Source organism: Podarcis erhardii (assembly GCF_964252035.2).
Source record: "Podarcis erhardii genome assembly, chromosome: 11".
Lineage (NCBI taxonomy): Eukaryota > Metazoa > Chordata > Lepidosauria > Squamata > Lacertidae > Podarcis > Podarcis erhardii.
Genome location: NC_138501.1, coordinates 30,524,761 through 30,578,200, shown reverse-complemented (window position 1 = coordinate 30,578,200; position 53,440 = coordinate 30,524,761). Strand labels below are relative to the sequence as shown.

The window sequence follows — 53,440 nt, the reverse complement described above, 5'->3', positions numbered from 1 at the left end:
TACAAACTGCTCATACCCCCCGTTCACCCTATGGCACCTCCAGCACTGCAGCTTCAGTGGTACAAACATCCTGTAGCCCCAGTATATCTGATTTTTGGGCCACAATGGTACCTGTAGTCACTCAAATGGCTGTTTATGATGCCTTCTTTGGCACTGGTCCCATAACTACCAAACCACCTCACACTGGTTAGCATGTCACTTTAGTAATGTCCTAGATATCAACCCTAGGTATGAAGAGGATAAATCTTCAAGACATCTGATGATGTGGACTCCAGTTCACAAAAGCTTTTGTCATAATACATCTTTAAAGTGCCCCAAGAGAGTTTCGCTTTCAGCTATTATCCAAAAGCCTAAAACTGGGCTCAAGCTTTATAAAAACAAATGAGTTAATGCATGTAATTTCTGCTCCTTCCTACAGTGTAGAAAAGTCCAACAAAATCACCAACTGAAATTGGTGAGAAAACATACCACACCAAAGAGAAAAAATCAATTGGGTGAAAAGTGGGGGGGGGGGGCTGGTTGCAAGGGGGGGGATTCTTTGGCCAGTTTTGCTAATTGAGTTTTTAAAAGAATGAATACTGGTCTTTTTACATTCCTGAGATTAAAATCCAATATAAAAGGCATGCTTATTTTGAAAAGTGATTATATGGTTGAGTGGTTTATTCTAGATTTAATAAATTGTTCTCAGCCAGGCTGAAAATCTTGTTCGTTAAGCTGCATTCCTTACATACCATATTAAAAGTGAAATGCATAATGAACTGTACACCTTGAGAATGTTCTCCTCTTTTGAATCCTTGTTCAAATGACTTATGTTCAGAGATGTGGAAGCGTTTATGTCTCATGTGCTCTCTTTTTTATTGCTCGTTTTACAAAATGAACAAGCTCTCCCCTCACTTTCAAGATTCTGGATTCATTCACCAGCCCCTTTGCTCACAATGCTAATGCTACAGCAGAAGAATAACGCTGCCCGGGATCTCATTTGTACAAATTTCAATCTTCCTTCCTTCACTCAGCTCCTTTTGTTGGGTGTTGGTTGCATTTTTTAATTTTAATTTTTTTTTACTTTAGTCTTACCTGCACCCCGGTGCCCATCTGGTATCTCCAATTTCTCTCCATGTTATCTGCTGTCATCACCTTCCTGCTCTCATTTCTCTTGTGCCTGATCTCCTGCTCCTTCACTGAGAAAGCAGTTGCTTTTCTTCCTCCTTCCCTTCCTTTAGCATCTTGCTCTCATTGAAATCTGGCATTCCCCTCTGATGGCACTGCTGCCATTTGCCAGTCTTTTTCTCCCACACATCTCAGGGCAACACCCAGACCAGTATACTTGGTCTTCTTGTCAAAACCTGCCAGACAGTTCTAATCTCTGAAGGTTTTCTCAGAATCTGTTCCCTTCTATCTCTCCATTTGCTTTGCTGTTTCTAATTCCCACCCCACTCCTTTAAATGCAAAGTCAGATCTTGATATTTTTTTCTTGCTTTTGACATTTCCAATCCTGCTGACTTTCTTCCTCAATATTCTCACCTCCAGTTCTGGACCATCTCCTCCCTCTGCCACCCTTTCCTCTTACCCTCTTCCAACTTACCACACTCTGTATATTTCCTTCTTTCACCACAACGTAATTTATTTCAACATTTCAGTTATGGATTAATTTTATACCCACTTCTTCAGTGTTGCAACAGCCATGGCAGTGCACACTGACTCAGTCCTTCATGTAACCTGAGATCTATTTTGCTTCTCAAAAGCATTGTTCCACCCCACCTCATCTTACTTGCCATTACCACCTTAATTTCACTACCTTATACCTATTAACAAATAAAAACTTTGAACAACTCAGTGCTTCTCATCAGCATTAATCCTCCTACGCCACTGAAGTTTCTTCTGCTTCCCAGCTCAGGATTCAGTGTGCATTAGTAAACTGTGGAAACCATTCTGGCATTGGCAATCTTCTAAAATTTTTGCCACGGAATGGTTTTAATAGCACTCTGTCAGCCTGTAGCTATCAGGCTACAATATATGCAGATGCAGTCTCCTCAAAAAACCTTGCACATCATAATAATTACACACAAGCACACACACACATCTATTTAACTTCCCCAATAACATGTTCATCCTACATGTCCTAGTTCTCTTCAAATTCCGTTGCAATCCACCTAGACCCTGAACACCTTCTAGCCAAACACACTTTTTAAATTGTAAGGTAAAGGTAAAGGTACCCCTGCCCGTACGGGCCAGTCATGTCCGACTCTAGGGTTACGCACCCATCTCACTTAAGAGGCCGGGGGCCAGCGCTGTCCGAAGACACTTCCGGGTCACATGGCCAGTGTGACGAAGCTGCTCTGGCGAGCCGGCACCAGCGCAGCACACGGAAACGTCTACCTTCCCGCTATAGAGCGGTACCTATTTATCTACTTGCACTTAGGGGTGCTTTCGAACTGCTAGGTGGGCAGGAGCTGGGACCAAAAGACGGGAGCTCACCCCGCTGCGGGGATTCGAACCGCCGACCATACGATCGGCAAGTCCGAGGCACTGAGGTTTTACCCACAGCGCCACCCGCGTCTTTTTAATTGTAACATCTAGTATAGTTTAGCTTCCACAAAATATTATCTATGATTGGCTAATACAAAAATTAAAAATTCAGGTCTTAAAATAGGAGTTTATGCTTTTATATGTCCATTTTAGACTTCAGTTTTGGTGGGTTTTACTGACAAAAGCCTGATAATTCTACAAGCACTTCATTCTTTCCCGGTGCACATCCATTTAGTACCTTCCCTTCTGCAGCAATAGCACTGTCATTCCAATCTTCTTCTGCTAATTATAACTAGGATGCTTCCACCGTTTTTCAGCTATCTTCCAGTGTTTTATTACATTTTTGTAAGAAATGTATTTTATTAAAATATTACATTATAGGTGAAAACCAGTATGCATGTTTTATAAATATAAATGACATTCGGTCAGGCTATTTGGTCAGGCTAATCATCACCCGCACCGCTTCACTTTAGGATGGAACACGACATAAAGGTATTTTCCCCAGTGCTCTAAGTTCCAAGACTTTGTTGCTATGAAGTTACAGTGCTCCCTTGCTTCATGTTACTACGTCCACTTTTCCAAGTGCCACGCTGAATGCAGCTGCTCAAGTATCTCAAGCACAAAGTGACTGGTGTCCTTGACGTTACTTCTGATATGCGAGTCCCCACTTGTATGCAGTTCAAGCCCTGGTGGTTGGAATAGCACCTTTATTTACTGTTCTTAGAAGGCTACCAGTTTAAACATAGGATAGAGAGCCTTGTGGATTTCTTTAAGAGGCCCACTACCATTTCTCCATAATAGTTCAAGCATTAATATGCCAGTTTTGGGCCCTTTTAAAAACCATGGGAGCAAACCAATAAACCTTTAAGGAAGAAAAATACTGCAGCAAACACTAAAAAGACAATGGAACACCCTTTTGCAAGCTTTTCTAAACCCCGGACACAGATTCCTTCCCCCTTTTTTGTTTGAAAGAAAAAAGGCAAACTGTCCCCAAACATCATGCAATCAATTCATTTTACATTAGGACAGTTCATGCTGTCAGTGCATTTGCCTTCAAGTTCTCTGATGATCTTAGACAAGCCACAATATCTCACTTTACTGAAAACATGTTAAGAAAGTTTAAATACCAGCTTAACATTCGACTGGCTAAATATGTTCCTGTTCTGAATGTGAAGTCTGGTTTCAAATAAATGTGAATGTGACATCTTCAAATCTCACTGCTTTCGTCTGTTTGCTGCTGCTACAAAGACAAAAAAACAACAACCCCAAAGCAAATTGAAATAAGAAACAGTACTACTAAGTCTACACACTGACTGTGTTCACAAATCATGCTAAATCATGCTTTAGTGAAATAAGCATGGAGTAGGAAGAAGCCACAGCAAGCCTTGGGCTCACACACTCCCCCATCTCTTTCTTCCTTCTGCATGGCTAGGTTCACAACTTTGGCAAAGCTTACTTTCAGTTTCCTCGAACCCCAGCATGTCATGCTACCTAGACCACAAATGATGGTTAGTTTGAACAAGCTACCTTAATAACCCACAGTTCTAAGTTGGCTTGTTCAAAAACTGACCATATGCAGCAGGAATAAATAATAATGCATGACCAGCACAACACAATAAGCAGTTGTTTAGGGAAACTGAAAGATTTGTGGAGTGAGGAGGCAATGATGAAAAGGAGAGCATGTGAACAAGGCTCAATGTGACACTGTCCTTTCCCTTCGCATCTCACAAAAACGTGATGTATCATTATGTGTAAATGCAAATGTTTTTAGCTATCACACTAAACTTCAAACCCAACTGCTTCCTAATTTCAAAAGAAACTGAAACACAAGCATGTAATTTAGTTTAGAGCAAACCAATGATCTTGAATGAAGTCTTCCTCTTTCCATTAAGAATCAAGAGTGCAGCATCTATATTTAAACAAATTTTATTAACATCGTCAAGCAGTGATTAACATTCACATCTATTGTCACATCATACAAATGTAAATACAAAATTACTACATTACAATATATATTCTCTGCATGATCCAAAATATTTGGTGGCCCCAAAAAACTCTTTAGAATTCAGCAGCTTATCAAAAATCAAAACCATATTCTATTTAGAATGAAATTGTGTTAGCAGAGGCAGACAGGAAAAATCAACTCAATACAGCTTTAGAGGTTGTGGAAGGATATGTTTGAAGGGAATATTCTAACATACAGAAAACACATTCAATTTAAAGCTTTCAAGCATAACTCATACAACCTAAGTTGTCAGCAGAAAGATCTGGCTACTTCAACTATTGTTAGTACATCCAACTCTTTAACAATTAATTTTAGGACAGGTAGGAGTTAATTGAGAGAACTTTTGATTATGGGTTTTTTTCCAGAGGGGGGCATGGAGAAGAAAGAGTGCCCTTAAGTTTTGGAAAGAGCGCCCTCAAAAATTAGCCAAGATTTGTAGCTTTCTTGCACATCCAAGAGAGACCTCCATTCTTAAATGAACTGACATGTAAAGGTGTGGCATGCATGGCAGGTAACATACCGTGAGTCCTGAAACAGATTTGCAAAGTAACGGTTTTGCGTAAGAAGTGCATTTGTTCAGCAAAACTAAACTAAACTAACCATTAGTTTCCCTGTCATGCACACAGAGATCTAAGTATCTTTTAGTTTATTCTCTTAGTGAATAAAAGCTGCAATGTATGCCCTTATTAAAGTTTTATTCAGGACAGTCCAACCCTCATTTGCTCTGACAAGTAGAAAGAGCAAAACTGGGCTATGGACATAGTTCTGAAATGAAGAGTTATCTGAAACTGAGTGCAGTGTTGAGTAGAACTGTATTAATATGTAAATATTATTTATATTTTCATTTCAACATTAAAGTATCCCAGATAGCCAAATGCTTACACAGTACATAATAAATTCATATGCAAACAGCAACATTATCTTACAAGATTACTGCTTGGTATTCAGTAGCTCACAACAGCAGTCTGATCTCTGCTGAAGTTAACTGCTTAGTACTGCATTAAGAAGTGTTATTCTTTTGACTCTACATACTACGCTAAAAAGGTCTAGGCATCTACACAAGAAAAATATATCAGAAGGATTTATGCCAAGTTATAATTAATTTTAAAAATTAGGAACTTAACCTTTGCACTGCACAATATGAAGCACTCTTTATGCTGATTTTTAGGTGCTATTCTGCGCAGGTGCATTCTTCTCTTAAGAAGAATGTTACAAATCTCTGTTAATACATTCAATATGAATAAAATAGGTGACTTATATTGAAGCATAGTCATTGCTGTTCCACAGTAAGTTAATTTAGATACGAGAGTTTAAGACATTAGGCAGTTCCTATATGAAAGACAAACTGGAACACTTAAGACACATTAGAAGCCACTAGTTGAACAAAATGGGTAGAAGAGTATTTTACCTGAGATAAAACTAGTATGAATATTTCTTATCCAAACAGCAACATAAGTTTCAGCTTTGGAAATCCTCTTACAAGTAGTATAAATCTAAATTACACAATATTTATGTAGCTTAAGTAATTCATGCTAATGCTAAATAAAAATTCAGAATTATCACAGTGTGTATCAATAGTGTTTGTTACAAAACTAAAATTACTTTATGTTTCTTTTTAAAAAATCCTATTGGCTATGTATTTGAAAACATTATTCTATGCATGTTGCCATGACTGCACCCTTTTATGGCTGCTATCCTCAGCATACTTACTTGGAAGCAAGTCCCATTTAAAGGAATAGAATTTGCTTCAGCATAAACATGCTGAAGCATCAGGGTGCAACAGATAGGATCTACATCTTATAACTGATGTCTACACACCAATTTAGAAAACAAATCAAGCTTAAAAAAACTTACAAAATGTATCCATTCCCCTTAGATTTAAAGAAATGAAATGAACATTAAGATACTTCTTTCCCTTAATAGTTAAAGTGTACCACTAGAAAACCCTATAATATTAGACAAGTTTAACTGCAAAAGAGATGCATTTAAAATGTTTTAAAATACACTTTCTGTTACCAACTTAGGTTGATCAGCAGCTTTATTCACTGTTAGAATCCTTCAAAGCAAGGGGGCCTTAGACATGAAAACAAAGGCATATATAAAAACAGTAAACACTGACCTCCTGAGGTTCCTACAACAAAAATATTCAAGTAGAAAATCTACATCACTTAGCAGCGGCTATTTCTGTAGTTTCGCACACTAAGCACTTTATTCACTGTGTAAGGAGCAGATTTAGTAAGCCGTGCTTGTAGCATGCCAAGAGGCAGAGAACACTGGAATGTAACAAAGACAAACTCACAAGTCTACCAGTATCAACATTCAGTCAACATTCAAATAACTGTCAAGACTACATGAAAAGATGCTTTATATATCCCATGATGCAATATAGTTGAATTACAATTGTTAGTGTTGTATCCGAGCTCTCCTCATCTCAAATTCTAACCCAAGTGGTTTCTGCAAATATGCTATACTTTACTCAGAATGAATATGTTTTGGTATGCTATGAACTTAATAACAATAATTATCATTTTAACCACAATATTGCTTTCTTGTTTGTTACTTTTCTGCCTGATCAACTAAGTCACAGTAGAACAGTCACTTCCTTCTACATTAACCCATGTAATAAAATTATATATATATATGTATATATATTTATGTAAGTGGCTACTTAACAGTTCAACTTCACAAGGGTAAAACAAATAAGTTTGTTTTAGAGAATTCCATATAGAAATTTTGGGCTAATGCTCTGTCTTCAGAAAGATTAATGCAAACCCTTGTCTAAGGCAAGTTTCACCCTAAATAAATTTCCAGATTTCCTTTCTTAGGAATTGATGATTGGAAAAGCTACAACTACAGTTTTCATCCAAAAGAAAAGTTGTAGCTACTGACACAGCAAGTTAATTTTAAAGTAGATCACCACATGCAGTTTTATTCCAGTAGATTTCAAGACCTAGTAGCATTAATTCCATTCTTCATAGGCTTTCATATAGGACATGTATTTAAAAAGGTCATTTTCAAGCATGTTAAATCCACTCAAATTTGTAAAGAAAAAAAGAGAGGAATGTGTAAGATTTATGCATGCTACCATGCATCAAACAAAAATTTGAAGCCAGATTTCTTTAATTCACTCACACAAGATTGAAAGTCAGTGCAATGGCTAAATCATCCGACAACCTTTATAAGAACCAAATCATGCAAAGTCAGACCCTGCAAAAACAGTTTTCCAGTAGTTGTTTTTGCAATGCAAAGATGAGAAGCAAAAATGTAAGGCGGCTGTTATGGCTTTTTTTTCTTTTTTGCACAGATTAATTTTGCAGCACTTAAGGGAAAATGGAAACGTGTGGCTTTTGCCTCTGACCAGCAGAGTTATTGTCTCTCCATTTTTCCTTTATCATCATGGGATATTCTTTATGCAATCTAAATTAATCACAACTTCCATTTTTTTTTTTAAATAGTAACACAAGATCAAGTGTACCAGTTAGGTTTTCACATTCACAGTACGTAAGAAAATACACATGGAAAGAAAAGTAAAGGGTTAACTTAACAAGGATTTATTCACAGGAATACAAGTGAGTAGAGGGGGTGGGGAAACAGAAAAGCTAAAAACAAATGAAATGAAGAGGATCCAAACCAACTTTCACTCTGTAGCTTTTAACTTGCACCATTGTGTCCTCTCTAGGATACAAAGGGCCACCAACATGCGCCAATACAGCGTAGATACCCTGCTTTACATCCACCAAATTATGCATCTCTTAAGATCATACTTTGCGGAGGAGAAAATTATAGAAAGGTAATACGTTGGGTGGGAATAAACACTGAAATGTAGCAATCATGTTATCAGTTTTCTACCATTGTCTTTACGTGCCAACTAACATTTATGTAGCCTTTAAACAGGTCTTACCATGTTAAGTCATTTTTAGGTTTGATAAAAATCACTAGTATAACCATGCAGAAAGCACATTACACTGACAGCACAGAGGCAATACTTTGCACAGCTATATCAGCTTTCCACATTGTGCAGGTTACACAATACAATATCAATCTTAATCCTAACAGATCCTAAAAAGATATTTTGAGGCCTAATTGTCACTATTTTATACCTATATTCCTAAGAAAAAATAAAATCCACAGAATCATAAAGGAATTTTAAACGCAGGGCTATACTGAATTGGTAAACTGCAACACAAAACTGGCGCAACATAAGTAAATGTATACCACTCTCACCCTTTGATGCAAGCATGCTACTTTCCCACTAAAAATACGCTTGATCACTATGATCCAAAATGCATGCCTGAACCTTAAACGGCACATTAAGAATTATGCCTTACTCTAGAAATTAAATCTAATGAAGTACAACCATCAAATCATATCCACTACCTTTGAAATTTCAATGTTTTTTTTAAAAGGTTCACCTTTCTTCTCTAATGCCCCTCCCCCCACCCAAAAAAATGAAAAGGAGTGACTCATTTGGCATCTTGCAGGTTGCTTCATTTTGTTCAAGTTAACCTTTATTACTTTATTATGGGGTTATTTAAATTTGTACGCTGCAAGTGCCTGCTCCTAATACAGGCAGCAAGCTTTATTTTAACTGTACTAACTTCATTTGTTTAGTTCTTCATTAACATGCAACACCTAGGAATCCCATCAAGATGAAACAATGCAGAAACCCCTTATTACGACACACCTTTTGCTCTCTGCAATCGCTACCCTTCGGTTTCCTTTATCATATCCACACAGTGTATTTCCTCTTTACATATCTCTATGGTTCAATTCTATAGTTTTCATTTTGGTACAGTTCCCCATAATATTGCAGAATGTGCTGTTGTAAATATATATTTATATATATATATTGAGCTTCTTCACATCCAGTGCAGAGTTGTAACAGGAGACAGACTTCCACCCACAAAAGCTCCAGATGTTAAAACATTTCCCAACATCGGCTTAATACAGTGACGGCAACACCTCCCTCCCGCCCCTCCCAGTAGGCTTGGGATTGTACTGTATTCCCTACTGGTTTACCCTTCCCCCCAGTAAAGGGTAACATTTTTTTCCCTGGGTGTCGAGGCTCCCTCCCAGTCTTCCAGACTGAAGGACCTGAAAGAAGCAAGCAAGTCACAGATTTAGTGTTCGGAAAGCAAGTGTTTTAAAATAATGTTATCACAAAATACACCACGATCTGAATACATAGTCAAAATTGCAAAGTGATTAAGTTAAAAACATAAGCAGCTGCCTTATGCAGAGACAAACCTTCAGGCTCTATCCAACTCAGTACTGCCTACACCAACTGACAGCCATTCACAAGCGTTTCAGCCAAGGGCCATTCCCAAACATCTGGAGATGCTGAGGATTGAATTTGGGACCTTCTGCATACACTAAGCCAGCCTTCCTCAACCTTGGCCCTCCAGATGTTTTGAGACTACAATTCCCATAATCCCTGACCACTGGTCCTGCTAGCTAGGGATCATGGGAGTTGTAGGCCGAGGTTGAGGAAGCCTGCACTAAGCTATGGCCCTTCCCCAATGTGAACCTCCAAGAGAAAGTCACAGCAGTACTAATATATTTAGAGTGATGTTCCATTTCCTTGCCTTCAACTTTCTTTTTATTAGCAAAAGACAAGCAGTTTTCGCAGGTGGTACTCTCCTCTTTCTACTCCAAAGCCAGCTGAATTAACGAAAGAAATCTCAGCAGAGAAACCATGCCGAGGCTGGATGGCCATCCACCATGGATGCTGTAGTTGAGATTCCTATATTGAAGGAGGCTGGACTAGATGACCCTCAGGGGGGTACCTTCCAACTCTATGGTTCTATGCTCCTGAAGTAGATTCTTCTACATACTTTAAATCATCCTGGGTTTAAAACATCACCTATGATGTTTTACTGAAAGCTCATACCATTGTGATGTTTATCCCAGACAAGCAACTGACAAAACTTCTAGCAGGATAGTTATAAAGCTATATGCAGAACTACTAGAATTAAGGTATCAGATATATTTCCCTCTATTTCAGCCCCTGCCAACAGACAGGGGGCAAATTCCATGCGATATGGACAAACTGTCACCCTGCTATCAATGATTGTATGTGAAGAGGCCATAAATTTATTTCCTTGCTTGTGGCAAACAACCCTTCCTCACTTGGCAACAATCCCTGTCCTTCCTGCAAAAGCCTTGATCTTCACCCCAAGCTCTCCAAGGAGTAAATGAGGGGTGGGGCTTCTCTTCCATGAGGTGGGACTTTGCAGGAAGAACCAGCAACCCTTCAGAAGAGACCATGGAAGAGGACAAGTAATGACCATTAATGGTTGGCAGTTTCATCTCTGCAACTCTTACACTTTATATATGAAGGCTGCTTTGTACCCATGCAAGGGTACGGCGGGTTCCATAAGGTAATTTTAAAAAATGTGAAGTCAACAAAAAAAGCTTGCAGAAGAGAAGCTAGCTATAGGCTTAGCTTAGCTGAATAAAGAGAATGCTACTGCAGCAGTTTATGGCCTTTGGCATGTTTCCATGAGAAGGAATTAACCTGGGGAACCTCCAACCCACAGGCCAGATTTGGCCTATCAGTCTTCCCCATTTGACCCATGAGGCTATTTTGGTCAAGCCATGCTCACCTACCCTGCACCTGACATCAATGTGGAGCAGGCAAGGGTGGGGGCTCGGCCAAAAGGGGCTTTGCAGGCATGGTGATCGGCAGTGCCTGCAAAGCCCCTTGCACACCTTCCAAAGTGCTCACCAACCGGCTGGTTCTTGGGAGCTTCTGAAACTTTGTATAAAAGAAGATTGTACACCTGTGCATCAGCTGAGAACTTGGGGTGGCCAATCTTGTTTGCTATAGGTGCTGAAGGGACCTGCACCTGCTCTATTTGTCTGCACTTTGAAGTGCTGACTTTGGGACTTCAAAGCACCAAATCATTTGCAATGCTAGGTGATGTGTCCAATTTGGCCTGCAAGTGGTAGTGATTGGTGGGGCAGTACAGCGATGCTCACTTGCCTTCACCAGCCATCGCTGCCAATTACAGAGAGAGGCAAGGTGCAGGTGATTCATTGAGGCAGTAGGGTTGTCAAGATTAGCTGCCCTGTTGTGCCCACACTATGCTGAGCTCCCCACCTCTCCCTCTCAGAAACTGACAGCAACACTTGGGTGTTTGGAAGACAGATGAGCAACGCCATTCTGATAAGTGGGGCCAAAAAGGTTCCCAGCCCTGGAGTAAATAAACAAACAAAATCTGTTAAATGAGTCTCCTCCATTAGCTGTTGTTAAATAGGGGAAGTGTTGTGGTTATTTGAGGGAGGTTAAAACTTCAGCTTATTCACCAGTCAACATACACAATACAGAACAGTTCATGCACTGGACAAAGGGAGGAGCTTTGAAAGTCAACCCAGCTTACCCCTCATTATGGTACTGCAGCTTGAATACTTTAGGTTAAACTCCATAGTAAGCTGCAAGGCGTTCTTTTAAGGGAACAGGAAACTGGTCAGAGAAACGCCTCCAATTTTCATCTCCAACTTGATTTTTAAATCCATGAAGGATCTAAAGGGGAGCAGAAAGTTAAATGTTTTCTTCAAAGAGCAACTGAATTAAAAGCCTTAGAAGAGTGACCATCTGATAACAGAAAAACTAGGTGCACATTGATAATGGTTACAGTGTTTGCAAAAAGTCACATACTAGATCCAAAACTTAAAATGAGTTCTATTTGTGCCACAAATTTATGTGATTTACTATCTTCCTTCCATCAAAAAGCCCTAGATTCTAGGCATATATTCATCTCTTCTTGCACACACATTCCATTCTCCAGCTGTTTTACTTAGAAAAGATCAAGGGGGGGTAGCGATGGAACTGTGTGCGTTAACAATTATTAGTTTCTGGAAGGAGTTATCAGGCTGTTGGACATCATAATGAGTTCACCACTAACTATGAATGCTCAGATAGAAATACTGTAGAGCAATTTTTCAGAACACCAGAGTAGGCTACCTTCTTTTTGTGCCACTTTAAGTACACTCTAACTTCACATGTTCTAATAATACAGCCCCATGAAACAAAAAATGTGAAATAACTCATTACCTTACAGAACATGTCTCGAAGATCATCTTTTGGGCTAATCCATGATGCAACAGCATCACAAAAAAATATAAAGTCCTGCAAATGTTTTCAAAATGTGCAAATTAGAGATGAGTACTTATAAATGGACAGATTCTGCACAGAAATATCAATGTAATTAAATTCTAGGGACCTACCGGCACTATACATTTAAAGTGCTATTATACCATTTAAATCGCCCTGGCTTCCCTCCCACAGAATCCTGGGAACTGCAGTTTGTGAAGAGTGCTGAGAACTACAATTCCCAGTTTCCTCAGAAATTCCCTGTTTAACCACTCAGAGAATTTTAACTCTGTGAGGGGACCAGGAGCCTCCTTACAACTCTCAGAACCCGTAACAAACTAGTTTTGATGATTATTTGGAGGAAGTCATGACTTTAATGTGGTATGATACTGCTTTAAAGGTACAGTGCAGATGAGGCCTAGATCTACATTTTATAGTTTCTCCATCAAACATTTTATTATATACAATAAAAATTCTGAAGCCTTTTGCACCTATGTCAAATTCCTTCTCCTGTATGCTTTTTATAGGGAACAGCAGCAATGATTTCAATAACAAATCTGTGATCTGTATAAGCATTCAAATGGGTGGCTGGGCTCCAGACAGTAACTCCAAGAACTTCATGTGAATTGTGAAACACACGCAGGGGCTTGGGTCAGGAGAATGGAGTTAGTTAAGAAGGTTAAAATGATCAACTGTGAGAAATGTGCAGGGTTCCTCTTTGTAGCACTTGATCTGGAAGCAAGTCCCATTGATGGTAAAAGAATAGGTAAGCAATAAATGCTTTTAGAACTGAACTTAGCATCTAGTTTGACCCCACTGGAGGAGGAAGCAGGAGTTTCACAATTTGAACTTCCACTGTTTCCACCACTTCTTAAAAAGCAGCTGTCGTGGGGGTGGGGGGGGATATTTTGACCTCCCAAAAAAGGTTTCCTGAAGTTCTACCTTCTGCATCAAATTTATTCCTATTAGAAGCTGGTCTGAAGAATGCAAAACATAAGATTTTAAATACTACAGCCCCAGCTTTCTTGAGTTTTACTCATCATTCTAAAGAGAAAACAACACATCATCATATCACTAAATCACACTAACATTTTGAAGTGCCCATTTTCAATTCTGGTATTTGAAATAGTATATACTCAGACCAAGCCATTAACAATGTATTTTGCAGTGACCAATCCACAGTGAAACAGACCAACACTTGATGTTATTTGAAGCCAACTGGGACAAACATGTATGTATGTATGTATGTATGTGGCAACAAAGTGATAGAAATAAAGGTGCTGACAGTCACACTATCTAGTTCTTGCTTACAGGTATTCTAGTCTGCCAATAATCTAAGAACTGTTATTCAAAAAGGGATTTGAATACATGTCGGCCAAACAATACCTCAATAAAATAAAGACAGAGCAGAATTCCAGAAATTAATTTTTGCAAAACATTTATGCAGAGCCAAGAATACTATCTGCTTATCTAGGATATGACATAATCTTCAACTGAATGGAGATCTTATCCACTCTATGAAAGTACTTTGGGCAGTTTCTTATTTTTCCAAAATACAGCAATCTCAAAAGTGGCTACCATGAGTAACATAATTAAGAGGGGATATCTTCCTGAGGCATTTTGGAGAATCATTATTGGTCTGATCCAACACTATGTGAGTGCAGTTCTGCTCATGTGATAGGACCACCACTTTGCCTCCTTCAAAATTTGTTCTGGATAGTCTCCCAGTCCTTAAAACAGATTTTGGGTGTGTGCAAGTTACTGCAGTGGGGAGGAAAGGAAGGTGAAGTCCCACTGTGCAAGGAGAAGCCCCTTCAGCTTGTGTGTGAACACCATTGGTTTCATCCCATATGCAGAGTTTAAATCTGGTATCTAAATAAGATGATGTAACATGGGGCAGAGGATCAAATTTTAGACCACACATCTGGCTTAAAAGGTCCTACCAATCTCTGATCCTCACTTTTTAATGTCTCCCAGCATTGTTGCTACAGTACTTTGGGCAGTATGTGTCTTGATTTTTTCCGTGAAAAACACACCACCACCTCAATTCTTATCTGCAGCCAATGGGGCAATGTGTTCATCCAAGCCAATTGAGACCAAGACAAGACTTACTTGGACTACTCCACTTGGATTGACAGTGATCATGGTACAAATTCCACGGAATGCTGAATCTTTTTCTTCATTATCCCTTATGTTTCTGAGAGAGGTGCACCTATTAAAACAAAGAACCAAGGGTTAGATTAATCTCTGCATCCAACTTTAGCTGGTATTGTATTTGATGGAATAAGTGTCCCAATGAAGCTTAAGGACTATGCAGCACATGTCAGGTTTCTTACTTTGTACCCCTACTTTGTACACTTTCAACCTGATTTGAAACCCATAGAATTTTATAGATGCCAGATCAGCCAATTTCAAATTCTTTCTTGTAGTGCACAAGTGACCTATATTCCATTAAATACCTCTATCTATTTTCTGCATTGTATCATTATTAGCTTTCATTGCTAAAAGCAGCATATACTGCCACAGTATGAAGTCTATCAAATACCAGGAACAGAACATCTCTCACTTGTTTACAGCAGCAAGCAAGCTATTTTGGTACAAGTTTATAAACATATATTTCAGACAGCAAGTCAAATCGCAAATGAGTTTGAAGTAATGTAATGCGATGTTTTAACGTTTTATGCTATTTGCATGCACATAATCATACTGGTGGATTTTTAAAAATGCTTTTAATAATCAAGCTTTAACACATCAAGCATGTGACAATCTTATCCCATGCATTAATTAGTTGTTAGCCACAACATGAAATATATACATGACGGTACTGCTAAAAAAACTCACAAACCTGATAGGACAAGATTAGTCACATGGTTGGCAATGATTAAGAATAGTGATTTTTGTAACCAACTGAAAAGTATATCTAGAAGTGAGATAGAGAGAGGAAAGAAAGAAAGGAAGAAAGAAAGAAAGAAGAAAGTGAAGAAAAAATGAATAAAAAAAAGATTGAATAATACACACCAGGGTCTTATAAACTGCTGTAGCATGGGGGCCACCTCTTGAGGACAAACGTAACCAAGACGACCAATTGTTATTGCTAAGGTAACGCAATCACGGTTATACACCACCAAACGCCAACCAAGACATGAGCAAATGAGGGGGGAAGGAGAAAAATAAAGAAAAAACAACAAATAACTCAGAAACAGAAACCAACAGAACCTGTGTATGATAATAACATAAGATTTCACCAGTGCTGTTCATTACCACCCCTAAAAATAAGGGGTAGCAAATGTGGCATACTATTTGGAGGAGGGGGAAAGGAATTAAGCGAATGAGAGAACACCAAAAGCACAAATTAAAATCCAAATGCTCAGTCTAAATAATATGGTTCAAACTGTGACAACGCTATTTAATCAAAAGGTATTTTGAGTCACCTTTAGTAACAAGTCACTGTTATTTATTACACTGAGTTGCTAGCCCATCTCTCAGGGTTAAAAACCCACAGCTACTTGGCTTCCTTGAAAGAATACTATGTGTAATTAAATTTTAAATGGCAGGTCTCAATTTTAAAATCAAAGTAACACAAACTTTTGAAATTTACGATTTTCCAGGGGGGAAAAAACGGAATTCTATTCATAACGCTCAAAGAATTCTTTTAAAGATAAAAGCTAAATTCAGCAGGAATCAGGGTTTGTATCTGTATTAGCTTTTCATTACAAGATAAGGCAGCTTTTAATTTTATTATCTAACGATTCAACAATTGCCAGAATTAATCTCTGGAGTCAAAGATCCTGCATAAATATGAAGGGATCTGTTCAGTGTGAACTGATCTGTCAGGCACCTGGCCGTTCATGTGAAGAGGCTGCTTGGACGGTGACCCTGTGTGGCTTTAATGGTGTTCTCTCAACTCGCAGAGTAATTCTTCAGAAAAGGGAGAGTGTGGGTATGTTTAAGGATTATTTGAAGCAAACTACATGAATACTAAAATCCAGCAGATTCATATGAAGCAGAGAAGCCTATGCTTAAAAGACATTGTGCAACACTCCAGAACAGGCATTTGTGAACAATCTCATGAACACATGCAATAAAGCAGATGATGCTCTTTTCACTATGAGATTTGGTGTAGGATATACCAACACTATAAAATGGAATCACAATTAATACGGCTAAAAGAAAATTTTTGGCTTTGTTTTCCAATTATTTATTGTGCTATACATGAATCAGCCTCTAATATTAACAATTCCTATCCTACCATTAACTAGGGATGTTATAGTAGTGGATTTCCTGTGTCAGCAAGGGACTGACCTACATGACCTTTGAGATCACTTCCAATGCTATGGGCTACAAGGTTTTCTGTATGATTTTGCCGCAACACTCATCCAATTCCCATTAGAATTATATTCCCATTATTTAGAGAATAATGGAAATGATGTACTGGTTGAGAATACAGAGTGGAATTTAGACCACAAAGCCTGTTATTTTTGGCAAGTACTCTTACAGAGTTCATTTCTTAAGCAGCCATTCAACATAAGAAGTCAATTAGGAAAAGCACTATAATGTTAAAAGGTGCTAGTTTTGGTAGATCGATGGTAGATCTGCATTGAGATTTCAAGTATGACAACATCCTAAAGTATAGACCAGAATATCCCACAACAAACCTAAAGTACCAGACATTCAACATTTATCTGTAGTATCAGCCTTTTGGGTATTTACAACTAATATTTAGAAGTTATGGTGAGGGATTAAATGTCTCTTAACTTCTGCACTGTGTAAAAAGCAAGCACTACAGGTAATGTACCAATGACCATAAAGAAAATGTATAGGTGTCACTCCCAGTTACTGCCAGGAGACTTCTTTGATCTAAAAGAGTTGTTCCACAAGACACATCATGTGTTTGCAAACGTACTGTGAATAGTGCAATACATAATGTGCCAAATTACCATGTAGCTTATCTTCCAGTTTAACATAAAATATACAGTTACAGTCTTTGCACTCATTGCTAGATATTTAACAAACATGCACAGAATATAACCTGACTTCCACCCACAGCCGTGAAGGCAATGGCCAAGTTATCAATGTCTAGACTGAAATTCTGGTAACCATTCATTTTCACTTCAGACTGTAACTATAAATCTGCATTCATAGGCTTAGTATCACTGGTATCAGATTACAGTGCAGACAGAGATAGTCAGAGATGACAATTAGCATTTTTCAGAAAATGAAAAGCTCTTTTAAAAAAGAAAAAAAGAAACACACACAGAACATGCTTTCTACTAGCACAGAACAAGCCTCAAACTCAATTTTAAAGGGTCTTTTAATCTTCAACCAATCTGCAATTTCTAAGGTCTCCATTTAAGAGCATGCTATATTTAATAAACTATGTAACAAGTTAGCAAGATATAGATAATATATGATAGTCAGCTACTCTTTTTTTAAATAGCAGTTTGCTTGCATCCTCTTGCCAGCTATAGTTAGAAGGCTTCTGTAAATTAGCTATGTGCACAGAACACACATACAATTTATACAAAAAAGGATGTCAAATTCTATGCTACGTTTAAGTCCTTAATCAATAGCATCTGCTAATTGAAAATTAAATCTGTTTAATTTGACACTTAATTACAAGGCTGAGGTTTGCAACACCATCCAAACTGAGTTGCTTTTGCTTTAAAACTGATGCAGTTTACCTACGACTCTCTGAATAGTCTGGTTTACAAACAGACATCTGCATAACTTCATTCACTGCAAAGGGTTAAGTTGTAGGGTACCTGTGTTTTCTAACAAAGTCTTTGGTGTGTTGGGTCTGTTAATGATTTCTACAAGCTGGTGCAAGACCATAGGAATATAAGGCTGCATCTCTATACCTAGAAAGAAAGAAAAAACACATAAAACAGTTCATTAAAAACCTGAACATATGCTTTCATAACAGGTACATAAGTGCAATTGAACACCAGAATTTACAACTGGTAAAAAATTTAATCTATACCATGCAAAATCCAAACTATAACTTTAAAGAAGCAAACCTTACCCATCTGAATAGAAATTTCTCCAATTGCCCACGTGGCATTGTTACAGACAGAAATGAACTCTGGGTTAAGGTTGGTTCCTAAAATTGGCATGAAGTCAGCTGAAAAGAACACAAGCCACACTGTTAAAACTCTCCCACAACTAGAACTTCACACAAATGTTCAGTTTCATGTAACTTCAGCAGAAAACCCATGTGAAGGACAATCACTTCTTCTTAGCCAGAAACTCTTCCTAGGCATAAGAAACTCCTGGTACAGCCCAATAAGGTTAAATTCAATTCCACTGCAAGCAAGGGACTTCAGCTACCAATTTTTGTGGGATGCAGATATAACCACAAGTGTTCAATGAAACAAAAAAAGCAGCTTTAGACATTTCCAACATTTTGAACAGGATCTTCTGCTATAAAGTAAGCATGTGTTTACTAGGCACTGCCTAGCCAGAAACAAGGTCCTGGAGGAAAAGTTCTACATCAAACTTAGATGGCAATAATATATTCTCTTTTGTACCATAAACCTGTTAGGGGGAAAAACAAAACTTTCAAAATTTCCCTTTACACATAGAAAGAGCATTTCTAGTCACAATGATGCCATGCATGGACAAGACTCCATATTTGAAGAATTTGCCTTGCTAAGTCACATACCGATGCATGGCTTCACATGTTGAAAACATGCCTTTGTCAGATCGCCCAGCAAGGCAAAAGAACTCTGTCGTACCTCGGGCATTTTATCCTAAAAGAGAGAAACAGAAGTAAGTATGTTTTTTTAAGCATTCCATTTCAAAAGTGAGGCAGAAGAAGGGGATTATTTGCCTCACCTGCATGCACTGGTACATGAGTGTCAGGATATTGCTCCGAGCCACTAGCTGTTCAATGTTGCCACCGAGTCCTTCAGCTAAACCACTAAGTAAATCAAGAGCCACAATCATGAAGTCTTTATCTGGAGCTTCGTACTGGTCTGGCTGAGCATTGTGCAACTATAATAAAAACACACAGTTGGACACTGCTTAAAAGGCTTAATTACGTGACATACAGTGAACCATTTTTGCTATTAACATTATTTTCAGTTGGTGAAATAATATTACAAATCTCTCCAGAAAACAAGCTTCACTTAAAATGCAACTGAAGATAAATTCTGCCCATTGCACAGTACGCTCCGTCAACGCGTGCTGTCCCCTCTTTCGGGTGGTCTGGAACCCCAGCAAGGTAAATGTGTGGGACTTTACCTATCCGACGCTGACCAAAGGGTAACGGCGGGGGTAGCTGAGTTTTTGGCAGCAGTCCTCCAAGGAGCAGGTTAACAAGGAAAACCACTGATTTTATATGTATATATATATATATATGTATGTAACCATCTGCTGCCTTTTTATATACATTTCAAGGTTTTTATATGTTATTTTCTCTTTTATGGTTTTATTTGCATAATGCCTAATAAAGGTTTGATAATAAAAAAATAAAATAAAAGAAGATAAATTCTCCCCATCCTCTAAAGCCCAACAACAGAAAAATACCATGGCTTGTGCAAGAGTCTTCTGTACCAGATTTACACAGCGCTGGTACACAGGTTCACAGTATGGAAGGAAGCCAGATTGCAAGGCAGTGGCAACCGAAGATAGGCACTGAAATGAGGAAGAAAAAGTAGAGAGTATCAGGGATATTCAACTGATATGAGCTTTCAATTGCGGGCATGCATGTTTGCTACAAACAATTTCTTTTAGAAAGGCCAACTTTTTGAAGTACATGAACTGCAGAATTAAGGAACTTCATAACAGTGTGGCCAGAGTTCTAGCTTTGGCCATGCCAAGACCCATGGAATTACCAACATCATTAATTCCTACAGCTCAACCCTATGTGTCCTTCCCTCAAAATATATCCTAATGAGCTCAATGCATTCTGATACACATATAGTCAATGATCCCACCAAGTTGGAATGGGGTTTATTCCTAAGTAAAGGGGTGTAGAATTGTAAATGGGCATAGAATTAATTTCCCAGGAGAAGCTTCCCTCGCGTGTGTATATCAAGGAAAACTGCAAAACTATTAGTGAGCAGCTGGAGGAGGAGAGGACAGAGGGTGAAGAAAGAGCAGTGAGTGGAGGGGAGCCCTTTCCCCCTCTTCTGGACTCCCTGCAAAACTCAACAAACCTGCTCTATCTGGAACTGGGTGTGGAGAGTGCAGCTGAATAGAACACAGCTGTGGGGGGGAGCTTGAGGGAGTAGCACCCACCTTGGGCCTGCCCCTAAAAAACAAGTCTAGAGGGAGAGACTAGAGTGATGTCTGCTGTTTCCAGGAACTCTTTCCATTGTGAGACTTTTGCGGGTGAGCTGAGAGTTTGCTTGGACCCTCGGCAGGAACCCAGAGGCTGAGAGCGTCAGAAGGAAAATGAGTGTGTGTGTGTGAAACATTTTTATATGTAACTGTGTATTTTTGTAAAATTTCATTTAAGTTGTCTGTTGCTTCTTTTTTGTACGCTGCTTAGAGATATTTTTAATATATTAAGCATTAAAGAAATTAAATAATCAATCAATTACCTCTAATAAAGGGAAAAGATCTTTATCTTCATCCTTCAACATGTTCCATTTCTGGATTAATGGAGGCATAAGCATCTGAATATATTCCTAAAGACAATGAAATAAAATGACACATTTAAGTAAGCTATTGTAAATTCCATTAAATCCAACGTTGTTTCCACTTCAAACATGTGACACCATTTTTCAAAAAATCCAGTATTATCAAAATTATGGAGGACTAATCTCCAAAAGTTTACCTTACCAACTGACAACCACAAACTCCCAAAAAGGAGTGTCATACATGGTCTGGAGACTCCCAGATTCAAATCTCACTCCATAAGAAAGATAATTGGGTAATCACTAGCTCTCAGTCTAACCTACATGACAGGAATGTTGCAAGGAGAAAGTGCACAAGTTCCAGCTTGTCAATATCTTCCATAATTTGTTGTGCCCAGAACTGGACACAGTACTCCAGGTATTGTCTGAGCAAGGCAAAATAGAATGGTACTATTGCTTCCCTTGTTCTGGACACTAAACTTGGTGCAGCCTATAATAGAATTAGCCTTTTTTGCTGCTCTGCTGCATGACATTGTTGACTCATGTTAGCTTGTCATCTACTACGGTCCCCAGATTCTTTTCACCTGGTAATCCAGGTGTCCCCCATCTTATATTAGTGAAGCTGGTTCTTCCCACCAAGTGTAGAACCTTACATTTGTTCCTACAGAAATTCATTTTGTTAGTTTTAGCACAGTTCTCCAATTTGATGAAGATAGCACCACAGATTTAATAATATTTCATAACAAACAGAAAGGAAGCAATATTCAGGCCAGTGAAAGATATGTTGAAATTTTGTTAAAGGATGATGGGGCAAATTGCTTGGTACTTAAGACAATGGAGTGTGTTGAAATATTCCCGCTAGCAACACACCAAAGTAAGGAAATAAGCCTCTAGAATGTAGGACTAATTAAGAGGTGAACAAAATTATCAGTTTAATCTGAATGAAAGGATAACAATACTTACTGGTTTGTTTAGATGATGGCCTACAGAATCTGCTAAAGTTCCTATGGCATCGTAAAGAATGAGCAGATTCTTATGCTGGTATTTACTAAATGCGAAGACCAGAGTATCAAGTATATAAGCGAGATAAGGAACAAGTTCTGTACAAGCCTCCTCTTCTAGAGTAGCAAAGGCACTAAGAAGCAAAAGAAAAATTTAGTATGCAGAATTAGAGAATGCACTCTTCTCTTTGAGACAAACTTTCACAGCTTTTTTTAAAAGGTCACATGGGGGTGGGGGTGGGGGGACAACCATTCTGGTAAGATGCACTGGAAGTTGGCTTTGCATTTATTTTCACAGGTCATAACACCTCTGAAGATGGAGAAACCCTACCTTAAACTGAAGTAAAGATTTTGCTCTGGTTTCACATTAAATTGTATTTAAGTGAAATACTGTTCTATTGCATTTCAAAATTGTTTCTTGCTTTGGGATTGTGTGAACAATGAAGAGAGGGTAGTAAATTATTTTAATAAATAAAACAAAGCCATAAACCTGAAGGGTTTTCAAAAGTCCCCAAGTTTCCAAGTAAAAGCTAGGCTCCAAAGGTACGGAAATCCAAAAGTGCTAGTGGGTGTGATGGGTTACTTGAATGTGCTTCTGGATTAAATTATTAAAATAATACCTAGAACAGAACTTGCTGACTTGACAATACACAGCATTCATGTTCTGTGCAAAGTGAGAATCAGTGACAAATGTTATCATTCCCACAAAAAAATAAAAAAAATAAAAGCAGCTACAACGAACAAGGGCATTTAGAACAGAAGAGAAACTCCTAAGACAACTTCAAAAATAAGATGTTTGTCTAGACTAATGAAAAGCTGTTCAAGATCAAACAGAATATTACAGCACAATGAAAAAGGGTTTCACATCTCCACCCTGTTCTTTGAGGACCACTGGCAATACTTTTATGACTCTGACCTACCTGCAGGCAGCTTCTTGTACTCTCTTGTTGCTATCCAGAATGCGCTTTAGCAACTCAGTCATTAATGGCTTCAAGTACGTGTCTGGGGGTTGACTGACTACCCAGTGTGCATAGCGGCTAAGAGTCCAGCAAGTAATGGAGCGCACAAGAGCCTTTTTATCAGAGAGGCACTGAATAAGGTGAGGGATTAGCTCGGGAAGATATGGAATCATACCCTGCATACAACCTGTAAAAATAGGTTACAAATTAGACATGCCTAGCAGAATCTGCCCTCCATACACACACAAAGGAGTGAAGCCAGCATGAAAAAACAATCCATAATATTAACAAACTTCCAGGAGGCAACGTATTTTAGCAAACACAAGTGGTGGCTGTTGCCCACTGGGGATGGTGGAGAGAACAACAAGGAAAGAAAACAAGAGGGCAGAGGCAACTAACAACAGGTGGCGTTTGGGGCAGGAAGAGACAGAGATCACAACAAGCAGACAGCCTGCTTGAGGGGGGAGAGGAAGAGGAGGAGAAAAAGCACGGGGCTGGCACGGAGGAGGAGAAAAAGCACGGGGCTGGCACGGAATATAGCCTGTCCTTGAAAGTACTGACTAACCTTCAGCAATTGCTCCTAGTACCAGGATGCCTGATTCTTTCACAACCCACTCTGGATGAAAAAGCAGTTCTTTTAGAAGGGGCAAAATGTGTGGCAGCAATTCATCGCGGAATACATTGGCAAGGACATCAAGAGCAGCAGCTGAACACTTCCCTAAAATAGATACACAAACACACATTTAATACACCTGAGACACATTTTAGTCATAAAATTTCAACTCAATGCTACGTTCGTATTAACTGTAGGCCACAAAAGCTTTATAGAATAATCAAAACAAAATCATTCCATGCATATTATCAGGAGGTTTAACTGCTCAATTAGTTTTCATTACAGCATTCATGAAGGCAATTCACAAGATGTGCAACATGTTTTGAATGCTTTTATTGAATCACATCTGAGTAACACTCAAGACATGTATTAGGTAACAGAACTTTTTGAAAAGCTTGAAAAGTTTTATTTGCTCAACTGTGAGCATGATTTCCTAAAAAGGCCCTCAAACCCCCATTAATTTCAATAGGGTTTGTACTTCATAAATGGTTTTCACCCCTTTTATCGAAAAGCTGCAACAGTTGCAAAAATCCAGAAGAAAATATTCTACTTGTGCTCAGTGACTGATAAATTACAAGTACAGTGGTACCTCTGGTTAAGTACTTAATTCGTTCCGGAGGTCCGTACTCAACCTGAAACTGTTCTTAACCTGAAGCACAACTTCAGCTAATGGGGGCTCCTGCTGCCGCCGCGCCGCCAGAGCACGATTTCTGTTCTCATCCTGAAGCAAAGTCCTTAACCTGAAGAACTATTTCTGGGTTAGCGGAGTCTGTAACCTGAAGCATATGTAACCTGAAGCGTATGTAACCTGTACAGAACACTGTACAGAACATAATCCAGAGGACTTTTAAAAAACCAAGTTAAGGGAATTTTTACAAAGTTGGCATTATAACTTCAGAACAATTGCTGAATAGGTGAACAATTGCTGAACAATAAAATAAGGACAATTGGTAGACTCTTAATCACAGGCTCGTGGGTTTGAGTCTCACATTGGGCAAAAGACTCCTGCGCTGCAGGGAGTTGGACTTGATGACTTGCAGAGTCCATTTCAAATCTACAGTTCTATGAATTCACCACATAAATATTTTGACTGCACAGTATTTTATATGGCCTTACTTAAATTCCAGTCAGAAATAGTATCATCGTCATCCAGCTCATCCTCTTCCTCCTCCTCCTCTTCAATGCCATCTTCCTCATGCTGCTGTGCTACCGTCCGCGAACGGTGAAAGCGGGGCCTTATGTCTTGCTCACTATCTGGGATAGCTTCATCTTCTTCAACATCTCCCTATAATCAGAAACCAAAATGGCAAAGAGCCTAAACATGCTGAAGTAATGTCAGTGTATTCGTTTTTGTATTATCAGTGCAGAGCTGAGACTTCAACATTATGTTACATGCCCTAAACCTCTGGGCACTGGGGTAAAGTAAAAGTGTGATTTAAATCTATTCACAAGATGAAGGTGGACTTCTGAGTTTACAACATATAAGCGCAAACTGGCGTATTTCCAAAAACTTATCTTACTCTGGAAAATACAGCTTGCCTTATATTTTAGCTTCATAGCCACCCTGCACCCAATCCCATTGTTTAATTCAGTGCACTGAGTCTTCCCTTCATAGCCCGTGAATCAACAAGTGGGAAGGCTGCAAAAACCAGCAATGTTGCAACAAAGCGGTCAGAGTCCACAAATAACTGAGAGTTGTTGAATGTTGCGTATGTTGCTGCGTATATTGCGCATGTTAAAGGCAAACGTAAGAGTATCTAATATAAGGGACAGTGGCGTTATCTTCAACAAATGAGGGGGGAAATCACACTTACCTTCAGGAGAATTATATCTATCTCTGAGTATTTCATGCCATTTACTAACACAGGTATCAACCTAAAGAGAAAGGACATTTCTTGAATATCAGCTGGTTTGCAGCTGTACAATTTCCTTTGCCTCCAATAAAATCTGGAGGTATCCAGGAAGCATTCATTGAGGCATCTGTGGCTTCTGAGCCTCTAGCACTTACAGGGACACCCCCCTTCAACCCCACTTGAAAGCATAAGATTTCAGCAGCCTTGCATACATCCCCAGTATTAAAAAGGTGTGCCAGTTATCTTCCTTGCACACACTGAAACACCACCAGGGTATACCAATGATCACTCTCAACTATGCTACCATCAATGCAAAAGAATGTATACGTTTTATACGTGGATTCTTGCCTCTGTTCCCAAATCCATTTTTTTAAAAAAGACATTGAAAGCATGATGCAAATAAATTCTGAATCTATAAAATTATGGAGGAGGGCGGGCGTAGGATCAACTTACTTGGTAAGATGCCGACACAGAACATCTTTACAAATTGGTTGTTCAGCCAAAGTCAGCCAAAACTCACAAGCCTCCAAAGCCACATTTTCATCTTGGTCCTGAGTCCTTTGTAGCATATACTACACACAATGCCAAGGAAATAAAATGGCACAGGTGTCAGTTTCTTTGTAACTGTGATCTAATTAAAAAGAGTTTAATGTAGCAATCCACCACCAATGGGGTTGCTTACAAAAGTTGTTTTTTTAACTGAAAGTACCAGCTAAGCATGAACACCACAGTTAATTCATTTCTTTCCCATTGCACTGACTGACCCTTTATGATAATATTTTTGTGCTCAAGCTCAGATTTCACAAACAGCTAACCATTGGTAGTTGGTAGTGTGAGTGTAAGAATGACAGAGAGTGTGTTCCTAGATTATTCCGCTTCCCCTAGATTTGCATGTTTCCTGCATTATCATTTAAACCAGTAAACACTGTAGATGTAGATTAGTGTTAATTTGAAAATATGTAGTACCACAGTTTTACAAACTGTTTTGCTTGGCAGCTACCTAGTGCTGACATTTCCAAGTCTGAGAAAGTGCATTCTTTACTTGGGACTGGTCACATGTATGAGAAAGACAGAAGGAAACCCTTAAGGGGCATTAAAATCTTATGAATAACTAAATAATTTTCTCCATGCCACTCCCAATGTCCAAAAAAGGTATTCCCATGATTTTAGGAATGTTTGCTAATCACTGCAAACTGTATCAATATACAGAGCAGTTCATAATGAGATTTCTCCATGTGATCCTATACCATAGCTGTCAACTTTTCCCTTTTTTTAAGGGAAATTCCCTTATTCCAAATAGGATTCCTCGCAAGAAAAGGGAAAAGTTGACAGCTATGTCCTATACACTGCAAAGATCACACTTAGAAAATATGCAGACATTTGCATGTGAGAACCAGCACTTGCTCTAATGCCCTGCTAAGGATATGGATGGAAGATTAAGGGTGGCTAACTCATGGCCCGCTAAATGTTGCTAGATTCCAGCTTTCATCAACTCCAGCTGATGTCCAATGTCCAACAGTCAGAGATGATGCTGGGGCAGGCAAGGGAGTTTGTAAAACCTTGCAGATCGCAGTTGAGCCATTCTGAATCAGGAAATTCACAAAATGTGTTTAGGTATCCACACTTCACACAGAATATGGCAAATGGAGAAACAGATCACAAATATAAAACGGAACATTTAGAACAATCCTCAGCAGTGTATTTGACTTGCAATGGCAGCCAATACATATTTAATCTAGTACAAAAACCCTCAAGGCTAGATTACTGCAATGCGCTATATACAGGGCTGCCTGTGAGATGGTTCAGAAACGTCAGCTAGTGCACAATTTAGCAGCCATGTTGTTCACCAGAGCAAGATGGTTTGAGCATATTACACCGATCCTAGTCCAACTGCACTGGCTACCAATTAGTTTCCAGGCCCAATTCAAAGTGCTGGTTTTGACCTATAAAGCCTTAAATGGCTCAGGACTGCAATACATCAAGGACCGCCTCTTTCCTCATCTTCTGAGGCCCTTCTTCATGTGCCTCCTCAAGAGGTCCGGAGGGTGGTAACACGAGAACAGGCCTTCTCTGCAGTGGCTCCCTGGCTGTGGAATGCTCTCCCCAGGGAAGTTCGCCTGGCGCCTTCATAATACACCTTTAGGCACCAGGCAAAAAAGTTCCCTTTTAAGCTTTGGTTGATTTGATTGACATCCTATGCCCTTTTAAAATGTTGGGTTGGGGGGGTTATTGGGTTGTTGTTTTTATTTTGATTATATATTTTGTGGTATTATATTTTGATTCTGTTCCGTGAACTGCCCTGAGACCTCTGGGTGTAGGGTGGTATACAAATTAAATAAAAAAATAACCCCACATATGCAGAAAAATCACTCAGCGAATTTAAGTATATAGCTTTCCTTTTACATTTGACACACACATGTATGTCTGAACATATGTGAATCTTACCCATTTACTTCTCCCTCTCCTTCTACACACAAAAAAACTGCTATTGTGTATTCATTTGTGTTTAATCAAAATTCAAAAAAGTTACCTCAACAATACTAATCATGTGAGGAAGTAAGCGGTCCATTCGAACTTCCAGTAGCATCACTAGAGCCCGACACACATTTTTACGTACTTCAGGCTCCTCATCGCCCGCCAACGCAAACAGATTCTGTTGAAGGGGAAAAGGTATTGTGAATAGGAGCAAACTAAATGGTTTACAGCACCTATGAGGTTTAAAATATGTTGTTTCATTTTTAGTAATCCCCTTATTTGGAAGGAAAGAAGTGGATCTAAATGTTAATTTTTTAGAATTATTATTTTGCCTTACTATCAGATTTACTTCAGAGCTCCAGCAGTTTTTTTTACTGTGTTATAAAGATAAAAAGATTAACTTCATTGAGGAAAAAGCATCTGTCAACTGAAATAGACATTTTTACTGGATTAGCTCATATTGGGGACTGGGGGTCTGTTGTGTTTCCTCAAGCCGAAAGCTATTAGGTGAAATCCAATGTTGCATGAACACACTTCTGCTTGCATAACACCTCCCATGCCCCCCTCAACCCTCCAGCACTGATTTAGGGGAGGGGGCAAGCAGGGAGAGGAGACAGAAGGAAAGTTCTGTTGTGCACACAGAAGTCAATTCCACTTATGCACAGACACCAATGGATTGCATCCATTGCATAGCCATAACATTTCTGCTTCTAAAAGCCTTTTGGCTTTTAGAAACAATTATGAAACAATTGTTATAGTGGGAATTCTACCAGCTTTGATATCTGCAGGGACCATTTTTAAGTTTCCATTTAATTACTACTGTAGCTCTTCACAAGGAAGGATCTACAGTTCGTAGCTACCCCAAAATTGTAGCCATCAGCCCTCCTCCTCACCACCAGGTAAGCCCACTGGCCGTTCCCAAGGGAAGGGAATGTGGGAAGCATACCAGGTTGCACGCAGCTACCTGACAGTGTGGCCTGCCAGGCCAAAATGGTCCCCAACCCCTGCTGTATATATAATACAGAACCTGAAAGCAGCTATTGTTCAGAGTTCTAGGCTCTGCAATGGTTTCACACACTAATCAACTTTACGACTTCACACATTTCATTCTTACCCTGCTTTCATGGTGTGGGAGACCTGCATGTTTGTGTTCAATTTCCATAGTTTAATTAAAATTTTATCAACAATTTTAAAGGATCAAACTCAGAAAAGATAAGAAACTTTGTGTCACCTACCTCAATAAATCCATCAATGTGCAACATAAGGGCCTGAGTCCTACTGATGATAAACTGATTGACACATGCAACTGCATGGGACCTACAAAATGAATTTTTTTTCTTTTAAAAATCAAATCAAAAAGTACACTCACCACTTCTAAGACTCAAAACAGATTTGAAACTGATGTGTAAAGAAACAAAAAGCTATTTTAGTAGTACAATGGCTATAGCATGTGTGCAAAGCAACTATTAGCAACCAGAAAAGACTCAGGAACAGTAAAAACATTCTACACCAGTTACAACCAAGTGTAATCTCCAAAGCATGCCCAAATTTTAAGTGAGACCAAGGATTTACAAGTTACAAAACATGAACACTGCAGCTGGGATCCAGAGAGGTCTGCATGCAAGTCAAGACATTTATTTTTGGACTGCCGCTCCAAAGTCAAGGCTCTTTCCAAATGTCATACACACATTAAGATTCAAGTGTGGTTAATTGAGTAGTTTGGGAACACTAAGATGTGGGGCGGGGGAGAGAGAGTTTACATCCAGGAGACAACTGGAGGTGTTTCTGTTAGTATCCAGTAAAAATACACCTATGTTGCCTTAATGACAAAAGTTTATTGACTGGTTTCCCACTTGTACTTGGTAATCACTTGCGTCACAGCAACTGCCTTGGGCAAAAAGAACTGACGCTTCTGGTTTACAATAGTTTCCCTTCCTAGAGGCCAGGTAAATCACTGTTTACAATGGTGCTAAGCTCCAGTGAAGTGAACCATGCTTTCATGAAATGATGCTGAGGAACTTCAGCAAATGCAACGCATTTGTTCAAAGTCTCAGAAACTGGAAGAGTATCAGTCAGACTAGATAAACAATTTGTTTTTGGCCTGAAATGGCATTCAAGTTAGCCATGTTTAAAATACCTTCCCATAAAATCTTGCTAACTGAAGTATTTGAAAAATGTGTGTGTGTGTATACAAACATGCATGGTCATCTCTTACCTTATCTTTGGACTGCTATGCTTGAAGAACTGTAAAAACTTAGGGATCATGATATTGAGAGGGCGATCTAATGCATCGCTATCTAAGATTTCAGCAGAATCTTCACAAATCTTCTGAAGAGCTCCAAATGCACCCTGCCAAATAAACACACGTTTTGGTGATTGTTTGAAAATTCTATATGGACACCTTATTATTTTAGAAATCCTCACTCCCTTATCTCAGTAGACTCCTATTTAAAAAATAACACCTAGTAGCAATTTCTAGATTAAAAATGCAAGCAAAAGAAAATCCTGCTGGAACCAATCAGTTAGACCTGGCTGGGATCCTGTAACCATTTGCTATGGAAGCAAAAGATAGACTGACTCCAGGGATGAAGTGGGAAGGTTTCCCCACGTTAGCCTCCGAAGTGGATGGACTGGAAAGCACCCAGCATCTGGGCATCAAAAAGCAGAGGAAGTTTTGGCACCCAAGCATCCTGCCTAAAGTCTTCCCAGATCTCCTAGACCTAGAACAACATAGGTTAATGAGCAAGATTGAATAAATGCAAAAATCTGCATGAACAAGTCTTGCTTAGCATGTTCTCTTGGATGTCTCCAATACTAAACAGGAATTCTTTTTTTTGTAGGATTACATTGACATGTGAATGAACATTTGCACACTTGAGTATCAGGCAGCAAAAAAACTGGACCTTATTGAGTGTCTGTTATACAACAATTGCCCCAATATTTCAATCAACTTTCACTGAGAATTATGCTATTTTCTTACGGGTAACAGATCTACACTAATGTGCTTGGGTGAGGAGGATCATTTAAATCGCTTTTTGGAAGATTAAAGGTAAAAATGGATTCCTACACTGTTCAGTAGTAATTATGGTTAGATTACAATGCAGTTTAAATGCAATTTAAAATTTGGTTATCTTCTACCAAATGCAAATGTAGTACTAGATGGAAAATAAGTCATACCTCACAGGTATTGTAGTCTTCAGAATCCAGTAGGCTACAAAGCTTTGGTAAGAGGTCAGGCCAATTCTGCAATTCTCCTTTTGAGGCAATGGTTGTAATCAGGATACCTTGGATTTGTTGGAAAAAGAATAAAGTTAACCAACCCATTTAGTATTCTGATGTAAGCATACAAGTGTTAACAAATGAATTATATCGGAAACAGGAGCAGTCTTCCTCTCTAGAATATTAAACAGAAAGATGGTTTGATCTTTCAGTCTGTGAACAGAATTAATTTGATAAGTAAAGAAATTCCTTTGCTCTCAAATCCATCGTTTTTCTAAAGCTACAGAAATATTAAGTGATGAAATCAACATTCCAAGCAACACTGCTTAACACTAGGCAGATAGATGGCCACTGCTGGCCATTACTACAGGGGTTGAGGGAATCTAGCAGGCAGTGGTAGAGCTACATATGCAGCTTTTCATCTGCGTATTTACAGGGCAGTAATGCTTCTACAACTCTAGCTGCAGGCAGCCATTTATGGCAGCATTGGGAACACTTGGGGACCACACTTGTTCACCTAAAGTAAACATGTGAATACCAAGTTATACTAGTGCAGAAAGATCAATAATTTTGCTCTACAAAACTAACACCAATCTTAACACTGACCACACTCAAACTGATCGCTGGATTTGCCTTATAACAAACTATTTATTAGGTTCAGATTATGGAACTACTATCCCCCTTAGGCAGAGTTGCTAAGTCATTCCTCTTTGGAACAATTACCAGTCAGTTCTGAAAGATCTCCAAAATACCTTCAAAGCACAGAAACAAGCCAATCATTTCAGACTGAAGACATTTAGCTATACCCTAAAGCTATAAAAATATTCACACTCTAATGAGTGGCAGAGGGAAATAAGAGAACTATCAGTAAATAACCACTACAAGCAAAACAGATTACACTAAACTTTTCTAGCGGTAAAGACTTCAAAACAACAACTTCCAATGTTGTGGCTCAAACCTAATGTTGAAACCCTGTGCACATTTACAAGGGAGCAGGGAACTTACTTCTGATTAAAATCCTTGTGATCCAGCTCCAAGATATTCAATGTACTGAATGGCTACATCACAAGTAATGGTCAAGAGGATAGACCTACTAATATAAATAGCTTCTCTTAAACCATTTGCGGAACACTGATTCATATAACCCTTCTTTAAATATTGTAGTTTATAGAATCAGCTAAGAAAACACTTCCACTTGCAAAATGTGGCTGTGCCAAAGGAAACATGCTCCTCTCCTACTTCACAGAAGAAAATATGACCTGTATTTGCATTCTGTAAGTAAAAATCCCACCTTGATAATCATACTCTACACATTTTCCTTAAAATGTTACATTTCAAAAGCATGGAAATTGTTATTTATCAACATGGATTGGAGGTGTGGAGGAGACTGAACTGTGGAGAATTTAGCTGCGTCCAGCAAAAAGCCATTTAAATGTTTCAGAAGTTAGCCAACCATATATTCACAGAATGTAATCGATTTTAAAGTAATTGCTTCCTTGAAGTGCAAGGAGAAAGCTTTAATCCATCCTCCTTTCCACATGTCAAAACAATGTCACCATACTCCACACTCCAATGACTATCTTCTGGGTAGCAGTGAGTTTGTGTGTTTCCAGAAATGGGGAATCAGCCACTGTTTCTCCTCTTCCCAGTAGGCCTTTGTGCAACCTGATAACTGCACAGCACCTAAGAGTTTCATTTGGATCTCTGCTACCTCCTCCCACATTCTGTCTGAAGAGTCTTACCAGATGTGGACCCCTTCCACCTGCTAATCTGATGAGGAGTTCTTCAGAACCTTGCCCACCATTTTGTGATTATTTTGGTTAGCCCAAGAGAAGGTATTGCCCTAATATTTTTTTTATGAGCCAACACAGCTACCTTTACTTTGTGTGTGACTTTTCATTGCAAAGACTTGTAGACAGCAACTACTTTCTTCTACCCTGAACTAACATATAACACACTGCTGATTGTCACTACAACCAAAACGTATATATAGTAAAGTCTTATTTATTTAACTTGTATACTGCCCTTCATCCGAAGATCTCAGGGCAGTTCACAGTCAGCTGAAGTTTAAAACCCACTTCAATTTTAGTCACAAAGATGAAACATTACTTTAACACACAACTTGACCAGAAGCATAGTAAATGGTCAAAACAAAAACATCTAAAGAAAGAAAATGTTGTTTTCTGTGAAGATAAGAACAAAGGACTTGGAAACGAATGATATATTAAATTGATTTATGTCAAAATGTTTCACTACGGGTAATATAGACCACAATATTCCAATATTACCGTAATTAAAATATTGAAGTACAGTACACTATCCTATCCAATCAGATTGGATTGGTACACTAGCATATTTGGACCTCTCAATTATTAAACAAACAAACAAACAAACAAACAAACACATTTTAAGAAACCCTCTAAAACAGCTCTCCCAGAAGCTTTCAAGTCATTTAGCATAGCATGCAAACAGTTGCCACCAAGAACTGGCCTACAAATACTTTTAAATACCTGCAACTCACCTACAGTGGCTCTGATTAACGGGGAGGAGTCTCCGATATTGTTTAAGCACTCGCTTTTAATGAAATCAGTTACTCCATTAGGAAAATTGTGAAAGTGAGCTTTCACATTATTCTTCAAGATGAGACCACTCAACGACCGTGTAGGTTCATCTAAAATGAAGAGTTTTAAAGTGGAATTTAAATATTTTAGTAAAATAATACATACTCTACAGAAGCTTTAAACACTAATATTTCATATGGCAAAACTTTATCAGGGACACATTAAAATTAGCTGTTAAAAAAACCCAAGAACTTGATTGTACAGTATAAGTGAAGCACTCCTTTACCTAGAAACAGGACACACCAGCCATCTTGTAGCAGGGCTCACAATATCAAGTATAAAATTTAAATTGTTTTATACTTCATGGCTGTCACTAAGGAATAAGGCCTATGGTACTAGAGTAATATCTTGAGAACAACACCTCACTTTGTCCAGAGTTTATTTATCCTGTGCTTTGTAGTGGGAAGCCATCTGCCCAGAATACATGGGGACCTTCCCACGGCCTGCATCAAAATTTAAGGAAAAAGAAATCCTAAAAAGTCTAGTCATGTGAATAAGTCTCTTTCTTAAGTACTGTATGGCAATGCCATATTTTCACCTCCAATAAATAAAAAAAAGTACAAGGCAGATGAGGGTTTTTTATACACTAAAACCCATCTGAAAAGAAAAGAAAATATTTGCTTAAAAATAAGTTTCACATCAAGGTACAATCAAGGAATAGAAACTATAATACAATTTAGACCCTATTAGTATATTTTTACTAAAAAGCTTTCATTTTTATCTTTTAGTCAAATGCTCAAACAAATGCCAAAGAAGAATCTGTATTACCCACATTTTGGAAAGTTTTGACATAGGATGTCTTAATTGCTTCTTTGTCCCCTCCTGGATGATTTGGTGAGCCAGGCTAGATACCGACATTCTAAGAATGAACCCTGTTGCTTATTTAGTTAAACAGAATTTCAAGTGTGTTAAAAATATAGACTTCTGTTGGAAAACATTCCATGATTTGAACACCCAGACTAAGGCTGCAGTCCTGCATACACTTACCTGAGAATAAATTTAATAGAACTTAACGTGTCTTTAGTTCTAAGCAGGCCATGAATAGGATTCCACTGTAACAGGAAATAAAATAGCCAAGCACAAAACCCAAACTAGAGGTACACTTCCTGCATAAAGACCAAATCCTACCGTCACAAAAACCAGTGCTTTTTTTATTATCCAAATGCCACATTAAGTAAGAATCCGGAGCTTGAATAATTTAGCAGGAAATACATGGTTATAGATCCAAACACTGGCCTTTAGAAGGCTCTAACAGGGAGCCTTGCATCAAAAGCAGGATTAGAAAAGAATGTTTTATTTTTTAAAGATGGATGCATTGTTACAGAGCCAATGTTAATGTATAGGGAGCTAGATTACTAAAGGGGGCATAAAATATCTAAACAATTGGCAGAACTGACTTGCACACAGGGATAACAGTAGCTCAAAATAAATGAAGACTAGCAAAAGTGCATAATTTTGTGCACTCCCTTAAGCAAAGGTTATCTGCTTCTCCCCTCAATAGTTAAAATATCTGTACTATTTAACATCACCATCATTTTATAAATGTTGGGGGGGGGGGAGGGGACCCTTGCCCTTGAACAACTTTTGCTTTTCTGTAAGATATTGTAGCCATGTTAACACCATGACTAGTTTCATTGACATGAAAACATCTGGGTTTTTTAGTAAGAATCTTGGAAAGCTCCACCAATACCTGTTACTCACAACCCTAACTTAAACAGATGTGCTTGAAAGCAAATTCCATTTATTTCAAAACAACTGATCTTGGGACCACAGCATAAGGAACATTTGATTATAATCAAGTCTACGGACTATATTTATGTATGCACTGAATTCCTACAGTGCCTTTCATCACACACAGCAAACACAGCATGATTGTAATCTACAAAATTGCAAGTAAAAAGCCCCCAAACATGAAAAGTGCCTGCGTATTTTTTCTAGTTTTGTGAGTGCTTATTAAAAATGGTATAGAGCTAGTGACTCACCTTCAGATTTTAGCTTCGTAAGAACAAATATCAGGTAGTTGTTGAAGTCTGGATACTGATTGAGCTGTTCCAGTTTCTACAGTAGAGCATTCTGTTAAAGACCATTTCTTGTGCATTGTTTGCAAGTTCTCAATACATTTAAACATGCAGCTGAAACTGTTTTGGTTTTTTGTTTGTTTTTTAAAAGATCAAAACTGGAAGTAAAAAGTTTCTAACTACTGACAAAGTGTAATCAGGACAGCAAACACAGCAAGGTACTTCAGTACAAATCTGGAGGTCTTGTTGTTTGCCATTTAACTGGCTGTCAATAACAAGGAACATTTGCCACCAACAACCACAATAGAAAAAACTGGAAATTTAACGCAGTACCATGTGGAAGCATGCATAGCTATGTCTCCCTTCTGCTGTTAAGAGCTTCCCATACACATTGCTCTTCCCTGCTTAGTAGGGGTTAGCATATGCAGAAACCATTCCTCCCCATCACTTGCCTTAGGCTTTGTCAAATCCAAAGCAAAAGGCAGCAAATTAGTGTCTCTGCTGGGCTCAACCCATGAGACTCAAGCAATGAAACACAACTGCCATCAGCCCCAAGCCACGTCAATTGTCAGGGGTGATGTGAATTATAGTCCGTAACATCTGGTGAGTACCACATTGGCAGAAACCCAGTGCTAACTTTTGCAACTCACCTAGATTTTTGCTGTCATTTAAAGTTAAGTTACTCGCAGACTGACTACTGTGAGAATCAAGTGATGCATAGAGACTCATTTCAAGATTAAGTGAGCATACCTGTTTACACTATGCATGCTTATACATCCTATAGGTTAATCCCATGCACACCTATTCAAAAACAAGTCCCACTGGGTCCAATGGAACCTTCTTGAGAGTGATAGGATTGCAGCCTTAGGCTGCAATGAAAGCTACTCACACTCTCAGAGTCACGCCAGCTTTGAAAGATTTGTACCCATGTCTAGGATTGCAATCTAAATCTGAAACAATGTGAAGAATTCAGACATTTTAGAAATAAATAAAACTTTGATAAAGTATTCTAGTAAAATGCTGTTGCAGACAGTAAAGATACAATCTTGTAAGCCCATCCATGGGAGCAGACCCCACTGAATTAAATTTAACTCCTTTGAAGGCATGTATACAATAGCATTGTAAGTATTTTAAATAAATATTCGTATGTACACATGTAGACATATGGTTGTTATAGTTCATCTTACTAACAATGTCAGAAAGATGTGCAACCCATAGAAAACAGTGTGGTGTCGCTACAGGAGTGTTTTCTGTTCTCTTCTATTGAGTTTGATTACTCCCAAGTTATTTTCCAGTGTTCTTGTCACTTTCAGAGATGTTGAAGAAAGCCAATGAATCTATTTTAGCAAAATTAGTCTGGCATTCTAGGCAATGCAATGTACCCAATTACTTTTCCCTATTACAAAACATCAACTGAGCATACTGCATGTTGATGTATCAAACTCAAGATGGTAGAAAGTGGTCAAACACATACCTATTTCAAGAATGTATGTTTTAAAAAGGTGCAGCTTCACCATCTATCAGCAGCTGTGATATCATACTTCTAACCAGAAACGAACCAACCCAGCAATCAGATTATCAGATTGGGCACAAAACAATAGGAGAAACTGTGAACTGCCCTGAGACCTGCGGGTATAGGGCAGTATGCAAATTTAATGAATAATAATAAGTGTACATTACTTCTGAATATGGGCTGTTAGCTAAGCCGTTCCTACACCCACTTAACTATCAAAGAGGTAGGAGGGACATATCAAATATTCCAGCCATTGAGCAATGCTTTGAAAACAATATCTGCTTGTATCTTCCTACTATCTATATAAAAGCATATTATTTTTGGAATTTGTAATTAAGGTTCCTTACAAATAATGGTTAAGGTGCTACAAGGACTCCAGTTAAATAGAAAATTCCTTATGTTCCCACTGCTTTGTCAATGGTTCTCAAAGTGTAAGAACTTCAGCAGAGAAGCCTAGACAGTTGTCAAGTAAGGATCAAGTTTCTCACTGATCCTTTTGCAAGATGCAGGTCATGACATTCATGTCAGAAAAGTAGTAAGTTTGTCCCATTTGGTCAGCCAAAAAGCAGGCTAGTGGCACAATGGGTCAGTGCGTCTGGCAGTTAACCAGAAGGCTGGTGGTTTGAGCCCACCCAGGGATGGTCATGGGCAGGATTCCTGCATTGCAAGGGGTGGACTAGATGACCCTCAAGTCCCTTCCTATTCTACAATTCTATGATTTTCTACTCATAGGGAAATCTACCACCTTAGCTGCGGCCATGGACTGTTGTGACACTTTTCTGCAATTAGGTTCCAAAATAGTTCGTTATCCCTGACAATAGCCTACCCCGAGGGAGTGCAGATGGGAAAACGAAATAAGGCAATCTAGTGTGACCCAGCAAGGCTCATAAAATTGGAGAGTTGTGGGTGAAAGTCACCCATCATGACCACTATTTGTAAAAAATGAGATTATTATTTTTTTACATTTCTCCCGTCCGTTTACTACACCATGCTCAGTGATATTTCATTGTAAAGTACTCCGGAAATCTAAATTTAATGGGGATAAGACACACATTTGTAAACTGAAAATCTGAACAAACCATACCTATCAACCACCAGTTGTTCAATCATTTCATTTTAGTAGCACTGTGCCTTGTCGTACATTTTATGTTTGATTAGCTGCATGCTTTTTACTTTGGTTCAGCCTTCTGAATCATACCCAGATCTCTAGTCCAAGGGAAAATAAACACTGTAACTTTGGGCCCTAATGCTATAAACATACATCCGCAAGCTTTGTCTTAACCACACCAATGCACATGTAAGAACTACATGCTTTAGGAGGATTCAACCGAGAAACCTTTGATTTCATCCATCCTTTAGCAGAAGTATGAGCGTCTCCTATACACCGACATTCAACAAGCAAGCCCCTCCATCAGCTCTCTACCGAGTCCACAACAGACAATGGGTCTTCACAATGCAACAAAAGGAAACGGGGAACTAACGGTTTGCAGCCTATTTCCCCACTTCTGAAGGTGACCCTTACCCTCTTCGTCTGCAATAGCGACCTGCCGGCCTTTCTACCTGTTAAACGAAATGCCAACAAAGCCAGCTGCCTCGCCGGGCGCTATCAATCACACGTGCGCCGGGGTGGTCCAACACGACTCTGTGCCCCGGGGGTACAAAGGACCGCTTCCACACGTGTCTCGTCCAAAGCCAGCCAGGTTATCCAGAGGAACCACCGGCGGAGGGCTGAGCTGGGGGAAGAATTCATGGCCGAAAAGGTCCTCCTGCCCAGGCCCGGAGATCCCGACACCGGAGCTGCCAAGCCTTTAAGAAGCCCAACGGGGCTCGGCGCCAGGCTGGCAACAGGTGCGAGGCCGCGAAGCCTCGCGGGGCCAGAGCAGGGTCGCCGCTTCCGTTCCTGGCGGTTCAAAGCCCGCGCCACGGCCGGGCCTACAACGCCCCCGGCCTCCGCCAGCCGGCGACCCCGAAAGGAAGCGGCCTCCTCCTCCTCCGCCCGGCGGAATCTCTCCCTCCTGCGCGGCTCCTCTGCCCTTCCGGCGGCGGGGGGCCCAGGCGTTGGGCCCGGCCGGGCTCCCGCCGCTGGGGCCCGGCCTGGCGCTCCCTCCCTCCCTCCCTCCCGGCGCCGCCGCCGCCACCCCTTCGGGAGGAGGATACTTGTTGCACGGCTCTCTGCGTGGTGGTGTCCGGGGACTGCGACTCCTTGAGCAGCTGCAGGATCTGCTGGAGCCCCTGCTCGTCGGGTTTCCACTCGTACTCCATCTTGGCGCTCTGCAAAGACAACAGGCGGCGGCTGCCGTTAGAGGCGACGCTAGGCCCGAGCGGGGAGGGCAGCGCGGCGGAGGAAGCGGCGGCGGCGGCGGCGGCGCTCCGGGCGGGTGGGCCCGGCCTAGTTCCCTCCCCCCTCCCCCCTCGGCCGCCTCCCCCCCCCCCCGAGCCCCACGGACCTGCTGCTCGCTTGCGCTCAGCCCCGGCCGCCGCTGCCGCCGCCGCCGCCTACTGTGCGCTGCGCAGAGCCGACTGAGTCACGGAGGAGAATTGGCAATCTGGCTCGGAGAACCCGGCCGCGCCGCATCCCCCTGGGTCCTAGAGCCGCCGCTCCCGCGCCGGGCTGCTGGCTTCTTCCCCCCGCCCTCGCCGAGAGAGAGGAGAGCTTCCCCTCGGACCGCCCAGCCCAGCGCCGCCCCTTCAACCCGCGCTTGTCGCTGGGAGGCCTGCTAATCTAGACTCACCCCCTCCGACCAGGCTCTAGGGGGCGGCAGAGAGCATTGGGGGGAGGGTCTCATGTTATCTATAGTTATCCGTATAGTTAAAGCTATGGTTTTCCCCATAGTGATGTATGGAAGTGAGAGCTGGACCATCAAGAAGGCTGATCGCCGAAGAATTGATGCTTTTGAATTATGGTGCTGGAGGAGACTCTTGAGAGTCCCATGGACTGCAAGAAGATCAAACCTCTCCATTCTGAAGGAAATCAGCCCTGAGTGCTCACTGGAAGGACAGATCCTGAAGCTGAGGCTCCAATACTTTGGCCACCTCATGAGAAGAGAAGACTCCCTGGAAAAGACCCTGATGTTGGGAAAGATGGAGGGCACAAGGAGAAGGGGACGACAGAGGACGTGATGGTTGGATAGTGTCTTCGAAGCTACCAGCATGAGTTTGACCAAACTGCGGGAGGCAGTGGAAGACAGCAGTGCCTGGCGTGCTCTGGTCCATGGGGTCACGAAGAGTGAGACACGACTAAACGACTAAACAACAACAACATGTTATCTAAGCAGGCCGGGATGCAAGCGAAGTCCTCTCCTGCCCAAAGGAAGCAATGCCTGTTACCTACATTTGAGAAATTCCCTACCAATTTCCCTCTTTGAGTCTCCCCACAGGCCTAAAAAAACAACCCAAAACATAATTGCACCGTTTTCCTAACAGCAATTTTGGTGCACACTTAGAATCGTAGAGGTGGAAGGGACCCCCAGAGTCATCTAGTCCACCCCCTTGCAATGCAGGAATCTCAGCTAAAGCATCTATGACAGATGGCCGACCAACCTCTGCTTAATAAACCTCCAAGGAAGGAGAGTCCACCAACTCTGTTCCACTGTCAAACTGTTTAGGCTTGCCATACTGGAAAAAAAAAAAGCTCAACAATTTAATCTGAATCTCCTTCCTTGAAGCCATTGGTTCATTTCCTACCCTCCAGAGCAAGAGAAAACAAGTTTGCTCCATCTTCCATGTGACAGCCCTTCAGATATTTGAAGATGGCTATCATAGCTCCTGTCAGTCTCCTCCAGGCTAAACATACTCAACTCCCTCAAACATTCCTCATAACGCTTGGTTTCAAGACCCTATCGATCTATGCATTTTATATACTCAGAATAAAGTCCAATTTAAGTCAGTGAAACTACTCCCTAGTAAAGGGTTAAAAGATTGAAGCCTTAACCCGTGGGTAGGCAAACTAAGGCCCAAGGGCCAGATCCGGCCCAATCGCCTTCTAAATCCAGTCCAGGAATCAGCGTGTTTTTACATGAGTAGAATGTGTCCTTTTATTTAAAATTCGTCTCTGGGTTATTTGTGGGGCATAGGAATTCGTTCTTTTTCTCGAAAATATAGTCTGGCCCCCCACAAGGTCTGAGGGACAGTGGACCGGCCCCCTGCTGAAAAAGTTTGCTGACCCCTGCCTTAACCTCTTCCTCCCAGGCTATTTGAACAAGTTAAGGGGGAACGCAACCTGAACAGCTATGTACTTCACTGGGGCTTTCCTCCAAAAGGAAGTGCGTTCCATGCTGACACTTTTATCTTTAACATTTTTTACTAGGGATGAAGCCCACTGAATGCAGTGGAATTTTCTTCACAGGAAACACACCCAGGATCAGGCTGTTACACTTCCACTGACATTATGGCCTAAACCTTATTTCCCTTGAACACAATTAAAACATCTACTGCTTAAAGCCAAATGAATCTATCTGTATACAGACATTAGTCTTGACCTTGAATAGCAGAAAATAAAGTTTTGGGGTATTCTTATGATTTTTAAAATGTTTTTGGATTGGATATTTCATTACTGTTTTTTGTATAGTTTTAAAATATTTTCTTACATTACAAATACATATCCGAGCAATTCCTGTTACCACATGCAGTCAGCAACCATTTTTTTTAATAATGTGGAGGTCATCTTTTACACTGTATATAATAAGAATATGCCAATCATCAGAATATGTGTCTTTTCATTTCATTCTGCTTGGTATTTTAAGTTTAGTAGCTATTTTTTCTATCAGCACTAGTTGCTGGACTTTTTGGTACTGTACGGTCAACACTGCACCCTCTAAAAATTTCCAATATGTATCTATTACCAGCTCAACTGCTAATAAAAGCTGGCTAATAAGGTGCTAAAAAGGCAGGTATGATAACCCAAAGTGTATGCTGATGGTAATGCACCAGCACAGGAAGGTTCAGATTTGATTGCCCTAATAAAGTTTAGATGCTTCTAACGCTTTTGACTATGTAGAGTTGCCATATTTGAACATCATCATCATTATTATTTAATTTTTCAAATAGATGCATATACATATACAATATATACATATAAATATTCACATACAGATTGTTATAATAAAAACAATAGAGCACCAGCCCTTTCCTTAAAAGTAACTGGCCGTAATAAAGAAGTTCCAAAGGGCTGATTCACCCTATCTGTACCTATCTGGTTCACCCTAGCTGTACCTAAACAGATGAAAATACTGGCTGCAAATTAGAAACCCTCATGCTAAGGCCTCTAACTGCTTGTAACACGGTAACTAAAAGCACTTTATAACATGGTAGTAAATATTTTCAAGGTTATAAGTCTTAACGTGTTGCCCTGTAGAAGTCACGCAGTATTTCTCACCTCTGCCAAATATCTCCCCCAAGAATCAAGCAATGCTTAAAAAGATTTTCTCTGAAGTACAACGAAGAGCTTTCTTCTCACCAGACTATCTCAATCGCCATCTTGAATAGAATACCATATTTGAACATCAATGAAGAGGATGGAACAGGGGTAAATTCTTATGTGTAATATTGAGGAAACAGGCAGGGTTCTCTATTGCCTCAACTCTTCTTGTATGTTATCACTGGAATCCTTAATATGCCCCATTAGATGGAGTATGCAAATAAAAGGAATGGTTGTAAATAGACCCACATAATATCAATATTTTGTTTCAACACAAGTGCTATACCACCGAGCCACAGCCAAATAATCACAGGCAACTGGGCAGAGATAGCAGCTCTTTACTGTTTGTGTGCACGCAGGCTGTGCATAGAGCAAAACGATGGAAGAAACCTAGGTCCAATAATTTCAGTGGGTCTGCTTTGACTATAACTTAGTTAGATACAACCCAAAGAGTGAAAAATATTAGATCTTTAATAAGATCAGTATTATGCTAAAGTCAAAAGTATTTTTTTTCAGAAGCAATTTGTAGTACAGTTTAGGTTCTTGTGCTATATTATGAAAAAAGCCAATCCTAGACCGATACACATGGCTGGTGATAAAGTACTGCCTATAGCCTCAGTGTGGAATGTGTTACTAGAGTTGTGAAATATTCTGCTGTACTACTGATGTCTGTGGAAATGTAATTTAGAAGTTACAGAAGGAGTCCTAAAGAGCGTGCAGCAAGGCAACTTACCACACAACCCTAACTAGTTATTTACTAGTGATTTCCAATACTACGGTGCAACAAAGGACATTCTAAAAAAACCAAACTCAACAACTTTTGTGTCCGGATTTTCACTTTTTGAAATATGGCAACCCTATCCAAGACTAAGCTGTTATCTTTAATGAATGAATGACTTAACAACTAATGAGGAGATTCTGTACAAATGATTTCTTGTGATATATGCAAACTATGTACAGTGGTACCTCGGGTTAAGTACTTAATTTGTTCCAAAGCTCTGTACTTAACCTGAAACTGTTCTTAACCCGAAGCACCACTTTAGCTAATGGGGCCTCCTGCTGCTGCCGCGCCACTGGAGTACGATTTCTGTTCTCATCCTGAAGCAAAGTTCTTAACCTGAAGCACTATTTCTGGGTTAGCGGAGTTCGTAACCTGAAGCATATGTAACCTGAAGCGTATGTAACCTGAGGTACCACTGTACATGCATGCATTTATTTATTCTTCCAACAGGCAACAGCCATTCCACCAGACTGCAGTAGAGGGAGAGATAGGAATCATGGCCACTTCATTGGGCCTGCTGAACGGCCCACTCCTTTTGCTTCCTCTTCTCCCTGAAGTATTTCCATCTCAGCTGTTTCTAAAAGAACTCTCTAATGTTAAGAACTGGTGTCTGGGTTTGTTTCTGCCCCCCTGCCTTCCACTTTATGTCATGTCTTTTAGATTGCAAGCCTGCAAGCTGGCCTCCTAGTTTGTTTGTTTTTTAATTATCTTTAACTCCTCTGGAAGCCTTTTTTGGCTGAAATGCTTTAAATAAACATGCACATAAATCAATTCTCTAAAATTTCTATTCTACTTATTAGCCAAATACCCCCCCCCATCACGTACACTCTGCAAACACAGCAGCTCTTGTGAATAAAGCCTCCTGTTTGTCTGAATTGTTCAGTTACATATAAGACACAGTACCCCAACCACTTCACAGTACCCCAACCGTTCCTAGTTTGTTTATCTTTCTAAATATAGTACAAATTAAGATACACATAATAAACTAATCTGGCCTGTTATTTTGTATATGGCATGATAAGAATAATAGAATTAGAAGGGGCCCTGAAAATTATCTCATCCATCTCCCTGCAGCTGTCCCTTGCAGGGATCGAACCTGCAACCGTGGTGCTATCAGCGCCACGAAAGAATGATAATACAACTTGTTTTTTAAAAGCTACAAGCAGTACTTGATAAACTGTTAACCTCTTCATCATGTCAGCCTATGCTGTCGTAACCTACCCAGGTTCCTCAGCTTACAACGGAAATTATGTCGCTAAGTGAAGAGGTCGAGGGTGACAAGGTCCTCCTGTCAACAGAGAAACTGTGTACTTCATAAAATGCACTGAATATTGTCAACAATACAGGACTGTCAAATCTCACAATGACTAATACACTTTGAATATTGTGCAGTATAACATGCCAATATTCGGAAGACAACTTCATGTTTTACTTATAAACACCCTTCACTTCCTAATTTATATTATTTTCACATTGACCAGCCATTTTACTTTAATCAAATATTTGAATAACTTCATTTTAATCAACTAGATTTTTCTGCTGCAGCACTGATGTGACTAAAGTATAAATTAAAGAGTGGCTCCTCTGCAGTAGCACAGGCAAGTCAAGGCTCTTGTCTGGGAGTTTATAATCAACTTTTGACGAAGGAGTCCTGAAATCATAGAACTGTAGAGTTGGAAGGGACCACAAGGGTCATCTAGTCCAACTCTCTGCAACACAGGTATATTTTGCCCAACGTGGGGCTCAAACCCACAACCCTGAGATTAAGAGTCTCGTGCTCTACCGACTGAGCTACTCTCACTCCTGTCATTGGTGAGTGTCTCATCTGCCCAGGTGAGTGGATGCATTCTGTTATGCACAGGGTTGCATTCCCTCGGGTTGCATTGGGGATGCTGCTTCGACCACCTCTGCCACTAGGAATGCAGGTTTATTCCGTGGCATGGAGCACCTTTTACCAGTTTAGGTTAGTTCTGAGAGCTGCATCTCTACCTGGTCAGAGATGGGCTGACTTCATGCTCTGCTGACCTCCAAGTAACACCACTGTAATTAACTGAAAATGTTAGAATCCATATTTTGTACAGACGCATTAAAAGCAAGAGACCCATTGCCATCAGAGATAATAATAAGCAACTTCTACGTAATCCTGTTAATAAGCATTTAGTCATAGCATTCTGTTAGCAGTAATCCTTTACAAAAGCAATTAAAATGTATCTAATAAGCCCACGCACCAGTTAAGGCTGGGCCTACTGACAATGCTTGAGATGGGAATTGTTGTGGCTGAGAGCCAGGATCTTTATAGCGATCACTCCTAAACGGTGAAACTTTCTGTCTGGATATGTTAGGTAATCTACACTGTACCTTGGAATTTCAGTAAGGCAATCCACCTTTGGTGGGACTCTCTAGGACAGGAAGATGAAGAAACCATAATCTGTTTTGGTCAGTTTGGATTAGTTTAGCTCATTATCAGGTGAAATATAAGAATACAGTGGTACCTCCATTTATGAACACTTCTGGTTACGCTCGCATTGGGTTATGAGCTCCGCTAACCCAGAAGCAGCTGCTCCTGGTTGCAACCTTTGCCCCAGGATGTGAGTGGAAATAGCACGCCAGAGGTGTGTGCGCAGCGGGACACCCCATTGTCGAAAGCGTGCCTCAGGTTAAGAACAGTTTCCGGTTACGAATGGACCTCCGGAACAGATTAAGTTTGTAACCGGAGGTACCACTGTAATGAAAACCAATTGTATTTTTGTATATGCTTGCTTATCAGTACAACAAAATGTTGGTATTTTGAGTCTCGTTAAGTTTTTATTTTTAAAGTTTAGTTGTTGATTTTAAAAATTTACATTTACCTAAGTTTTAGTTTCTTTAGTTTGTTTGATGCCTATAAATAATGTTCTTTAAGACTGTTTATGAGTATGTATCAATAAATGTTCGCCCTGAAAAAAAACCTCTGGATGCACACCATACTGAAATGTGCTGCACACACCTATGCAGAGGAGTCTGAAGTACTGAGATTCATTTCAAGAGAGGCAGCTGCACTTTGATCGTTGTCCTGTCCTGTTACCAATTTCAAGTCAGTTTCACTTTAGACTTAGTATTCTGGGCAGTGAAGGTCTCAGAGTCGGGAATGCCCCTTGACGGAACATGTTTTGGCACAATCTCAGCATTACAATTTGGCACATATGATAAAGCTATCCTTGCGGAAAGGGATACCCATAATGCCTTCAAAGTAGTAGTAATTCAAGAACAACAATGACAACAAGATTATTGGGGTAAAATGGCTGCTTGAACGAAGGATGAGTCACTGTGGTTTGTCATTTTATAAAAAAAGGAATGAGTTCCCACCAGTTTGTTGCCTTGGCTCCAAGACGAAAGCAAAATTTTTCAACACTGCCTCACATTCTTTTATGTTGGCAAAGCATTCATTTTAAAACAGCCCATTTTAATCTTATTTGCAAGCTTATGGGATGAAAGAGGAATTTGGGGGAGCATATTAGGCACCACAAAACATGATCAAGAAATAAACTTATATTTTTTAGAAGTCCATTATATCTAAGCAGCATATGACTGCATATGCTAGCTGGATGTCTGGAACACTCAGTGGTTCCTGTCAGGAGTGCAGAGACTCAACATGATGGTAGCAATCTGTAAATTAATTCAAACACCATGAGTAAGACAGCTCTTATATATTTTCATGGCAGTATTATACCAGTGGGTATTAAACTCACTAAGAATCCCCATGGATATGGCTTGAACTGAAACAGAGGTGAGAGATGTCTGTGAATATAACTTTGAGAGTGATGGAAGTGATTCTGTTCTATGAGCATATGCATATGATTTTGATTTGTGGAGCAGCACCTTGAAATATTTCTGCAAAAAGCCAGAGCAGTATTTTTTTTAAAAAAAGGTCACACAGATGAGGACCCAAGACCAGGAAAACCACTTGAGAACTAGAATCTACTGTCCAATCAGATTTATGATTTTTATAATAAAGCTAACTCTAGCTTTGTGATCAATATAACTTTGGCAGAAGTCAAAACCCAACTTTACAGCAAAACCGTTTCTCAGGCAGTTCATATTAATGTACTTCCACTTTCAGAAGCAACTTAACCCTCTCCCTGATTCCACCCTGCTATTATTCCCAATTTAGGTTGCAAACAGGATGAATTAAAAATGATTTTTAAAATCAGTTAATAATTGGATGTCATATAAGAGCTTTGCAGTACTCAAGAATGGTACATCAGGTTTCTAAAAATTAACCCCATTCACCATAATCTTGAGTCATGCCATGAAGTCAACTTAACCCATCAGCAGCAGTTGGTAGCATGCTATTTCCTACAGATATGTCTCCATCAGATTGGACAATGAAAGCTTGCGTTGTATACCTGTTTTCAGTCTTCAAGGGTATATTTAGGAGAATGAAATATCTAGTCAGACACAGCAATATCCAAGAATAATTAATAATTAGAATAATTCAAGTACCTGCACTTTATCAACCAAAATGCAGTATAATGATTAAATCCCTTCAATGAAGTTTTGTGCCCTCCAGACCACTGAGTGCACTGGATTTGTCTATTTATTTATTTATTTTTACAAATATTAAAAGTTTCTTGTATAACATATAACAATGGCCAACACAATAATGATTTCAGTCTTTACACAAGAAAAATCAATTAATGTTTTGGTTCCTATAATCTCAAGGCGCAATGTGCAAATAAGGGTGTAAAAATGGACCAGGAACTCGTGTTGATTTGTATCTGATCGACTGGAAGAGCTAGTTCTTTCACAGTACATCTACCAGTAACAACTAGTATAGGCAATATAGGTCATGAAAACAACATAACCTGGGGGAATACCTTTGAAATAATTATTTTCAGTCAAAGCTCATATTTGATTCAGTGGAACCTAGAGATAGGCAACTGCAATAAGGGCTGGACTCATTAGGACTGTAATAATTAATATATATTAGTGGCCGCTCAGATCTGATAAGAAGGGAATTATGAAGGCTTGCCGTAGATCTCAATCCATGATAAAACCCCTTCTCTCACACAAAATTTTTGGGAAGCTGAATCAACCCCTGTTTTCCCAAGGGAAATCCACTCAAAGGATTATTTCGGGAGCAAAGGTAGCTGCCTCTCTACCACTGACAGAAATTATTGCATTAGGGGACCTGGGCTTGGAGGAAGCACAATTCCAAAACCAATTCCCCCCTCAGATTTTCATGCGTCCCCACTGTTCCTTAATACCCTCCTTTTGCACACATTTCACAATAATTTAAGTTTCTGCATATCTGATATAGAGCATATTAAAAACATTTCAGTATGCGTATCATACTCAAAACAGCCCTTAATAAAATCAAAGCCCTTTACATTTCACTTCACCCTATGGCTGCCATCCAGCAAGGAAGCCAATGGGCTCAAATGCAAATAACTGTGTTCGATAGTCGCCTACGCAGTTTGCTCTTTGATCACTTTAACCTCTTTGGTGAGGCCCTTTTCTGCACAATTTGAACTGACAGTAGTTTAAAGCCTTTTTAGTTCAGCTAGGGCAAAGGAATAAGTAAACAGCCTTTTTCAATTTTTGTTGGGGAAAATAGTGTGCTACACTTGCATACAATTCTCCACAAAAAAAGAGAGTTTCTATTCAACAGATCTGCCTAAAACTGATTTTACTTTCTGTAAAATTACCTCAAGTTTTGCAAAAACAAGCAAGACTCTTCCCTTTCACCTGCTGTTCAGACAATTCTCACACAACTTTCACAACTAAATATCTGGATATCTTATCTGAATATCCCTTACCAGTTGCTATCTCAGCTCTTCTTAACCAATAACATATTCTCCCTTATTTCTTGATTTTAATTTTTTTTTTCATATCCAACCAACAACCTGATCCTAAGCAGGTTTCCTTTTAACAGGCTACATACAGACATATCAAAGAAGCGATTCAGTTAAACGCGTTGTAAATGCATACGGGGAAATCCGGTAGGGAAGGACAGGACTCCATAGCACCATCTGGCGTCACAGTGTTATATCGCATATACAACATATATAAAGCACTTTTTTTTATCAATCTAGCTGAATCCCCAGGTAAATTATACTTACGTCCACTTTAATACTTAGGGCCACATTGATACAGTGCCATCACATGCATATTTATTCAGAAGTACATATTCTCTCCCGTATTTGCAATAAGAGTAGCATGTGTGTGGCCCAATATGACATAGGTGACTCTGTGCAATAAACTTCAGAAATTCCTGTTCTTAGGTTGCCATCTTATAAATACCGGTACTTATTTATTTTTTATTTAATCCCAATTGTGAATTGCTTTGCCAAAACCATTCAAAGTACTTTAACAATAAATACATATAAAACAGTTTCATATGTAACACAATTTCAAATTCAATACAGACTGGGATAACAGCCCTGCACTTAAAGGGGCCATACGCTTTGTGTCAAATTTGGATTTGTTAAAAACTCAAGAGTCAGTATTGCCACATAATACTGAATATTATAGAAAGATACCAGCATCTGTGGTCAGTGCATAACCCTCCCCCATATTTCAGAAATATACAATGCATATTACATAAGATTTAAAATAGCATATTTTAATAATATCTAGAGCTGTCACTCAATGATAATAATAATAATAATAATAATAATAATAATAATAATAATAATAATATATCATTTATATGCTGCCCATCTGACTGGGTGGCCCCAGCCATACCTGGTGGATCTAAAAAATAATAATAGTAAAAACACACCTTCTAAACCTTCATTGAAAGGAAGAAAAATAAGTATATTTCATTTTTAGAATCTTAGTGTAGTAAAGTTTGGAGAAACAGAAATAAACAGTAAATCATGACATTTTCATGATTTTTTATGTTCCTCCAGTCCAAAGTATTGCATAATTTAATTTGAAAAGCTTTAATACAACCATTGGATCTCTAGAACAGCAAATCACTATGCAGTTAAGAAACTGTTCTCAAACGGACAAGTAAGGCTCCCTGACCCGACAGCAGCATTTATTAACTTTCATCACTGTTGCCTCTCCATTAAGCTTTTTGGAAAGAGAGGTGAGAAGAGAGATGGTACTGTAACAGCCACTTCCATTAACACACTGTCTAAATCTTTCCAGATAAATGTCACTAATGACAACTGCTCAGGCTAAGATATGCCTGTGTTTTTCCATCAGAGCAGTTGCATCATCAGATATGCAAGGCTAAATATTGATGGTGGCAGTTGCAACACTGCAGCGCCAACCACTGCATTTTTCACTCAATACAGGAATCATATAGCCTACTTCGTAAAAAATATTGAATGACCTGTGTATGTCTTCAGCTGCCGCAGAGCATTTCTGAATACCCTTATTGATTTAATATGCTCTCGCACGTATGCCAGTCTTCATCACATGGCAGGCAAGCAAGGAGTGGCCACATTTTGGTGCACTGCTCTGTGGACAGTTCCATGGGAAATTGCTTTGGTAGAATCTGCCTGGGTGGGCTTTGGGAAGGAGGTGGGAGGGCTCCCGGACTCTGCCAGAGCATTGCGCCCCCCTCCCTCAGATGGGCAGAAACTTCCTGGGCTTTGGGAAGAAGATGGGAGGCTCTGATTTGGGAAAAGAAAAAGGTCCAAGAACTGCATTCCGGAGCATTCTGCCAGAAAACAAGCACTGATGAAAGCAAATGTCCCTATGCTAGCCATCCTATCAAACCACTTAATCTAATCTTACCAGGATTACAACAGTTTATTACTTCTCTGGGATTTCAGATCATAAGCATTTGTATTACATATGCATGATTATTGTTCAAAGGATTATTGTATGGAACTAAGACACTTAAGTTTTTTTCTATCTCATGTTGTTGTTGTTGTTTAGTCATTTAGTCGTGTCTGACTCTTCATGACCCCATGGACCAGAGCACGCCAGGCACTCCTGTCTTCCACTGCCTCCCGCAGTTTGGTCAAACTCATGCTGGTAGCTTCGAGAACACTGTCCAACCATCTCGTCCTCTGTCGTCCCCTTCTCCTTGTGCCCTCCATCTTTCCCAATATCAGGGTCTTTTCCAGGGAGTCTTCTCTTCTCATGAGGTGGCCAAAGTATTGGAGCCCCAGCTTCACGATCTGCCCTTCCAGTGAGCACTCAGGGCTGATTTCCTTCAGAATGGATAGGTTTGATCTTCTTGCAGTCCATGGGACTCTCAAGAGTCTCCTCAGGCTCATTATACTATGTTATAGATTAGTGGATGTTTTCAAGGTTATAAGATGTCAGTTAGGGGTTTTTCCCCTCATTGAGGCAGCTTCCAAAATAACAAGGCAGCTTCCAAAATAACAAAAGTAGTCATAAGCAATAGACAAGGCACCAAAAGTACACAACCAAATAAACAATAGCCCAGCCCAAAATTCTGGTGGGCCTCACCTTGGTTAAGAGTTGGGGCTGAAATGTCCGGCCTAGACAGTCTCACAGCAAGGGTGTCTATGTGGATCCTTAATCTTCAATCCATTTTCATCTTCAGAACTTGTTTGCCATGTATGGGCCAACTTGAGTGATGCTAAGCAAGATATTGCATGAACACAAAGTAACCCACAAAAACCCCCACTGTGCTCAGACAGTAGCATTTAAGTCTCCCAGGATGTTATGATTCAACAACAAAAAATGTTTCAAAGGTAAACTCCAAATTCACCTGGAGTCAAATCCACTGGCAACCTTGGCACTTTGGAATTTTGTCTCAATGTATCATCAAAATTCCTTGCTCACTATTAAAAAAAAATATTATCTCTTTTGAGAAGTTCATTTACTAGCAGGAGCTAGTTAGGAGTGGGTTATACCTGTACTGAGCGGATATTACTCATTTCATAGAATCATAGAATCATAGAATCATAGAATCATAGAGTTGGAAGAGATCACAAGGGCCATCGAGTCCAACCCCCTGCCAAGCAGGAAACACCATCAGAGTACTCCTGACATATGGTCGTCAAGCCTCTGCTTAAAGACCTCCAAAGAAGGAGACTCCACCACACTCCTTGGCAGCAAATTCCACTGTCGAACAGCTCTCACTGTCAGGAAGTTCTTCCTAATGTTTAGGTGGAATGTTCTTTCTTGTAGTTTGGAACCATTGCTCCGTGTCCGCTTCTCTGGAGCAGCAGAAAACAACCTTTCTCCCTCCTCTATGTGACATCCTTTTATATATTTGAACATGGCTATCATATCACCCCTTAACCTCCTCTTCTCCAGGCTAAACATGCCCAGCTCCCTTAGCCGTTCCTCATAAGGCATCGTTTCCAGGCCTTTGACCATTTTGGTTGCCCTCCTCTGGACACGTTCCAGTTTGTCAGTGTCCTTCTTGAACTGTGGTGCCCAGAACTGGACACAGTACTCCAGGTGAGGTCTGACCAGCGCAGAATATAGTGGCACTATTACTTCCCTTGATCTAGATGCTATACTCCTATTGATGCAGCCCAGAATTGCATTGGCTTTTTTAGCTGCCGCATCACACTGTTGGCTCATGTCAAGTTTGTGGTCAACCAAGACTCCTAGATCCTTTTCACATGTACTGCTCTCAAGCCAGGTGTCACCCATTTTGTATTTGTGCCTCTCATTTTTTTTGCCCAAGTGCAATACTTTACATTTCTCCCTGTTAAAATTCATCTTGTTTGTTTGGGCCCAGTTCTCTAATCTGTCAAGGTCGTTTTGAAGTGTGATCCTGTCCTCTGGGGTGTTAGCCACCCCTCCCAGTTTGGTGTCATCTGCAAATTTGATCAGGATG

The 53,440-nt window shown here is 39.8% G+C and overlaps 1 protein-coding gene across 3 annotated transcripts; it reads right to left on the bottom strand.

Moving 5' to 3' along the window:
• Positions 1-8,059: 8,059 nt before the first annotated feature.
• On the bottom strand, positions 8,060-40,155 carry TNPO1 (transportin 1). 3 transcript variants are annotated; one of them, XM_081880858.1, is made up of 25 exons: positions 39,928-40,154; positions 39,638-39,751; positions 35,932-36,007; positions 33,850-33,999; positions 31,287-31,393; positions 30,325-30,458; positions 29,345-29,426; positions 28,165-28,287; positions 26,088-26,206; positions 25,596-25,656; positions 24,898-25,066; positions 23,734-23,886; positions 23,130-23,355; positions 22,172-22,343; positions 21,173-21,259; positions 20,154-20,261; positions 19,461-19,619; positions 19,288-19,375; positions 18,649-18,747; positions 18,389-18,484; positions 15,645-15,720; positions 14,739-14,838; positions 12,588-12,662; positions 11,914-12,056; positions 8,060-9,625 (listed from the first exon to the last, which is right to left on the bottom strand). In XM_081880858.1, the coding sequence occupies exons 2-24, from the start codon at positions 39,740-39,742 to the stop codon at positions 11,949-11,951; spliced, it is 2,673 nt and encodes an 890-aa protein (XP_081736984.1). In that variant the 5' UTR covers positions 39,743-39,751; positions 39,928-40,154; the 3' UTR covers positions 8,060-9,625; positions 11,914-11,948. The 3 variants fall into 3 exon arrangements, 2 of the variants coding, with proteins under 2 accessions (XP_081736984.1, XP_081736985.1); XR_014161314.1 differs by lacking the exons at positions 8,060-9,625; positions 11,914-12,056; positions 15,645-15,720 and having other exon boundaries at positions 39,928-40,155; XM_081880859.1 differs by lacking the exons at positions 8,060-9,625; positions 11,914-12,056; positions 12,588-12,662; positions 14,739-14,838; positions 15,645-15,720 and adding an exon at positions 15,449-15,546 and having other exon boundaries at positions 39,928-40,155.
• Positions 40,156-53,440: the final 13,285 nt, after the last annotated feature.

Coding starts and splice junctions, on each gene's coding strand:
- TNPO1 (XM_081880858.1), bottom strand. CDS start 39,742: ATGGAGTACGAGTGGAAACCCGACGAGCAGGGGCTCCAGCAGATCCTG. Junction 30,459..31,286: donor AAGACTACAATACCTGTGAG/GTATGACTTATT, acceptor TTTATTTGGCAG/GGTGCATTTGGAGCTCTTCA. Junction 23,887..24,897: donor TATTTCTGACTGGAATTTAA/GTAAGGCCATAT, acceptor TATCTATTTTAG/GGAAGTGTTCAGCTGCTGCT.